Source organism: Somniosus microcephalus, chromosome 21, assembly GCF_052327205.1.
Source record: "Somniosus microcephalus isolate GS21.2 chromosome 21, FLI_Smic_1.0, whole genome shotgun sequence".
NCBI classification, from domain to species: Eukaryota; Metazoa; Chordata; class Chondrichthyes; order Squaliformes; family Somniosidae; genus Somniosus; species Somniosus microcephalus.
In genome coordinates this window covers 10,183,184-10,245,270 of record NC_141007.1, presented here as the reverse complement: position 1 = coordinate 10,245,270, position 62,087 = coordinate 10,183,184, and the positions used below count along the sequence as shown (strand labels likewise).

Below are 62,087 nucleotides of genomic sequence, written 5' to 3'. Positions count from 1 at the left end.
TCTTGTTCCTGACAAACATCTAACAGCACAGAGTCACCATAACGTTGCATTTTAAACAAAGGTTTTAGTCCACAAAAAGCATTTCTTGTCATAATTAAAAGCCCTTTGCGTAACTTTACACATTATCATTAAAGGACTGAAGTTAATCTCTTTAGAATTTGCCATCCAACGTTTACACTTGCCATAGCATACAAGGCTATGGACCAAATGCTGGAAAATGGGATTAGATTAGACAGGACTTGATGGCCGGCGCGGACGCGATGGGCCGAAGGGCCTCTTTCTGTGCTGTATAACTCTATGACTCTATGACTTGTGTTTTGTATTGCAGTTTGTATTGAGACAGTTCACGGAGTGTACACTGCACACGTTTTAAGTCTTTAACCCTCTGCCCTGCTATACAGACATTAATAACCAAGGAGACAAAGGCTGAGCACCCCGCACTTTCAGTGTGAAGGACTCCCCTCTCTCGCTGCCCTAAATTGGCACTGGAGGGGAGAGTTTATTGCCAAGGAAATCGTGGGGTGAGATTGTGCAACCTTTCGCTCTGTGCTCCCGAGACTCGCTGAGGGGTGGGGCGCGGGGGGTGGGGGGGGTCGGGTGGAAGGGTGATGGCTGTGGGTAGGGGGTGAGGGTGGAGGGGTGACGGGCGCAGGGAGGGGGTGAGGGTGGAGGGGTGACAGGTGCAGGGAGGGGGTGATGGTGGAGGGGTGACGGGCGCAGGGAGGGGGTGAGGGTGGAGGGGTGATGGGTGTGGGTAGGTGGGTGAGGGTGGAGGGGTGACAGGCGCAGGGAGGGGGTGAGGATGGAGGGGTGACAGGTGCAGGGAGGGGGTGATGGTGGAGGGATGACGGGTGTGGGTAGGTGGGTGATGGTGGCGGGATGTTGGGTGTGGGTAGGTAGGTGAGGGTGGAGTGATGATGGGTGCGGGTAGGGGGTGAGGGTGTGAAGGGTTAATTACAGTCCTAGCCCTTTTGGGCTACCCCAGATCAGACGTATTCCCCAGACGTTCACCCTCAACTTAAGTTAGAGATAGCCGAATTCCATAAGATGCTTAAATGGGTCTAAAGGTTCAGGCTTTCTCTCCCTAAAGGAAAGGAATGTCTAAAGATGTTACTGTCCTCCGGATAGTACTTTTAATAAGTTGAACTAGACTGTAATCTTCCGGATATTATGAGGGTCCGGAATACCCCCCAGAATTCTGCAACTCCTTACAAAAGAGTGCACAGAATTTGGGTTCGCGAGTTTATACAGAATTACTCTTTGAGACAATTCTAAAAATATATAGTTTTATTTAAGAGCTGATATTCAGTTAACAGCTGTTGAATCAGTCACAACATTAACAATTCAAAATACAGATTGCTTACATTTCTTATTTCAGAGAGATCCTTATTCTCAAATCTTTACTTCATTACATTTCTACATTTCTTACTTATTTCTAAATCTAGAACATCCACCAAAATCAATTCCTTTGGCTTCCCGAGACTCATCATTAAAGACTTACAGAGATGCCTCTGAAGAGTTGAGAAACGCTTTGCCCGTTCAGCGAGTTCTGACTTTCTGTTCAAAAGGTTTTATTTTTATACTCTTTTGGCAGTGGTTTCTTTGATGTTCTCTGCTGATGTCAGCTAATTGTCTTTATTGATACCTCTGTTTGAATGTTTTCTATCTTACTGTCAATTCAACTATTGCATGCATAATTATATCTCTACCTTTAGGTGTTCCAAAAACCATCATAAAAACAATGACAGCTATGGTTTCTGTTTGATGTCATTCTTACAAAATGCTTTCATTCAATTCTTAATATTGGCTTTACTGTTTTTTAGCAGACATTGTGACTCCATGCTGCTCCAAGTTCAATACAAACACAATGCAATTGCTTGGTGTCATCTATTGAAGTTATATCTTCAAAGCCTTGTTGGTATAGTTTTTACTATGTCTATAAATTAAAGACACTTTGACCAGAGTGTTTCATGCATTTCTAGCTATCTCAATTGGTTGCATATTTAATCGTGTTTCCGGTCTTCCAAGTTTAACATAAAACTATTTAACCAGCAGGTGTTTCTTTTACTTTGATGTCATCGTTTCAAAGGCACATGCCTCTTTTAATGTTTGTGTTTCTGTTTTACATGTTAGTTCTTAACACTTTAAACTGGGCATTCTCATTGTGTTTGTTGCAAACCATAGACCTTTCGGAAGCACCAATGGTTTGCTTCAATCTTTCATTGTTTTAGTATATTTAACTAATTCCCATTTCAAAGCTTGTTTACAACTTTGTTAAACAACTGATCTTTATCTCAGGAGCCTGTATTTCTGTTTACAGCCTGTGTCTCCAAGGCTTTCGATTTTTGAACCCAGTGTATCATGTATTAATAATATCAGTATTCTGTTCATATTATGGTGTATCTGTCTGAAATATGGCGTATTCCCTCACAGGTGGAGGGGTGACGGGGCAGGAAGGGGGTGAGGGTGGAGGGGTGACAGGTGCGGGTAGGGGGTGAGGGTGGAGGGGTGATGGGTGTGGGTAGGGGGTGAGGGTGGAGGGGTGATGGGTGTGGGTAGGGGGTGAGGGTGGAGGGATGACGGATGTGAGTAGGGGGTGAGGGTGGAGGGGTGACGGGTGTGGGTAGGGGGTGAGGGTGGAGGGGTGACGGGTGTGGGTAGGGGGTGAGGGTGGAGGGCTGACAGGTGCAGGAAGGGGGTGAGGGTGAAGGGGTGACGGGTGTGGGTAGGGGGTGATGGTGGAGGGGTGACGGGTGTGGGTAGGGAGTGAGGGTGGAGGGGTGACGGGTGTGGGTAGGGGGTGAGGGTGGAGGGGTGACAGGTGTTGGTAGGGGGTGAGGGTGAAGGGGTGACGGGTGTGGGTAGGGGGTGATGGTGGCGGGGTGATGGGTGCGGGAAGGGGGTGAGGGTGGAGTGATGATGGGTGTGGGTAGGGGGTGAGGGTGGAGGGGTGACGGGTGTGGGTAGGGGGTGAGGGTGGAGGGGTGACGGGTGTGGGTAGGGGGTGATGGTGGAGGGGTGGTGGGTGTGGGTAGGGGGTGAGGGTGGAGGGGTGATGGGTGTGGGTAGGGGGTGAGGGTGGAGGGGTGACGGGTGTGGGTAGGGGGTGAGGGTGGAGGGGTGATGGGTGTGGGTAGGGGGTGATGGTGGAGGGGTGACGGGTGTGGGTAGGGGGTGATGGTGGAGGGGTGATGGGTGTGGGTAGGGGGTGATGGTGGAGGGGTGACGGGTGTGGGTAGAGGGTGAGGGTGGAGGGGTGACGGGTGCAGGGAGGGGGTGAGGGTGGAGGGGTGACGGGTGTGGGTAGGGGGTGAGGGTGGAGGGGTGATGGGTGTGGGTAGGGGGTGATGGTGGAGGGGTGACGGGTGTGGGTAGGGGGTGATGGTGGAGGGGGGGAATCACAGTGGATCTGCTGTAACCAGGTAAACAGCGGACCTTCCCAACGCGAGGGACTGGAATCCTTTGTAATCACTCTCGCCAGTCTTCTCCCTCACTCTCCTGACTCCCTTTTCAGGTTGGGCCGCTGAGTTGCCGAGTGCCCTCAGCTCTCTGGTCCAGGGGACCATTCTGCACCTGTCACTCTGGACAGTGAGTATTGACGCGATATTAAACCATGGGGGGAATCAGTGCCAAGCCTCCTCCTGCCCTCACCCAACATTCACACATGCGCACTCGCCAGCAAGGGTTACCAGAGTGTGTTGAGGGGCAGGACCCCCGGCTGATGTCTTTCCCTCCCATACCCACATAAGCTGAGGTCAGTTACACTGCCTCTATCCTGGCCTTGCTTGAGACTGGCCAGCTCAGCAACTGACTGTAGCTTAAAACCCTTGCTCCACTTGGTGCAGTCCCAGTGGGGAGTTGGGAGAGTTGTCTTGGGGAGCTGGTTGATGGAGTTCTGCCTACGAGAAACATGCTACTGACAGGGTTTTGTCAATCTGTTGTGTTGGTGTGGTCAAAGTGTCTTATTTTCCGGTAGGTTTTACTGCGAGCTGAAGCTGATCTTTGCTGAGTCTCTTGTTTCAGTTTTAAGACGTGAGGTAAACTTCCAGGAGGCTGGCGGCTGAGTGCATCCTGTAGAATATTCCCATCGGAAGGCCAACGTTGACTACGGCCGCCCACATTTGAAAACCGTAAAACTGTTCCTCAAGACCGTTAGCAAAATGGGGCCGAGCGCCAAAGGCAGGCATGATCCAGAACTAAGGAAAGAAAAATCAACATTTCAAAACTTCTGTTAACTTCATGGGAAACCAATTCAGTTAAAGGATAACTTTCAAGCTGAGGTCACTGTTCCAACTGCGCTCCGATCCACTGTAACTTGTCCCCTTGTACCACCGCAGCCAGCATTCAAATGATCGATTTCTTGAGGTGGGGGGGGGGGGGGGGAGGTGGGTAGGGAGGGGGCGGGGAGGGGGGTAACTGCGCCCCCTTTAAGGTTTCTTTCCCCTGCTCACGGCCTCAACAACAACAACTTGCATTTATATAGCGCCCTCAATGCAGTAAAGCATCCCAAGGAGCGATTATCAAACACAAACTGACACAGAGCCAAAGAATGGGACATTAGGACAGGTCAAGGAGGTAGATTTTAAGGAGGGTCTTAAAGGAGAGTGAGGTGGAGAGATGGAGAGGTTTCGGGAGGGAACTCCAGAGCTTAGGGTCTTAACGGCTGACGGCACGGCCGCCAGTGGTGGGGTGAAGTGGGAAATGGACACAATGTCAGAATGCAGAGATCTCAGAGGGTTGTAGGACTGGAGGGGATTACAAAGATAGGGAGGAGCGAGGCCATGGATGATGAGAATTTTAAATTTGAGATGTTGGTGCCCTGGGAGCCAATATAGTTCAGCAAATACAGGGGTGATGGGGACTTAACTAGGGTTAAGATGCAGGCAGCAGTGCTTTGGATAAGCTGAAGTTTAAGTAGGGTGGATGATGGGAGACCAGCCAGGGGAGTGTCGGAATAGTCGAGTCTCGAGGTAACAAAGACATGGATCAGGGTTTCAGGAGCAGATGGGCTGAGGTAGGGGTGGAGATGGGCGATGTTACAGAGGTGGAAGTAGGCGATCTTGGTGATGGAGCGACTATGTGGTCAGAAGCTGAGCTCAGGGTCCAATAGGACACCAAGGTTGCGATAGTCTGGTTCAGCTTTAGACAGTGGCTGGGAGGGGGATGGAGTCGGTGCCTAGGGAACAGAGTTTATGGAGGAGAATATAGACAAAGGCTTCAGTCTTCCCAATGCTGCCTGACTTGCTGAGTGTTTCTGGGCTCTTTTGTATCGGAAATATCCTTATTGCTTCTCATGTGTGCATTGTTTGCAGCACATTTCTGGATAAATTTGGGTTAAGAATACTCTTCTGTGAAACTATTTAGGTAAAAACACACCTGCAGTCTCTTTGGATAGACACTTCAGTGTGAGATAATTGGCCCTCACACCACGGTTAATGCCACATAGAATAGTGTCACATCATTGGCAGTGATTCTCTTGCACACATCCTCCATGTGCAGTGGGATGTGGCGGCTGCATCGACGCTCCTTGAGCCCTCTGCTGAGTGGGTCAGATGCCCTTCCAGCGGCAGAGAACAGTTCTCCAATTTCTCAACCCATCTGAATAACCTGGAGGGTCTGGTCAGTTACGTGGATCACTCTGCCCCTCACTCCCCTTACCGGACCTCCAATGTGCCCGTTCCGCAGCTGGGTTGCTGCACTGAGCCGTGTTTATGGCGCGGACGTGTCCATTAAAGGGTTAATGGGTGATCCGGTACCAATGGTGCAAACCTTCTCCGATTGGTTGCTCGGTTGTCAGTTGCAGCACATTGCCGCTCCACACACTCCGGGTAAACATAACTCGGTTAAAAGGAAAAGTTGACCTTTGATTTAATGCACAGTCAGCGCATTAGCGGCAAATTGAAGTGTTTAAAATGATAAAGGGATTCGATAGGTGACATATATAGATAGGGAGTGGGGAGTCCAGAACAAGGGGCCAGAACCTGAATAATAGAGATATGCCGGTCAGGAGTGATGTCAGGAAGCACAAAGGGTAGGTTTCTGTGAAAAGAATCTGGAACTCTCTTCCCCAAAAAGCTGTGAATGCTGGGGGGTCAACTGAAAACTTCAAAACCAAGATCGATGATTTTTGTTGGGTCAGGGTATCGGGGGCTGTGGGGCAAAGGCAGGCAAATGGAGTTGAGGTGCCGATCAGCCATGATCTAATAAAATGGCGGAACAGGCTCGAGGGGCTGAATGACTTCCTCATGTTCCTACAAATTCATGGTGAGAAGGGGGAAGAGGAATCTGAAAAAGGCTAAAAAGGATTGTTCAGGCTAATGTGCTTTGCCATGACCTAAAATCCCACCAGAAACAGATTAACTGCTCTTTTATCTCAGGTGCTGTTTGTTGGACCTTCCTGTGCACAAACTGACGGCCACAGTCGCCTACATAACAGCGACCGCACTTCGAAAAGTAATTCATTGGCCGGACTGTGGATGTGAAAGACTCACGTTCTCAAACTTACAATGACGTTGCACAGGAGTAAAAACGAGGAGATCTCCTTCAGAATCCTTCGCTTCCAGCTGAGGAGAGAGAGTCGATCTCCACGGGGATGGTGTGCACTCTCCAGACTGCTTGGAATAGCCTCTTGACCATTGGCCGTGCTGGTTGGGTTGGAGCGAGTGTGGGAAGGGCTCCTCTGGAAGGGTCGTTCCATGGCCTCCTCCGGGAATCGGTGGGAGATGTTCATATTGGCGTACGCCTCGCTGGTGGAATCCCTGACACTCCAATGGGAATCCCTGACCTCCAGCTGGCTCTCAACTACAAACGGTTGCCTGAACAAACCTTCAGCGATGAAGATATTTTGCAGGATGTGCTGGGCCATCGTCAGCAGGGAGAAGAGAAGGTTCAGGACATTCAACAGCTCGTGGGGTTCGACAGCCACGGTAGCTACAACACTGAAGTACGATATGAGAAACTGACCCAAAGCTGCCCCCAACAGTAGGCCCAGGTCTAGACGCCTGGTAGGGTTTTTGTGATTGCTCTTGCTCCTTTTATCAAACTTGTAGACAATAGAGCCAACCAAGGAACTGATGGACATCAGGGTGAGAGCCGCAATGTTAAAGATGTAATAGGCAGTTAGAGCACGTGTCTTTGTTTCTTCGTCCGTCACTTCAACCTCATAGATAATGAAGATCCCCAGTCCTATTAGGAGCACAGCAACCCCAAGGATTGGGCCCAGGACGGCGCCATGGAAGCGGAATTTGAGCTTGCCACGTTGTCCGTAGTCATCTATCAATCTGCCTACATTCTTCCACATCACGTAACACATTGCAGAGGCAAACAGACTGTACTCGATGTTGAACGGGTACAAGTAGTAATAACCAGTCTGGAAGATGTGGCAGAAATTTGTGGAGCACAGACATCCATCATCCTCGCCAGCTAAAGCACAAAGCAAGACACTGGTTTTAGCAAAGAGTTATTGCTTCACGCTGTAGGCCATCGTCTGAGAACAAGTGCATTGCATTGGCATTGATCCTGCTCAACAACACCTCACTCAACTTCTATATTCGCTCAGGGCTTCGGCAGTGCCAATAACACTGGGGTACAGTACTGGTGGGGACAGGTCTGTCACTGTATAACACCGGGGTACAGTATTGGGGGGCACAAGTCTGTCACTGTATAACACTGGGGTACAGTACTGGTGGGTACATGACTGTCACTGTATAACACTGGGGTACAGTACTGGTGGGTACAGGTCTGTCACTGTATAACACTGGGGTACAGTACTGGTGGGTACAGGTCTGTCACTGTATAACACTGGGTTACTGTACTGGTGGGTACATGACTGTCACTGTATAACACTGGGGTACAGTACTGGTGGGTACAGGTCTGCCACTGTATAACACTGGGGTACAGTACTGGTGGGTACATGACTGTCACTGTATGACACTGGGGTACAGTACTGGTGGGTACAGGCCTGTCACTGTATAACACTGGGGTACAGTACTGGTGGGTACATGACTGTCACTGTATAACACTGGGGTACAGTACTGGTGGGTACAGGTCTGCCACTGTATAACACTGGGGTACAGTACTGGTGGGTACAGGTCTGCCACTGTATAACACTGGGGTATAGTACTGGTGGGTACAGGTCTGTCACTGTATAACACTGGGGTACAGTACTGGTGGGTACATGATTGTCACTGTATAACACTGGGGTACAGTACTGGTGGGTATAGGTCTGTCACTGTATAACACTGGGGTACAGTACTGGTGGGTACAGGTCTGTCACTGTATAACACTGGGGTACAGTACTGGTGGGTATAGGTCTGTCACTGTATAACACTGGGGTACAGTACTGGTGGGTACATGACTGTCACTGTGTAACACTGGGGTATAGTACTGGTGGGTATAGGTCTGTCACTATAACACTGGGTTACAGTACTGGTGGGTACAGGTCTGCCACTGTATAACACTGGGGTATAGTACTGGTGGGTACATGTCTGTCACTGTATAACACTGGGTTACAGTACTGGTGGATACAGGTCTGTCACTGTATAACATTGGGGTACAATACTGGTGGGTACAGGTCTGTCACTGTATAACGGGTACAGTACTGGTGGGTACAGGTCCATCACTGTATAACACTGGGGTACAGTACTGGTGGGCACAGGTTTGTCACTGTATAACACTGGTGTACAGTACTGGTGGGCACAGGTCTGTCACTGTATAACACTGGGCTGCAGTACTGGTGGGCACATGTCTGTCACTGTATAACACTGGGGTACAGTACTGGTGGGGACAGGTCTGTCACTGTATAACACTGGGGTACAGTACTGGTGGGTATAGGTCTGTCACTGTATAACACTGGGGTACAATAGGTCTGTCACTATAACACTGGGGTACAGTACTGGTGGGTACATGCCTGTCACTAACACTGGGGTACAATACTGGTGGATAAAGGTCTGTCACTGTATAACATTGGGGTACAGTACAGGTGGGTACAGGTCTGTCACTGTATAACACTGGGGTGCAGTACTGGTGGGTACAGGTCCGTCACTGTATAAAACTGGGGTACAATACTGGTGGGTCCAGGTCTGCCACTGTATATCAATGGGGTACATTACTGGTGGGTCCAGGTCTGTCACTGTATAACAATGGGGTACATTACTGGGGGGTACAGGTCTGTCACTGTATAACACTGGGGTACAGTACTGGTGGGGACAGGTCTGTCACTGTATAACACTGGGGTACCGTACTGGTGGGTACAGGTCTGTCACTGTATAACACTGGGGTACAGTACTGGTGGGTACAGGTCCGTCACTATATAACACTGGAGTACAGTACTGGTGGTTACAGGTCTGTCACTGTATAACACTGGGGTACAGTACTGATGGGTACAGGTCCGTCACTATATAACACTGGGGTACAGTACTGGTGGGTACAGGTCTGTCACTAATACTGGGGTAGAGTACTGGTGGGGACAGGTCTGTTACTGTATAACACTGGGGTACAGTACTGATGGGTACAGGTCTGTCACTGTATAACACTGGGATAAAGTACTGGTGGGTACATGACTGTCACTGTATAACACTGGCGTACAGTACTGGTGGGTACAGGTCTGTCACTGTATAACACTGGGGTACAGTACTGGTGGGCACAGGTTTGTCTACTCATTGGAGTTCAGAAGAATGAGAGGCGATCTTATTGAAACATATAAGATTGTGAAGGGGTTGGATCGGGTGGATGTGGGGAAGATGTTCCCGATGATGGGTGAAACTAGAACTAGGGGGCATAGTCTTAGAATAAGGGGCTGCTCTTTCAAAACTGAGATGAGGAGGAACTGCTTCACTCAGAGGGTGGTAGGTCCATGGAATATGCTGCCCCAAAAAGCTGTAGAAGCTACATCATTACATAAATTTAAAACAGAAATAGACAGTTTCCTAGAAGTAAAGGGAATTAAGGGTTAAGGGGAGCGGGCAGCAATTTGGACATGAGTCTAGGTTCGGATCGGTCACGGCCCTGTGGGTAGCGGAGCAGGCCCAGGGGCCGTGTAGCCTGATCCTGCTCCTATTTCGGGTGTCTAATTCTGTTAGATTCAGGAGATGCTTCTGTGATAGTGGATTGGCGGTTAGGATCAGATCAGCCATGATCTTATTGAATGGCGGAGCAGGCTCGAGGGGCTGATTGGTCTACTTCTGCTCCTATTTCTTATGTTCTTATGTTCTTATGTTGTCACTGTATAACACTGGGCTACAGTACTGGTGGGCACATGTCTGTCACTGTATAACACTAGGGAACAGTACTGGTGGGGACAGGTCTGTCACTGTATAACACTGGGGTACAGTACTGGTGGGTGCAGGTCTGTCACTGTATAAGACTGGGGTACAATACTGTTGGGTACAGGTCTGTCACTGTATAACAATGGGGTACATTACTGGTCGGTCCAGGTCTGTCACTGTATAACAATGGGGTACATTACTGGGGGGTACAGGTCTGTCAATATATAACACTGGGGTACAGCACTGGTGGGGAGAGGTCTGTCACTGTATAATACTGGGGTACCGTACTGGTGGGTACAGGTCTGTCACTATATAACACTGGGGTACAGTAGTGGTGGGTACATGTCTGTCACTGTATAACACTGGGGTACAGTACTGGTGGATACAGGTCTGTCACTAACACTGGGGTACAGTACTGGTGGGTACATGTCTGTCACTGTATAACACTGGGGTACAGTACTGGTGGATACAGGTCTGTCACTAACACTGGGGTACAGTACTGGTGGGTATAGGTCTGTCACTGTATAACACTGGGGTACAGTACAGGTGGGTACAGGTCTGTCACTGTATAACACTGGGGTACAGTACTCGTGGGTACAGGTCTGTCACTGTATAACACTGGGGTACAGTACTGGTGGGTACATGTCTGTCACTGTATAACACTGGGGTACAGTACTGGTGGATACAGGTCTGTCACTAACACTGGGGTACAGTACTGGTGGGTATAGGTCTGTCACTGTATAACACTGGGGTACAGTACAGGTGGGTACAGGTCTGTCACTGTATAACACTGGGGTACAGTACTCGTGGGTACAGGTCTGTCACTGTATAAAACTGGGTTACAACACTGGTAGGTCAAGGTCTGTCACTGTATAATACTGGGGTACAGTACTGGTGGGTACAGGTCTGTCACTGTATAAAACTGGGTACAATACTCGTGTGTCGAGGTCTGTCACTGTATAACACTGGGGTACAGTACTGGTGGGTACAGGTCTGTCACTGTATAACACTGGGGTGCAGTACTGGTGGGTATAACTCTGTCACTGTATAACACTGGGTTACAGTACTGGTGTACAATACTGGCAGTTACAAGTCTGTCACTATAACACTGGTGTACAGTACTGGTGTGTACATGTCTGTCACTAACACTGGGGTACAGTACAGGTGGGTACATGTCTGTCACTAACACTGGGGTACAGTACAGGTGGGTACAGGTCTGTCACTGTATAACACTCTTCCATTTGTCTAGAACGCCGCCCATCAAATGTCAAAGAGCCCATGATACCTCACCGTATCCCAGACAGGCCCTGGCAGGTCGTCAGCTGCAAGCAAGTGCATGCAAAACGTGTACAGAGACAGCAACACCAAAAGAGATACTATGACAGGTCAGCTAGACTACTGCCGCCGCTGCACAATGGAGAATCCGTCAGAATCCAGGAGCATGACTACTGGAAGCCAGCAGTCGTCATCCAGCCAGCTGACACTGAGCGATCGTATCACGTCCGCACCCCAGAAGGACAGGTGTACCGCCGCAATCACAGGCACCTCCTGAACACCAAGGAACAACACCGTCATTCCGACGAGAGGATCAGTTCAACAGAGTGTGATGAACAGAGCAATACACAAAACACATCATACTTACCTGAACCTAAACCTGAACCTGATTTGTTGACCGATTCAGGAGCATGCTCAGTTCCATACCACACAAGGTCGGTACGAGAGGTCAAGCCTAGAGTTATCCTTGACTTGTGAACTGTCAAAGGGTGTAGGCGGATCGCTGCCCTAAAATAACTGTACATCGTTATTGAAACGTTGAGATGTTTTCAATGCTAGTTAAATGTTGAGTTTACTTATATGTTGATGCTACTGAGAACATTATGTAGAAGAAAGGTTCAAAAGTAATGCACAACATTTTTCTTTTAAAAGAAAGGGGATGTAACATTTGCATATTGATTTATCATTGGCCCGCAGGCATCTGTAAGGAATACCTATTACATTCACATGTGATCACATGCTGAGTTGTCATTGGCTTGCAGGCATCTGTAAGGACTGCTATTGTTTAGAAGACCCAGGGGGCCCTAACTCCATCTTGCCCACACGGTGCTGTATGTATGTTTGAGTTCACAGACCTGATGCTTCATTAAAATAGTTTAAACTGTAATACTCTGTTGTCCTGCAATTTATTATTTTTGTACAAAGTGTGCAAAACAAGACAACAGTACTGGTGGGTACAGGTCCGTCACTATATAACACTGGGGTACAGTACTGGTGGGTACAGGCCCGTCACTATATAACACTGGGGTGCAGTACTGGTGGGTACAGGCCTGTCGCTGTATAACACTGGGGTACAGTACGGGTGGGTACAGGTCTGTCACTGTATAACACTGGGCACAGTACTGGTCTGTCAATGGTGGGTAGATGACTTTGAGGGGCTGATTTAATAGCTGCCTACACCAAATAATGTTTAATTGTGGTGTTGGTGCCGGGCGTTAATTGAGTTTACTGAGAATACTGAGCGGGCATCAGTTCAGATACAATACGGATCCACATGAATATTTACATTCAATGAATTCAGCTGAAGCCTCTGAGTCGTGCTGATAACACCAAATGACGTCAGCTCTCCCAATGTTCTCAATAAACGGATTGATACAGCACTCGTGCGACAGGTAGTTTGATTGTATTTAATTGTGACATGAGTGCGGCTCCTCTGCCCCATGTTGTCTCCTTTCCTTTCTAGTCAGCATTGACTTCCGTCCGGGTCAGCTGGTCCAGTCAGCCTCTGGTGCCTCCTGCTCCGTTCTCCATGTGTGACCATAATGAGTCAAGAGGGGGGTGGTGGGGGGCCGCTTCACTGCTGAGCCCCACCCGATTCCCCACCCAAAAATGGTGAGGAACCAAGGGTCTAATGAGGGTGAGGATTTTAACATAATTAATATAAGTGGAGAAAAAGTACTAGAGAAACTAATGGGACTAAAAGCTGACAAATCCCCAGGACCTGACAGCCTACATCCTAGGGTTCTAAAAGAGGTGGCTGAAGAGATAGTGGATGCATTGGTTTTGATCTTCCAAAATTCCCTAGATTCTAGAATGGTCCCAGCAGATTGGAAGGTTGCAAATCTAACACCGCTATTCAAGAAAGGAGGGAGAGAAAAAACAGAGAACTTCAGGCCAGTTAGCCTGACATCAGTCATCAGGAAAATGCTGGAATCCATTGTTAAGGAAATGGTCACTTAGAAAATCATAACATGATTAGGCCGAGTCAACATGGTTTTATGAAAGGGAAATCGTGTTTGACAAATTTATTAGCATTTTTTTGAGGATGTAACTAGCAGGGTAGATAAAGGGGAACCAGTGGATGTAGTATATTTGGATTTCCAAAAGGCATTCGATAAGGTGCCACATAAAAGATAATTACACAAGATTAGGGCTCATGGGGTTGGGGGTAATATAGTAGCATGGATAGAGGATTGGTTAACGGAGAGAAAACAGAGAGTAGGGATAAACGGATCTTTTTCAGGTTGGCAGGCTGTAACTAGTGGGGTGCCGCAAGGATCAGTGTTGGGGCCTCAACTATTTACAATCTATATTAATGACATGGATGAAGGGACCGAGTGTAATGTATCCAAGTTTGCTGATGATACAAAGCTAGGTGGGACAGTAAGCTGTGAGGAGAACACAGAGAGTCTGCAAAGGGATATAGATAGACTGAGTGAGTGGGCAGTAAGGTGACAGATGGAGTATAATGTAGGAAAATGTGAGGTTATTCACTTTGGCAGGAAGAATAGAAAAACAGAATCTTTTTTAAATGGTCGAGAAACTTTCAAATGTTGGTGTTCAGAGAGATTTGGGTGTCCTTGTGCAAGAAACACAGAAAGCTAGCATGCAGGTGCAGCAAGCTATAAGGAAGGCAAATTGCATGTTGGCCTTTATTGCAAGGGGGTTGGCGTATAAGAGTAAGGAAGTCTTGCTACAATTGTACAGGGCCTTGGTGAGACCACACCTGGAGTACTGTGCACAGTTTTGGTCTCCTTATCTAAGGAAGGATATACTTGCCTTGGAGGTGGTGCAACGAAGGTTCACTAGATTGATTCCTGGGATGAGAGGGCTGTCCTATGATGAGAGATTGTGTAGACTGGGCCGATACTCTCTGGAGTTTAGAAGAATGAGAGGTGATCTCATTGAAACATAGAAGATTCTGAGGGGTATTGACAGGGTAGATGCCGAGAGGTTGTTTCCCCTGGCCGGAGTGTCTAGAACTAGGGGGCATAGTCTCAGGGTAAGGGGTTTAAGACAGAGAGGAGGAGGAATTTCTTCACTCCGAGGGTTGTGAATCTTTGGAATTCTCTGCCTCAGAGAGCTGTGAATGCTGAGTCTTTGAGTATATTCAAGGCTGAGATAGTTAGATTTTTGGACTCTAGGGGAATCAAGGGTTATGGAGATCGGGCGGGAAAGTGAAGTTGAGGTCGATGATCAGCCATGATCTTATTGAATGGCGGAGCAGGCTTCAGGGGCCGTATGGCCTACTCCTGCTCTTATTTTTTATGTTCTTATGATTCGGTACCTGCCCTGGGAGTGTTTGATGGGACAGTGTAGAGGGAGGTTTACTCTGTATCTAACCCGTGCTGTACCTGCCCCAGGAGTGTTTAATGGGACAGTGTAGAGGGAGGTTTACTCTGTATCTAACCCGTGCTGTACCTGCCCCAGGAGTGTTTAATGGGACAGTGTAGAGGGAGCTTTACTCTGTATCTAACCTGTGCTGTACCTGCCCTGGGAGTGTTTGATGGTCAGTGTAGAGGGAGGTTTACTCTGTATCTAACCCGTGCTATACCTGCCCTGGGAGTGTTTGATGGGACAGTGTAGAGGGAGCTTTACTCGGTATCTATCCCGTGCTGTACATGCCCTGGGAGTGTTAGATGGTGTGTTTGGGTGCCTGAAATGGAACGTGCTTCATTCATAGAAACATAGAAACATAGAAGATAGGAGCAGGAGTAGGCCATTCGGCCCTTCGAGCCTGCTCCGCCATTCAATGAGATCATGGCTGATCATCCAAATTCAGTACACTGTCCCTGCCTTCTCCCCATATCCCTTGATCCCTTTAGCCTTAAGAAATATATCCAACTCTTTCTTGAATATATTTAATGAACTGGCCTCCACTGCCCTCTGTGGCAGAGAATTCCACAGGTTCACCACTCTCTGGGTGAAGAAATTCCTCCTCATTTCAGTCCTAAATGGCTTACCCCTTATCCTTAGACTATGACCCCTGGTTCTGGACTCCCCGGCCATCAGAAACATCCTTCCTGCATCTAGTCTGTCCAGGCCTGACAAAATTTTTATAGGTTTCGATGAGATCCCCTCTCAATCTTGTAAACTCCAGTGAGTATAAGCCCAATGGACACAATCTCTCCTCATATGTCATTCCTGCCATCCCAGGTATCAGCCTGGTGAATCTTCGCTGCACTCCTTCCATGGCAAGATCGTCCTTCCTCAGGTAAGGCGACCAAAACTGCACACAATACTCAAGGTGTGGTCTCACCAAAGCCCTGTACAACTGTAGCAAGACATCCTTGTTCCTGTACTCGAACCCTCTTGCTACGAAGGCCAACATACCATTTGCCTTCTTAGCCGCCTGCTGCACCTGCATGCTTACCTTCAGCGACTGGTGCACAAGAACACCCAGGTCTCTTTGCACTTCCCCTTCTCCCAATCTATTGCCATTCAAATAATAATCTGCCTTCCTGTTTTTGCCACCAAAGTGGATAACCTCACATTTATCCACATTATAGTGCATTTGCCATGTTTCTGCCCAATCACCCAACCTGTCCAAATCGTACTGGAGTTTCACGACATCCTCCTCACAGCATACCCTCCCACCCAGCTTTGTGTCATCTGCAAATTTGGAGATATTACATCCAATTCCCTCGTCCAGATCAATAATATATATTGTGAACAGCTGGGGTCCTTGGACCGATCCCTGCGGCACCCCACTAGTCACTGCCTGCCACTCGGAAAACGACCAGTTTATTCCAACTCTTTGCTTTCTGTCCGCCAACCAGTTCTCTATCCAAGTCAATACCTTGCCCCCAATCCCATGTGCCTTAATTTTGCACGCTAATCTCTTATGCGGGACCTTATCGAAAGCCTTCTGAAAGTCCAAATACACCACATCCACTGGTTCTCCCTTATCTATTTTACCAGTTACATCTTCAAAAAATTCCAGTAGATCAGTCAAGCATGATTTACTATTTGTAAATCCATGTTGACTTCATCCGATCCTGTCACTGCTTTCCAAGTGCTCTGCTATTACATCTTTTATAATGGACTCTAGCATTTTCCCCACTACCGATGTCAGGCTTACCGGTCTATAATTCCCCGCTTTTTCTCTACCACCTTTTTTGAATAGTGGGGTAACATTAGCTACCCTCCAATCCATGGGTACTGTTCCAGAGTCTATCGAGTTCTGGAAGATGACCAGCAATGCATCTACTATTTCTAGGGCCACTTCCTTAAGTACCCTGGTGTAGTGTATGTACCTTTAAGAGAGAACTACTTTTACAGCTCCTGTATACTGTAGTACCGGCAGTGACCACACCTGTATATAAGCCTTGAGCATGCCTCTGTACCCCCAGTCTTGAGACTACCCTACTCCAGTAAACACCTGTTGATTGTTAAGTTACAGCATCCGTGTAGTTATTGAAAAACATCATACTCTCAGAATCACGGATCTAACAGTGGCGACGAGTGTCGATTCGAATCTACCTGCAACTCTGCATTTCCCTTCGAGGATTCGCTCCGGGAGGGCGGTGGAAGAAAGTCGAGGCCAGAAGCACGGGCGTCGACCACGAGCAACCGCCCAGTCATCCGGCAGAGAGTGAACATCGCAGGGGAGGCTGTGGAGAGCCGGGCTTGGTTCCCCAGCCACGACGATCAGCAACAGACTGACGACAGGTACAGCGCAGACCCTTCCCAGACAGTGGCGGCTGGAGCCGACCGATGTCAGAGAAAAAGCCGAGCAGCGTCAATGGGGTAAGATAGAGGGTGAAGCGCACAGGGCACAGCCGGGGGTTGAAAACCGAGCGGCGTTGAGGAAAAACAAAACGGAGAGAGAGAGGGTAAAGCAACAGCCGGGTTCAGGACCGAGTGGCGGAAATGGGAAAGGCGCACAGAAAAAAAAAAACGCGCAGAGCACAGCCAGGGCTCAAGGGCTGAACAGTGTCCGCGGGGAGAAGAAGGAAGAGCGCAGGAGACGCCATTTTTAGAAGCCGCAGCGGAGAAGAAGGGCGAGCGCGGGAAGAAAGGAAAGCGCGGGAGACGCCATTTTGTGCCAGCGGAGAAGAAGGGAAAGCGCGGGAGACGCCATTTTTGACAGTTAAATCACACCCAGGGATGCCGAAGAGTGGCAGTATCTCTACGTTCGACAATGAAGTCGAAGATTGGGCGACATATGTGGAACGTATGGAGGTGTACTGCAGGGTGAATGAAGTGCCAGATGCTAGGAAAGCACTGGTTTTGTTAAATTCCATGGGTGCAAAAACTTATCGGTTACTGCGAAACCTAATAACCCCAGAGAAGCCTGTGAATAAGAATTTCGAAAGCATAGTAGAAATCCTGCAGGACCACTTAAATCCCACACCGCTGCTGATAGCAAAACGATTTAAGTTCCATACAAGGAACCAACACAAAGACGAAAGCAATGCTGAGTACTTAACGGAACTGCGCAAGCTGTCGAAACACTGCCAGTTTGGAGCGGGACTAGCAGATACGTTAAGGGACAAGTTTGTGTGTGGGCTTCAAAGTGAAGGAACCCAGAAACGGCTTCTATCAGAAAAGGATCTTACGCTGGACAAGGCTTTCAGTATGGCAGTATAACACGAAGCAGCCGCAAGGGGCGCTGCAGAGATACAACGGAGACCGCAAGAATATGGCACCAATGAAATGTCCTATGGAACAGTGAAGTGTTATCGCTGCGGCAGAACAACACACGACCAGAAGGATTGTTGGTTCAAGGACCAAGTGTGCAGACAGTGTGGAAAAGCAGGACACATAGCAAGAGTCTGCAGGTCTGGGAAGAAAACCAACAGCAAGAAATCTCCACAGGAGAAGTACAAAAAGGTACACAAGGTGATGGACAGTAGTTCAGACGAACAGAAAAGTGACACAGACTCCGGAAGCAAGGAGCTGGGTTGTCTGAAACTACATAAGGTAACCAAAATGGAGGATCACCAGACTACATGGGTTACACTTAAGATAGACGGAGTCCAAGTGAAAATGGAATTGGACACAGGATCAGCCCTAACAGTCATAAACCAAAGGGACTACAAGCGGCTATTTTCACATATACCCTTGAAAGCTACAGAGATTGTCTTGAAGACGTACACAGGGCAAAAAGTCTACCCCAAAGGAAAAATAAGGGTGAAAGTGATATACAAAGGCCAGGAAATACCTAAAATGGACTTATATGCATTGCCAGATGGAGGACCACCACTGCTAGGACGTGAATGGATCCGGAAGATACAATTTGATTGGCATTCGATACAGGCACTGAAGGTTGAGGCCAAAAAGGATGACGACGTCACACCTGGACGACTATCAAAAATGCTAACTGACGCAAAAGAAGTGTTCCAGGAGGGACTCGGAACACTAAAAGGCATAACAGCAACGATTAAAATAGAGGAAAATGCAAGTCCAAAGTTTCTTAAGGCCAGACCAGTGCCTTATGCGATCAGACCAGCCGTCGAAGCAGAGCTGGAAGGGTTGGAACGTTCAGGAGTACTGTCCAAAGTAGACTGGAGCGAGTGGGCTACACCCATCGTTCCTGTAATGAAGAGGTCGTTGAGTAATACGCCTGGGGAACCAAAGAAGGTCCGCATCTGTGGGGATTTTAAGGTGACAGTGAACCCAATCCTTCACACGGTACAATATCCGTTTCCACGAATTGAGGATATTTTCACCTCGCTATCTGGAGGTAAATGCTTCACCAAAATTGATCTAGCCCAGGCGTACTTGCAAATGGAGGTAGAAGAAGCCTCGAAACAATACCTCATGATCAACACTCATAAAGGTCTCTATCAATACAACCGGCTGGTGTTCGGGGTAGCATCGGCTCCGGCTATTTGGCAAAGGGCGATGGATCAAGTCCTGCAAGGGAATCCAGGGACCCAGTGTTATTTGGACGACATCCTGGTCATGGGCAAAAATGACAGTGATCACCTCGCCAACTTGGAGAAGGTGCTCACCAGATTAAAGGAATATGGGCTACGAGCTAATCGCCACAAGTGTGAGTTTTTCCAGAAGCAGATCTCGTATTGTGGCCACGTCATCGATGAAGAGGGGTTACATAAGTCCCCTGAAAAGATTGAGGCAGTAGTCAAGGCTCCAGCACCGGAAAATGTGTCACAACTGAGGTCGTTCCTCGGGCTGGTAAACTACTACCATAAGTTCTTACCAAATTTGTCCACGGTATTACACCCACTGAACACCCTACTGCAAATAGGGGTACCATGGAAGTGGAATGACGAACGTAGATGAGCTTTCCAGAAGTGCAAAGAATTGATCACATCAAAAGAGGTGTTGGCCCATTTCAACCCAGCACTACCAATTCGTTTGGCATGTGATGCATCACCCTATGGTATTGGAGCGGTGCTGTCGCACAAATTCCCAGACGGGTTGGAGAGGCCAGTAGCCTTTGCGCCTCGGTCACTAACCTCAGCCGAGCGCAACTACGCCCAGATTGACAGGGAAGCCCTCAGCCTAGTATGGGGAGTAAAAAAATTCAACCACTATCTGCATGGGCAGAAGTTCACCTTGCTGACTGACCACCAACCACTTGTCTCCATCTTTAATCCTAAGAAGGGCGTTCCAGTGATGACTGCACAACGGTTACAAAGATGGTCCCTGTTTCTAGGGGCGAATCAATATGAAATAGAATATAAAGGCACGAAACAGCATGGAAACGCTGATGGGCTATCACGCCTGCCACTGCCTACTGTGGAGGAAGCACCATCAGTGGACCCTATCGAGATATTTTATTCGTCAATAATTGAACGATTGCCAGTAACGAACGCGGATATAGAGAAGGAGACCCGCAATGATCCGACGCTGTCTCGGGTATATGATTTGACGGTGAGGGGATGGCCAACACATGGCGACTCACTGTTGCCAGCATTCTCGACAAGAAGAGAACAGCTGTCAGTATGCCAGGGGACAGTGATGTGTGGATCCAGAGTGGTGATTCCACCCAAGTTAAGGGAGAGAGTGCTAAATGAGCTTCATGAAGATCAACTGGGGGGAGTGAAAATGAAAAGCCTTGCTAGGGCTTATGTGTGGTGGCCGGGAATCGATCAACAAATCGAAGACCTAACCAAGAGCTGCTCAGGATGCCAGAAGGTCCAAAATGCACCACCACATGCCCCTCTACACCCATGGGAGTGGCCCTCCTCTCCATGGCAATGGGTGCGGCCCTCCTCTCCATGGCAATGGGTGCATATTGATTTCGCTGGTCCATTCATGGACTCAATGTTCTTAATAGCAGTGGATGCTCATTCGAAATGGCCTGAGGTGATAAAAATGTCCTCAACCACTACAGATTGCAGTCCTACGGACCATATTTGCCAGGAATGGCTTGCCAGAGCAGATTTGCTCTGATAATGGATCACAGTTTGTGTCCGAAGAGTTTCGAAAATTTATGAGAAGGAATGGGGTAAGGCATTACACATCCGCCCCGTATCATCCAGCCACAAATGGGTTGGCTGAGAGGTTTGTACAAACCTTTAAGAAGGCGATAAAGGCCATGTGCGACGATGAAATTCCACTACAGCATAAGGTGGACAATTTCTTATTAGCCTACCGCAACGCGACACATGCAGTTACCAACCAGACCCCGGCCATGATGTTCTTTAACCGAAGGTTGAGATCTCGTCTGGACTTGCTCAGACCAAATGTGTGAAGAAATGTTGAGGATAAACAATTCCAGCACATCAATGAGAAGCCGACAAGGAGCTTCAACGTAGGAGAACCAGTCTTGGCCCGTGACTACCAACAGAGAAATGGCAACCCAGAACGATATGCACAAGGCAGGGGCCATTAATGTACACAGTGGATGTCGGGGAGAACATTGTGAGACGCCACGTCGATCAGATCTTAGCGTCACAGGAACGAGTCAACCCCAAGACTCGCGTACCTGGGGATGAACCCGACATACCGGTAGCATCTACCTCTGAACCAGTAGCAGTGGAAACCGATGAACTAACTGACGAAAAGGGGCCAGAATCGCCTCCGCACCAAGAACAAGAACCTCAGGAAAGGTGCTATCCCGAAAGGATCAGGAAGCCGCCCCAAGACTGAATCTATAAATGGACTATTGTTGTTTAATGTACATGTTAAAGTGTTAATTGTTATTTGAATATTATGGGTACTGCTAATCTAAAAGGGGAGGAATTGCAGTGTATGTACCTTTAAGAGAGAACTACTTTTACAGCTCCTGTATACTGTAGTACCGGCAGTGACCACACCTGTATATAAGCCTTGAGCATGCCTCTGTACCCCCAGTCTTGAGACTACCCTACTCCAGTAAATACCTGTTGATTGTTAAGTTACAGCATCCGTGTAGTTATTGAAAAACATCATACTCTCAGAATCACGGATCTAACACCTGGGATGTAGATTATCAGGCCCTGGGGATTTATCGGCCTTCAGTCCCATCAATTTTCCAAACACCATTTCCCTACAAATACTGATTTCGTTCAGTTCCACCCTTTCATCAGACCCTATGTTCCCCGGCATCTCTGGGAGGTTATTTGTGTCCTCCTTTGTGAAGACAGAACCAAAATATGTATTTAGTTGGTCTGCCATTTCTTTGTTCCCCATTATAAATTCCCCTGATTCTGACTGCAAGGGACCTATGCTTGACTTCACCAATCTTTTTCTCTTCACATATCTATAAAAGCTTTTACAGTCAGTTTTTATGTTCACTGCAAGCTTACTCTCATATTCTATTTTCCCTTTCTTAATTAATTCCTTTGCCCTCCTTTGTTGAATCCTAAACTGCTCCCAATCCTCAGGATTATTGCTTTTTCTGGCCAATTTATATGTCCTCTCCTTGGATCTTATGCTATCCCTAATTTCCCTTGTTAGCCACGGTAGAGTCACAAACATCTTGATGATAAAAGTTACCAAGCAACATAAAAGAGATGAGACATGGTTGCGCAGAGTCACTGGATATTTACCTGCGGAGATGCGACTTTGGTTGTCTGGGTGTTTCTCAGCTTCTACACCAGTCTGATGGATGGACTCATCTGCCACAGCCGACATCCACAGCATCAAGTTAGTGACCAAGGAAATGGCCAACCCACACCTGCATACAACACAGCCCGAAGGAATCAGTCTGCGGATCAGAACAAACTAGGCCAAGAATAAACTACACTTTAGCCGAGATGCATGATAAATGGTCCGAATGTATTAATGGTAACAACTTGCATTTATATCGCGCCTTTAATGTAGAGGAACACCCCAAGTGGCTTCACAGAGGCATAAAGAAATAATGGACATTTAAGCAAAGAAGGAGATATTAGGGTTAGTGAACGAAACTTTGGTCAGAATTTTGAGTGTTAAAGAGGGTCTTAAAGGAGCAGAGAAGATGGAGAGGTGAGGGCTTTCAGGAGGGATTTCGGTACTGTGAGCTCTAGGCTTCTGAAGATATCGGCACCAATGGTGAGGTGAAGGGAGTGGGGCTGAACAAGAGGTCAGAGTCAGAGGAGCGAAGAGTTCAGGGGAAGGTTGTTGGGCTGTAGTGTGACCACTGGGGGCAAATCTTGCCAATCTCCTCCCCCCCCCCCCATCCAACTCACCCCCCCCAGCGCTGACCCTGTGGACGCTGGCAGTGGGGCAGCCATCACCATCCTTCTCCACATCTCCAACGAGAATGTTCGTTCACTTGCGAACAAGGCCTTTGCCATCCATGAGCTTATTGTGGATGATTGCATCGACATTATGGCCTTGACTGAAACCTGGTTGAGGGGTGATGACGCCTTACCCTTAACTGAAGCCTCCCCGCCTAGCTATACCTTCCACCACTTGCCCAGCTCAGACTGCCATGGTGGCGGTATGGCTCTCATCACCAAATCCCCCTACTCCTCTGGCACTTTCTCCTCCTTTGAGCATCTCACCTTACTCCACCCCTCTCACCTCTCATTTAAAATCTTCGTTCTCTACCATCCACTCAAGTACCATAAAAATGTTATTACCGAGATATCTTCACCGCTTTCCTCCCTCAGCCTCTGCACCGAACAACTTCTCATCCTCGGTGATTGCAACTTCTATCACAATTCATCATGCTCTCTCTCCTCTGAGTTCACTAGCCTGCTATCCTCCCTTAATCTCTCCCTCCAGGTAAACACCCCAACCCATATTCACGGCCACCCCCTTGACCTTGCCATCTCTCGTGGCCTCGCTACTCCCATCGTGTCAATCACAGATAAGGCCATCTCTGACCACTTCCTCGTATCGCTCTCCACCCACATCACATTCCACCCCCCACCCTACTTCCTTCTGAATCCACCCCTGGAAAAAACTCACTCTCACCCTCTTACAACTGCACTTATGAAATCCCAACTGTCCAGCCTTTGGCCCTCCACTCACCACGACATTTCTGCAGCTACTGATCTGCTCAACCACACCCTCACCACCACCTTGGATGCCTGAGTCCCTATTAAAACCATTACTCTCTCTCACCCTGGCTGTTCCCCCTGGTATGGCCCTCATCTTCACTCCCTAAGTCCAAGGGACGCAGACTTAAACGGATATGGTTTAGCCATTCACCGCCAGATCTGGCTGGACCACATAAAGCATTATCGGGCCCTGCTCTCGTCTGCCAAAATTGCTCACTATTCCAAAATCATTCTGGAATGCAAAGATAAACCCCGGCTCCTATTCTCTACTGCTAACCGTCTTCTTAAACCCCTCTCCCCTGTCTCCCCCACCCTCAGCTCCGACAACAAGTGTGAGGAGCTCATGGACTTTTTTGTCTCTAAGATTGAGACCATCAGTTCAGCTGCATCTGCCACTTCCCTTCCTTCCCCTAGCCCACTGGGCCAAACTTTCTCTAAGGTTCCCCCCTGCCCTAACTCTGAACTCACATCTTTCTCCAGTTTCTCTCCGATTTCCCCTCATGACCTCTCCGCGCTCATCTTGTCCATGAGACCCACTTCCTGCTCCCTCGACCCTATTCCCACTAAACTGCTGACCAACCTACTTCCTTGTCTGGCTCCCCTGTTAGCTGACATTGTTAACAGTTCTCTCTCCTCAGGTATTGTCCCCCTCTCCCTCAAATCTGCCATCATCACCCCTCTCCTCAAAAAACCAACCTTTGACCCTTGCGTCCTTGCTAATTACCGCCCCATCTCCAACCTCCCTTTCCTCTCCAAAGTCCTTGAATGTGTTGTCGCCTCCCAAATCCGTGCCCATCTTTCCCGCAACTCCATGTTTGAATCCCTCCAATTAGGTTTCCGTGTTTGCCACAGTACCGAAACGGCTCTCACCAAAATCACAAATGGCATCCTTTGTGACTGTGACAAAGGTAAACTATCCCTCCTCATCCTTCACAGAATCACAGAAACCCCACAGTGCAGATAGAGGCCATTTTGGCCCATCGAGCCTGCACCGACACATATCCCACCCGATCCCCGTAACCCCATGTATTTAATCCCCCTAACACTAAGGGTCAATTTATCATAGCCAATCAACCTAACCTGCACATCCTTCTTGACTTGTCTGCAGCCTTTGACACAGTTGACCATTCCATCCTTCTCCAACACCTCTCCACCGTCATCCAGCTGGGTGGGACTGCACTCGCCTGGTTCCATTCTTATCTATCTAATCGTAGCCAGAGAATCACCTGCAACGGCTTCTCTTCCCACTCCCGCATCGTTACCTCTGGTGTCCCCCAAGGATCTATCCTTGGGCCCCTCCTATTTCTCATCTACATGCTGCCCCTTGGTGACATCATCTGAAAACACAGTGTCAGTTTCCACATGTACGCTGATGACACCCAGCTCTACCTCACCACCACGTCTCTCGACCCCTCCACGGTCTTTAAATTGTCAGAATGCTTGTCCGACATCCAGTTCTGGAGGAGCAGAAATTTTCTCCAATTAAATATTGGGAAGACCTAAGCCATTGTTTTCGGTCCCCGCCACAAACTCCGTTCCCTAGCCACTGACTCCATCCCTCTCCCTAACATCTGTCTGAGGCTGAACCACACTGTTCACAACCTTAGTGTCATATTTGACCTTAAAATGAGCTTCCGACCACATATCCACAGCATAACTAAGACCGCCTATTTCCATCTCCGTAACATTGCCCGTCTCTGCCCCCGCCTCAGCTCTTCTGCTGCTGAAACCCTCATCCATGCCTTTGTTACCTCTAGACTTGACTATTCCAACGCACTCCTGGCTGGCCTCCCACATTCCACCCTACGTAGACTTGAGGTGATCCAAAACTCTGCTGCCCGTGTCCTAACTCGCACCAAGTCCCGTTCGCCCATCACCCCGGTGCTCACTGACCTATATTGGCTCCCGGTTAAGCAACGCCTTGATTTCAAAATCCTTGTTTTCAAATCCCTCCATGGCCTCGCCCCTCCCTATCTCTGTAATCTCCTTCAGCCCCACCACCGCCTGAGATATCTGCGCTCCTCTAATTCTGCCCTCCTGAGCACCCCTGAGTATAATCGCTCAACCATTGATGGCCGTGCCTTCTGTTGCCTCGGCCCTAAGCTCTGAAATTCCCTGCTTAAACCTCTCCACCTCTCCACCTCTCTTTCCTCCTTTAAGACGCTCCTTAAAACCTGCCTCTTTGACCAAGCTTTTGGTCACCTGCACTAATTTCTCCCTGTGTGGCTCGGTGTCAAATTTTTTGTCTTATAACACTCCTGTGAAGTGCCCTGGGATGTTTTACTGCTTTAAAGGCGCTATATAAATACAAGTTGTTGTTGTTGTTGGGATGGGTGAGTCACAGCCATGAAATGATTGAAACACAATGATGAGAATTTTAAATTTGAGATGTTGGAAGACCGGGATTGAATGTAGGTCAGCAAAAGCAGGAGTGATGGGTGGGTGAGGGGACTAAGTGTGGAATAGGATACGGCAGTGGAATTTTGGAGTAGCTGAAGTGTATGGAGGATGGAAGATGGGAGACCGTCCAGGAGAGCGTTGGAATAGTCATGTCTGGAGGTAACAAAGGCAATGGGATGAGGGTTTCAGCAACAGATGAGCTGAGGCAGGGGAGGAGACGGGCGATGTTACGGAGGTGGAAGTAGACGGTCTTTATGATGGAGAGGTTATGTGGTTGGAACCTCAGCTTGGGGTCAAAGAGGATGGCAAGGTTACGAACAGTCTGGTTGAGCCAGAGAGAGGAGGATGGTGGTGAGAGTGCAGATTATGTGGCGGGGCTTGAAGATGATGGCTTCAGTCTTCCCAATAGTTAGCTGGATGAAATTGCAGCTCATCCGAGACAATGTTGGAGAAGCAGTCTGACAACACAGAGACAATGGGAGAGTCGAGAGAGGTGGTGGAGAGGTCAAGTTGGATGCCATCATGGTACAGGTGGACGCTGACCCCATGTCTACGAATGATGTTGCCAAGGCGCAGCGTAGGGACGAGGAAGAGGAGGGACAGATCCTGGGGGACTCCAGAGGTGATGATGTGGGGGTGCGAAGGGAAATCATTGATAGAGATGCTCTGGCTACAACTGGATGGCTAAGCCTGGAACTAGGCGAGGACCGTTGAACTGAGCTGGACAATGCAGGAGAGGCTGAAACATTAACTCTGTTTCTCTCTCCACTGACGCTGCCTGACCTGCGGAGTGTTTCCAGCATTTTCTGTTTATATTTCAGATTTCCAGCATCCACAGTATTTTGCTTTTTGAATGCAGGAAAGGTGTTGGAGGAGCGTGGTGTGGTCAGCGATGTTGTAGGCTGCAGAGAGGTCAAGAAGGATGGCATTTAGAACATTTGAAAAGGGCTGAGTGAATTGCATGGTAGGGATAGGACTGAAGGCCAGATGGAGCGGTGCAGATAGAGATGACAAAATGAGAAGAATGATATAGATAAGGAGGGCCATTTAGTCCAGATTATACAAGGTCTGTGGAAGGAACCAGCTAGATAGGTTGAATGGCTGATTCTCACTTCATGCTTTCTGCAGTCCTTTAGAATACTACCTCAAATATACATAAAGATGTCCTTGACTCTCATTAGATATTGATGAGCACTGAGGAATCCTTTGGCCTCTTTCTCAACCCAAGGGCTGGTAAACTCTAAAGATCTGACCCCAAGTTCCCTGCTAGTCTTTGAGTCCGTCTGCACCAACAAGGAACATGACCACAACCCTCCATCATGGCCTCCCCCTCAGCAGACAATGGATTGGCTCGTACTCCGTCCTGCTTTCCACCTGATTTATGCTGGTAAATCGGACGGATCTGATTGGAGAATTCAGGATCTTCCATGGTCAGTGACTAATCTGCTATTAATCAACAAAATGAAAGACACTTAGCGTGTCTGCTGAGAGCAAAGTGCTGCCCCCCACTGGCCTAGTGAGTAGGCTTTACAGACCAGCATGTCCAGGTATTCCTGCTGGGAAGTGCGTGTCAGGGTGGCGGGCGAGGGCAGAACCAAATTCAACTGGGAATTGCCCTCGCAAGTACCTTGCTGACACTCACTTTCTAGGCTTCCACAAGAAGGATGGCTACTTGGGTGAGATAGTGGAAGGCTGTTGAGATCTGGGAATTGTACCCCTGCAAGTCTTAAACGTCTTCAGAAGAAGAAGAAGGGAAAGAAAGGGAGACATTTGCAGAAATAAAAGAATGCACTGTGAGGCATCAGACAGATGTGGACACAAAACTGTGTGCTAGATTTAACGGTTGATCTATAAAATGTGTTCAATGGTGCCATACAGAGGAAAGTCAAGCCTACCCAAATTCAACCTTGCTGCTGACTTCTAATCACCTCATACTCACTACTGAACAAACCTGCCCAACCTGGCCTTTTTACCAACCAAACCAACACACCTCTAACCTGCCCAACCAAACCAACACACCTCTAACCTGCCCAACCAAACCAACACACCTCTAACCTGCCCAACCAAACCAACACACCTCTAACCTGCCCAACCAAACCAACACACCTCTAACCTGCCCAACCAAACCAACACACCTCTAACCTGCCCAATCAAACCAACACTCCTCTAACCTGCCCTCCAGAACCAGCCCCAGTGTCCTCATTTTATTTGCTGGCCTAATCTCACTGTGATCCATTCTTGGTTATTGATCTGATGTCTCGATCGACCTCATTCAGCCTCAGTACCGACCCAACCTCATCTTTTGGCATGGCCATTCACTGGTGATCTTCCTGTTTTTATTACACACTACCCTTGAACACATGGATGGTATATTTGGTCATTGTCTTGAATATCTCCACAGTCTGACGCCGTGCTCTCCTGGGCAAACTGGTTGCCATCGCATATTCATCCATCAGTCTCTGTTCTTGCCCGTCTTGTGCTGCATTTGTTGGCTTATCCTCTGACTCTGACCCCAATCAGGGGTTCTCCAGGATACTCACCACTCACCCACTCTGATCCGTCTCTATACCAAGGACCTCCTCCACTAAACCTTGCCCACATAACATTTTGCCAGTTATCTCATTCAACTTCCCTAACAGTGTCAGCTGTGGTTCAGTGGGTATCACACTCGCCTCTGAGCCAGAAGGCTGTGGGTTCAAGTCTCACTCCAGGGACTTGAGCACAAAAATCTAGGCTGACACTCCAGTGCAGTGCTGAAGGAGTGCTGCACTGTCGGAGGTGCCGTCTTTCAGATGAGACGTTAAACCGTAAAAGGTCCCATGGCCACTATTTTGAAGAAGAGCAGGGGAGTTATCCCTGGTGTCCTGGCCAATATTTATCCCTCAATCAACATCACTAAAAAACAGATTAATCTGGTCATCATCACATTGCTGTTTGTGGGAGCTTGCTGTGCACAAATTGGCTGCTGCATTTCCCACATTACAACAGCGACTACACTTCAAAAGTACTTCATTGGCTGTAAAGTGTTTGAGACGTCCAGTGGTCGTGAAAGGCGCTATATAAATGCAAGTCTTTCTTTCTTCAGTGACTGATCTCAATATCACCTCTGAACTCCTGCATAGTCTTCATTGCCAATTCTCCCCCAAAGAAGCTTGGTTTCCTCTTTTGTGCCAAACCCTTCTTTTCTCCTCGAAAGCTCTTAACTCCCCATAAAGTCCAAGTCTATCCAAGTTTTGTGCCGCGTAATGAATACTTGATTTAAAACATCTTTTCTATTTTTTTCAATCTTGGTGATGGCCCATCATACTGCTGACCCGGGATAGACACCACAAAGACATAGTTATCCAGATGACCCAGTCCAATTATGGGACATGCCTTATTAATCCCAGAAGCCATTCATGGTACCGACTTAATATCATTCATATACAACTTTGCTTCTCTACTACCTCTGTTTTTGTGTTACATAGGAAGAGGAGGCCATTCAGCCCCTCAAGCTTGTTGCCACATTCAATTAGGTCATGGCTGATCTGTATCTCAACTGCATTTCCCTGCCTTTGTTCCATATCCTTGATAGCTTTGCCCAATAAAAATCTATCAATCTCAGTCTTGAAAGCTCCAATTGTCCCCCAGCATCCATAGCCTTTTGCGGGAGAAAATTCCAGATTTCTACTACCCTTTGTGTGAAAAGGTGCTTCCTGACTTCGCTCCTGAACAGCCTAGCTCTAATTTTAAGTTCATGTCCCCTGGTTCTGAATTCCCCCAACAGAGGAAATAGTTTGGTGAATCTCCATGCTCATGAAGGGAAGGGATTCTAAAAATTAGAGAACAAAACATTTGAGGGACCCAGGTCAACACCAAGGGGGAAAAATTCAGTTGGTTAGCACCTCCAGTTAGCACCTGGCGGGGGTGTTAATGGGGCGCTGATGCAGTAGCAACGGGGCGAGGCGAATCCAGGGACGTACGCCAAATCCGCCCCCCCACCCCCCGTAGCACCGCCGCTATGAGTTACCGCTGGGGGTCTCAGTGCCAGGCAGATCGTGACATCAGTGAGTGTGCAACGCTCACTGGGCACCCGATCTGCAAAGTTCATTGTCACCACCCTGCAACAGGAAGAGGAGGCATCAAGCAGGCGGATGCCGGCTTCAGGGGTGCTACTTGCAGGGATCATGAGTAATGAGTCATCGCTGTCATGTTAGTGCTGTTTCACTGCTTTCTTATCAGTTTGACATTGTGCAACAGTTTAATTCAGTCATTTAAAGGTTGTTTAGTATCAGGAGTGTTGTGGCTACTAACAATTAGTTACATTTATTCTCACCATATATCAAACTGCTACACATCATTACATTAATGGGGGCCGTGCTGGCCGTCAACCTTGCCTTCCAGAATCTACAACAGAAGGAGCGCAGGCAGCGAGAAAGATTGGAACATGTGGTCAGAGGGAGGAGGAGGGCCATCAGGGCTCTCAACAGGAGGCCTTACCCGCCAAGGGTATTCCGAGAGCACTTCTCCTACCTTCAACTAAGCAAGGAGCAGTGTATTAGAAGGCTCCGTTTCAACAAGGAGGTGGTCACAGAACTCTGCCACCTTCTGCAACCACACCTTGAGCCTCAGATCAGGGTGACCACCGCTCTCTCAGTGGCTGTCAAGGTCATCGTCGCCTTCAATTTCTTCGCCAGTAGATCCTTTCAGTCTGCAACAGGAGATATAGCGAACATCTCAAAGTTTGCCGTTCATTGCTGCATCCAGGAGGTCACAGAGGCTCTCCACAGTAGGAGAAGGGACTACATTTCCTTCCCCATCACCAAAGAGAAGCAGGACGAACGTGCATGTGGCTTTGCCAGGATAGCGGGCTTCCCCATGGTGCAGGGTGCCATTGACTGCGCCTGTGTGGGTTTGCGAGCACCGCATAACAATCCTGAGATCTTCTGTAACCGCAAAGGCTACCATTCACTTAATGTGCAGTTGGTATGTGACCACACACAGTGAATCCTCAATGTCAATGCCCGTTATCCTGCCAGCAGTCACGATGCCTTCATCCTGCACCAGACCGGTGTGCCAGCACTCTTCCAGCCACCATGTCAATCTCGCAGATGGCTGGTCGGAGACAAGGGCTACCCGCTCTCCACCTGGCTCATGACTCCTCTCCACAACCTCAACATGGCTGCTCAGTACTCATACAATGAGAGCCATGCTGCCACCAGGAACATCATCGAGCAGACCATCGGGGTGCTCAAACAATGGTTCCACTGCCTTGACTGCTCGGGAGGAGCCCTCCAGTACTCGGCTGAGCGGGTGTCCCATTTCATCATGGTGTGCTGCATGCTCCACAACCTGGGCATCATGAGGGCCCAGCCCTTGCCACCGGGGATTGCGGGACCACCTCAGGAGGAGGAAGAGGGAGAGGAGGAGAAGGATGAAGATGAGGAGGAAGAGGAAGATGAGGAGGAGGAGGAGGAACAGGGCACCCTTGCCATTGCACCTATCATCTCCGTGTGCATGCCCATCACCCTTCTTCTAAAGGCCTCCCTATCGAGATCCTCATCTAAGTCCTGTGCAGCAGAACTCGCGTGCCAACTCGCTCTCTGGGGAGCTGGCCCCCGAGCTACCCTTTCCCCCTGGCCTTGCTGCAGCCCACTCATCCCTGATGTATCACTCTGTGTGGATCCCGCTACTATACTAGCCTCTAAAGAACGCATAGTGCCAGAATCTGAGCTGGTGCCTGCGGGTGAGACATGCAGTGATGCGGTGTGTTCTTCCTCCTCCTCTTCTCCCGCCTCGCTCTCTACGGTGCCCTCAGGGACAGGCTGCTCAGGTACTTGCTCATTATCTGAAAGCATAAAGGCACAAGATTCGGGTTAAAGTGAGGGGAGGTGGCAGGAAGGGAGAAATGCATGCATACAGCATGATTAGCTGGAAAGTGCAAAAGGCTTGTGGGGTGAGGGGGAATTGGGATGTGAGAAGAAGGAGTCAGGATGAACATACCATTTTTGTCCCCAAGGAGGTCAACGTCGCCGGTGGCCACAGCACCCACCACCTGGCGCCCACTAATCTGCAGCACTCTATTCTCCAGCGCAGACAGTGGTTGGGTGTCGGCTTGTCCCCCCGCCTGTGCGCTCTCGCTCCCTCCTGTTGTGAGCCACCTTGGCCTGCAAGAGAAAGGAAAGTGTGTGAGTGAATGTGGAGAAATGTGTTTGGGTGATGTGCCTGCCATAGTTGAATAGCTGTCATTGTGTGCAAGGTGTGAGATGTGGGTGTGAGTGTTGGTAGGTGGAGATTGTTGGTGGGTGAGTGCTGGGGGCGTGGTGCTTTGGGCAGTGTGTGCAGACTGAGGTTTAGATGGTGGTATGTAGCATTTGTTGAAGCTTTCACTCACCCTGACCACCCAAGTGAGGTCGTTAAATTTCTTCCTGCACTGTGCGTGGGTCCTGGGGACCACAGTGCTGCCCTAGACATGCTGGGCTACCTCCCTCCACATGGTGCGGAAGACTTGCAGCGAGGGCCTCCTGCCACTTGCCGGGTAGAGCACAGCCCTCCGTCTTTCCACTGCGAACACCAACACCTCCAATGCATGGTCACAGAATCTGCGGGCTCGCTCCCTGGGGCGTGGATCATTACGGCTGCTTGAGTCCTCCGGCTCCTTCTCCTTGACCTGCTGCTGCTGGCTGAGACAGCTGCACAGCCAGCAATGATGAGACTGAGGTTCTGCCGCATCAATGAACCTCCCCTTTAAGAACCGGAAAGAACCTGTGGCAATGATGACTTGTGATTAGACTGCACCTGATATTGTTTAGCGCTTCGAGTTTAACGCCACTGAGCTAGGCCATCAGTGCTTGATTTAGCGTTCCAATCCTTTCTTTGTGCAATGAGACTGAATTTTGCGTGCAGTCTGAAGCATTAACGCCTGCCGCTAATTCTCAAACTTTTTAAAAGTTACCGCCCACACCTGGGCTATAATGAATTTCTCACCCCAAGAGCCTGGCAAAGCTGCCTCCATTCTACCCAAAGAACCAACCACTAGAAGTCCTTTACCTGACCAGCATCACCTTCCTCAGAAGCTGGGGTAGGAACCAAGATTAAAGAAAACAAACAAGCTCACCTTGTGATGTCCTGATGTACCTGAGCACAGTCTTTGGAATGGACCCATAGAAAGTACGACTGGATTAGGGAACAAAGCAGAGAGAATGGTTGATAATACTGTCCAGATAAACAGGGCAGACACAAAGGATAAATTCACCGATCCTGCTCTCCTGGGAAACCCCCCCTTGAAGGGCGTGCCGATCGGGGGTTGGGCTCCGACACCACATTGCCGAGGTTCCCAGCCCGCACAGCCTTCGAGCACGGATTCCTGCCGGAGCCACAGGTCGGTGAACTCACCACACAGTAAATCGGGAATCGTTCACATGTCCGCACCTCACTTACCTGCATGAAGATAAATACAATCTGAATGCTCGGGAAGAGGAATTGAATCGGATGCTGGCAGCCTGCGAATCCGGCAGCATGGAGAATCTTGAAGACGTCGAGCAGTAAACTGCACGCTCCAAAGAGCAGGAGCCCTCCTGCCAATCAGAACACAGACCAGGATCAATGGCTGAGCCTCAACTGGGTTTAGAGAGGAGACAGCGACCCCGCTTTTAATGCAGGGTGGTGGGGGGTACAGTGCCCGCGGGTCCCTGAGCGGGGCGTGAGCCCGGGGGGTACAGTGCCCGTGGGCCCCTGAGCGGGGAGCGAGCCCGGGGGGTACAGTGCCTGCGGGCCCCTGAGCGGGGAGCAAGCCCGGGGGGGTACAGTGCCCGCGGGCCCCTGAGCGGGGAGCGAGCCCGGGGGGTACACTGCCCGCGGGCCCCTGAGCGGGGAGTGAGCCCGGGTGGTACAGTGCCCGCGGGCCCCTGAGCGGGGAGTGAGCCCGGGGGGTACAGTGCCCGCGGGCCCCTGAGCGGGGAGTGAGCCCGGGGGGTACAGTGCCCGCGGGCCCCTGAGTGGGGAGTGAGCCCGGGGGGTACAGTGCCCGCGGGCCCCTGAGCGGGGAGTGAGCCCGGGGGGTACAGTGCCCACGGGCCCCTGAGCGGGGAGTGAGCCCGGGGGGCACAGTGCCCGCGGGCCCCTGAGCGGGGAGCGAGCCCGGGGGGTACAGTGCCCGCGGGCCCCTGAGCGGGGAGCGAGCCCGGGGGGGTACAGTGCCCGCGGGCCCCTGAGCGGGGAGCGAGCCCGGGGGGTACAGTGCCCGCGGGCCCCTGAGCGGGGAGTGAGCCCGGGGGGCACAGTGCCCGCGGGCCCCTGAGCGGGGAGCGAGCCCGGGGGTACAGTGCCCGCGGGCCCCTGAGCGGGGAGCGAGCCCGGGGGGTACAGTGCCCGCGGGCCCCTGAGCGGGGAGCGAGCCCGGGGGGGTACAGTGCCCGCGGGCCCCTGAGCGGGGAGCGAGCCCGGGGGGTACAGTGCACGCGGGCCTCTGAGCGGGGAGCGAGCCCGGGGGGTACAGTGCCCACGGGCCCCTGAGCGGGGAGCGAGCCCGGGGGGTACAGTGCCCACGGCCCCTGAGCGGGGAGCGAGCCCGGGGGGGTACAGTGCCCGCGGGCCCCTGAGCGGGGAGCGAGCCCGGGGGGTACAGTGCCCACGGGCCCCTGAGCGGGGAGCGAGCCCGGGGGGTACAGTGCCCACGGCCCCTGAGCGGGGAGCGAGCCCGGGGGGTACAGTGCCCGCGGGCCCCTGAGCGGGGAGCGAGCCCGGGGGGTACAGTGCCAACGGGCCCCTGAGCGGGGAGCGAGCCCGGGGGGTACAGTGCCCACGGCCCCTGAGCGGGGAGCGAGCCCGGGGGGTACAGTGCCCGCGGGCCCCTGAGCGGGGAGCGAGCCCGGGGGGTACAGTGCCCGCGGGCCTCTGAGCGGGGAGTGAGCCTGGGGGTACAGTGCCCGTGGGCCCCTGAACGGGGAGCGAGCCCGGGGGGGTACAGTGCCCGCGGGCCCCTGAGCAGGGAGCGAGCCTGGGGGTACAGTGCTCGCAGGCCCCTGAGCGGGGAGCGAGCCCGGGGGGTACAGTGCCCGCGGGCCCCTGAGCGGGGAGCGAGCCCGGGGGGTACAGTGCCCGCGGGCCCCTGAGCGGGGAGCGAGCCCGGGGGGTACAGTGCCCGCGGGCCCCTGAGCAGGGAGTGAGCCTGGGGGTACAGTGCCCGTGGGCCCCTGAACGGGGAGCGAGCCCGGGGGGTACAGTGCCCGCGGGCCCCTGAGCGGGGAGCGAGCCCGGGGGTACAGTGCCCGCGGGCCCCTGAGCGGGGAGCGAGCCCGGGGGGTACAGTGCCCGCGGGCCCCTGAGCGGGGAGCGAGCCTGGGGGGGTACAGTGCCCGCGGGCCCCTGAATGGAGAGCGAGCCCGGGGGAACAGTGCCCGCGGGCCTCTGAACGGGGAGTGAGCCCGGGGGGGTACAGTGCCTGCGGGCCCCTGAGCGGGGAGTGAGCCCGGGGGGTACAGTGCACACGGGCCCCTGAGTGAGGAGCGAGCCCGGGGGTACAGTGCCCGCGGGCCCCTGAGCGGGGAGTGAGCCTGGGGGTACAGTGCCCGCGGGCCTCTGAGCGGGGAGTGAGCCCAGGGGTACAGTGCCCGTGGGCCCCTGAACGGGGAGCGAACCCGGGGGGTACAGTGCCCGCGGGCCCCTGAGCAGGGAGTGAGCCTGGGGGTACAGTGCCCGCAGGCCCCTGAGCGGGGAGCGAGCCCGGGGGGGTACAGTGCCCGCAGGCCCCTGAGCGGGGAGCGAGCCCGGGGGGTCCACGGGGATTCTCTATCTGAACGGCCAGCCTCATTAACATAAATGCCCCTCGAATACCTTCCGACACCCAGCTAGATCCACTGCCTGGCCGGTGGGCGGGCGGGAGCGGGAATTTGGCAGCAGGAGGCCGCAGCTGGGGACCCGTGGTAAAGTTCCTAGGCCGTCAGTGAATGGTGGGGGTGTGGGAGTCTCTGGCCACGATCAGGGGAGGGGGGAGGCCGGGGCAAGGGAGGCCCAAGGCTTCCTCGCGAGGTCTGGAGGTGCTCTCTGGGCGTCACAAGGAGGCATATTTAAAGAAGAACAGGTTGGTATCGGGACACAGCAGGGATCAGAGGAAGTGATTGACCTCATTTTAATTCCCCCCCCCCCCAACCAGGCAAAGGGAGTTAAAATGGAAGCCAAACTCTCTCCCTCCCCCCCACTGTGGAGCTGTTGGTGTGGAGCAGACTCCCACATAAAACAACTGGGGCCGGAGACTATGAACTGCTTCAAAAAGGAGCTGGTTGAACATCTGGGAAGGCATGGGTGTGGGGCTGACAGGGGTAACTGCGAATGGAGGTCATAGAATCACTGAATTTACAGCCCAGGAGGAGGCTATTCGGCCCATCATACCTGTGCCAGCTCTCGAACTGAAGCACTCTACTCTAATCCCATTTCTCCGCCCCCACCCCCCAAGTCCTATTTTATTCCTCGGGGGTGGCAGGAGGGGGGGGGTGTCAATGGCAAGTAAAATGTGTCCGTGAGTAAAATGGGCGGTTAATCTGATCGCGACAGTCGCTCACCGGACGGTTATGGTAACATTACCACCCTTCCATTTCAAAGCCTCGTTCAATGATATTCAAGTCTCTCCCTCAACAGCCCCTTGTGGTAAAGCATAGATGCATTTAAGGGGGAGGGAGAAAGGAATAGAAGGATATGCTGATAGGGTGGGAGGAGGCACGTGTGGAGCCTAAACACCGGCACGGACCAGTTGGGCCGAATGGCCTGTTTCTGTGCTGTAAATACCATGTAATTCTATGCTGTGTAATCCCTCAGTGGAAACATCTCTTCTAACGCCCCCCTTTGTTCTTCTATTGATAATCCTCAGTCTGTTCCCATCCCCCCCATTACCGATTTCCCAAACAGCGGGAAACAAACTTTCACTGTTTTATACTCTCAAATCCTTTCAGAAATGTGAAACCCTCCATCAGACTGCACCTCCGCACACCCCCGCAACCTTCTCTGTTCCAGTGAAAAAATTCCAATTTACTGAATTCTCTTCATCACTATTAGCCCCATTCCTCTTTTAATTTGAGGCAAGCTGACACTCCATGGGGTAATGCGATTCCTGTTTCTCATTGAAACTTATAAAATTCTAACAGGACTAGACAGACTAGATGCAGGAAGGATGTTCCTGATGGCGGGGGAGTCCAGAACCAGGGGTCACAGTCTAAGGATAAGGGGTAAGCCATTTAGGACAGAGATGAAGAGGAATTTCTTCACCCAGAGAGTGGTGAACCTGTGGAATTCTCTACCACACAAGATAGTGGAGGCCAATTCATTAAATATATTCAAGAAGGAGTTGGATATATTTCTTAAGGCTAAGGGAATCAAGGGATATAGGGAGAAAGCAGGGACCGGGTACTGAATTTGGATGATCAGTCATGATCGCATTGAATGGCGGAGCAGGTTCGAAGGGCCAAATGGCCTACTCCTGCTCCTATCTTCTATGTTTCTATGTTTCTATGTTTCTGTTCGACTGGAACAGTGGGATTCCTCCCTGTGGAGACAGACACACCGAGTTGAATCGTGATGTGGAGACGGAGAGATATTCGGAATTGTCTTTGGGGATCGGGAAAGGTTTCACGTAACTTTAAATCAGCGGAGCATGAGTGCAAAAGACAAAGCTGAAGTGTTTGCAATCATCTTCAGCCAGAAGTGCCGAGTGGATGATCCATCTCGGCCTCCTCCTGAGGTCCCCACCATCACAGATGCCAGTCTTCAGCCAATTCGATTCACTCAGTGATATCAAGAAATGGTTGAGTGCACTGGACACAGCAGAGGCTACAGGCCCCAACAACATGCAGCTGTGGTGCTGAAGGCCCGTGCTCCAAGGTCAAAGTAACCACACACATCCCAGAGATCTCAAACCCAATCCATTCTCTGAAACTTCTTCTGATGTATATTTGACAGTTAATTCAACCGCGTAAATCCCCGGAGAATAATACACCCCTTTAGCTATTGCTTTCAAGAATGATTCCATCTTCATTTGTAACATAAGCACCACCCTGGTATTCCACCTGCTCAACACCATCCAGGACAGAACAGTCCACTGGATCAGGAGCCCCCGGCCACTTCGCTCAAGATCCACTCTCTTCACCGCCAGCGCACCGTGGCTGCAGTGACAGGGTAACACAAAGAATTCGACCCAACACAATCGTCGCTAAGCAAAAGGAAAAATATCTGACATATTGGGCAGAAACAACAAAAACCCAAAGCAAACTCAATTGCTACTTGGCCCTAAACAGACAATACAACATAGCTGATTACCTGACCATGGTAAAGGATAACAAACTGAGAAGAACCTTGACAAGGTACAGACTTAGCGAACATAGCCTAGCGATCGAAAAAGGCAGACACAGGCAGACCAGGCTGCCAAGAGAAGACAGGATATGCTCTCACTGCAGTCAGGGAGTAGTGGAGACAGAGATGCACTTCCTCACAGCCTGTGGAAAATATCAGGACATCAGGGAGAATTTCTACCAAAAATTCTCACAAATATGCCCTGAATTCAGAAATTTGAATGACAACCAAAAACTCCCATTCCTACTGGGAGAGGAGAGAAGCTGTGTAACACTGGCGGCACACTATGTTACAGCTTGCCATGAACAGAGGGACAACCAGTAAACTAAGAAATGAATATATATAAACAATGCGAATGTATATTTATACACTCAGGGATATACCTGTTTATACACTGTATGAATAGAACTGCATTTATGTGCTCAACCATAAATGTATTTTGATGCTTTGGCAACATAAGATGTAACTTATCATGCCAATAAAGCGATTTGAATTGTGAATTGTGTACTATCTACAAGGTGCACTGCCACAACTCGCCAAGGTTACTTCAAAAGCACCTCCCAGGCTCCAGTGTTTCGCTATATTACATGAGTGACTACATTTCAAAAAGTACTTCATCGGCTGTAAAGCGCTTTGGGATGTCCTGAGGTCGTGAAAGGCGCTATAGAAATGCAAGTCTTTCTGCTTTACTACAACAGATAACCTGCTACAAATGGCAAGGTTATATATCTGATGCTCGTACTGTGGAGGGAAGACCCAAATACTGGACAACATCTCTGCCCCCAGGGCCATCCGCTGATGGAGCCGGGCGATAACAAGCTAGAAATTGGAAACGCCCAACTTAAAGTGTCAATAAGACAGGCTGAGAGGGCCTTAACTGAAAGTGGGCGAGAGAAAAATAAAGTGTGGCACGGAGTTAGTGCAGAGCGAGCCCAGGGTTGTTACAGGGAGCTGAGAGAACCACAGCTGAAGAGGCTGAGACTGACTCTTGTGTCTGCAGTAGGCGAGGCACCAAATCGAAAACTTAAAGGGCTGGATTGTCCTCCAGGCCGGGTTTGCCGCTGATGGAAGGGCAGACTGTGACCTGGGTGGACCCCAGGCATGATCTCCAGCACCAGACGGGGAGTCCGCCGTTGCTAATGAGAAGGAAAGGCTGCTGAAAGGTCAGAAGAGCCCTGAGGTTTGACAAGGCTCCCCGTGAGCTAAGCAGCCTCAAGAAAGAGGTGACGTCGGGCTTTAAGAGAGGGAACGGAGCCCTCCACTGGACCCTGTTCAGCCAGCGCTGTCCTGAGCGCGATGGCCACCACTGCCCCGGAAGCCTGCCTCCAGCCCACTCCTGCCGGTCCCTGGGGTTGGCGAGGGTAAGTAGGGAGAGAAATCGGGTAGCTACCCCTGCGACACTAATGTCATTTACATGTGGCGGGAACATCTGGGCTGGGGCGGTCTACTCCCCTGGGGCAGGGGTGAATGTGATGGTTGGCATCCAACCCGAACTTTCCTTCATGTTTGAATTTTCCGATTTTGGGCGGGGTGAAACAATACCCTTAACAATCCTTCCTTCTTCTGCATCAGTTCCTCTACTCAGGGCTGAATGCTGGGGGGAAGGGGGAGGGGGCGGGGAGCAGTGAGACACTTACGAGCGACATTACATTGCCACAGTCCATGTACATGGGCCGAGGGAAGAGATTAAATGAGTGGGTAGAGTCCGTGATAGGAGAGAGTGTACATGGGCTGTGGGAGGAGATTAAATGGGTGGGTAGGGTCTGTGATAGGGTGGAGTGTGTACATGGGCTGTGGGAGGAGATTTAATGGGTGGGTAGGGTCTGTGATAGGGGAGAGTGTACATGGGCTGTGGGAGGAGATTAAATGGGTGGGTAGTGTCTTTGATAGGGTGGAGTGTACATGGGCTGTGGGAGGAGATTTAATGGGTGGGTAGGGTCTGTGATAGGGTGGAGTGTCCACGGGCTGTGGGAGGAGATTAAATGGGTGGGTAGGGTCTGTGATAGGGTGGAGTGTGTACATGGGCTGTGTGAGGAGATTAAATGGGCGGGTAGGGTCTGTGATAGGGGAGAGTGTCCACGGGCTGTGGGAGGAGATTCAATGGGTGGGTAGTGTCTGTGATAGGGTGGAGTGTACATGGGCTGTGGGAGGAGATTCAATGGGTGGGTAGTGTCTGTGATAGGGTGGAGTGTACACAGGCTGTGGGAGGAGATTAAATGGGTGGGTAGGGTCTGTGATAGGGTGGAGTGTACATGGGCTGTGGGAGGAGATTCAATGGGTGGGTAGTGTCTGTGATAGGGTGGAGTGTACACAGGCTGTGGGAGGAGATTAAATGGGTGGGTAAGGTCTGTGATAGGGTGGAGTGTCCATGGGCTGTGGGAGGAGATTAAATGGGTGGGTAGGGTCTGTGATAGGGTGGAGTGTACATGGGCTGTGGGAGGAGATTCAATGGGTGGGTAGTGTCTGTGATAGGGTGGAGTGTCCACGGGCTGTGTGAGGAGATTAAATGGGTGGGTAGGGTCTGTGATAGGGTGGAGTGTACATGGGCTGTGGGAGGAGATTAAATGGGTGGGTAGGGTCTGTGATAGGGGAGAGTGTACATGGGCTGTGGGAGGAGATTAAATGGGTGGGTAGTGTCTGTGATAGGGTGGAGTGTCCACGGGCTGTGGGAGGAGATTAAATGGGTGGGTAGGGTCTGTGATAGGTTGGAGTGTCCATGGGCTGTGGGAGGAGATTAAATGGGTGGGTAGTGTCTGTGATAGGGTGGAGTGTACATGGGCTGTGGGAGATTGAATGGGTGGGTAGGGTCTGTGATAGGGTGGAGTGTACATGGGCTGTGGGAGGAGATTCAATGGGTGGGTAGGGTCTGTGATAGGGTGGAGTGTCCATGGGCTGTGGGAGGAGATTAAATGGGTGGGTAGAGTCTGTGATAGGGGAGAGTGTACATGGGCTGTGGGAGGAGATTAAATGGGTGGGTAGGGTCTGTGATAGGGTGGAGTGTCCACGGGCTGTGTGAGGAGATTAAATGGGTGGGTAGTGTCTGTGATAGGGGAGAGTGTACATGGGCTGTGGGAGGAGATTAAATGGGTGGGTAGAGTCTGTGATAGGATGGAGTGTACATGGGTTGTGTGAGGAGATTCAATGGGTGGGTAGGGTCTGTGATAGGGTGGAGTGTCCATGGGCTGTGGGAGGAGATTAAATGGGTGGGTAGGGTCTGTGATAGGGTGGAGTGTACACGGGCTGTGGGAGGAGATTCAATGGGTGGGTAGTGTCTGTGATAGGGTGGAGTGTCCATGGGCTGTGGGAGGAGATTCAATGGGTGGGTAGTGTCTGTGATAGGGTGGAGTGTACATGGGCTGTGGGAGGAGATTAAATGGGTGGGTAGTGTCTGTGATAGGGTGGAGTGTCCACGGGCTGTGTGAGGAGATTAAATGGGTGGGTAGGGTCTGTGATAGGGGAGTGTGTACATGGGCTGTGGGAGAAGATTAAATGGGTGGGTAGTGTCTGTGATAGGGTGGAGTGTCCACGGGCTGTGTGAGGAGATTAAATGGGTGGGTAGGGTCTGTGATAGGGGAGTGTGTACATGGGCTGTGGGAGGAGATTAAATGGGTGGGTAGTGTCTGTGATAGGGTGGAGTGTGTACATGGGCTGTGGGAGGAGATTAAATGGGCGGGTAGGGTCTGTGATAGGGTGGAGTGTACATGGGCTGTGGGAGGAGATTCAATGGGTGGGTAGAGTCTGTGATAGGGTGGAGTGTGTACATGGGCTGTGGGAGGAGATTCAATGGGTGGGTAGAGTCTGTGATAGGGTGGAGTGTGTACATGGGCTGTGGGAGGAGATTCAATGGGTGGGTAGGGTCTGTGATAGTGTGGAGTGTACATGGGCTGTGGGAGGAGATTCAATGGGTGGGTAGTGTCTGTGATAGGGTGGAGTGTACATGGGCTGTGGGAGGAGATTCAATGGGTGGGTAGGGTCTGTGATAGGGTGGAGTGTGTACATGGGCTGTGGGAGGAATGGGACTGATGATCCTTTCTTGCTGTTTTATGTAACTATCAATGGGATGAAATATGTTCGATTATTTCCAGTAAATTGTAGACTATGACGGATTTATTACAGGTGCAGATGTTGGAGTTCCCTACCTCTCAGCCACACGGCTCCTGCATGGGAATCCTTGTAAAGAACAGCATGTTTCTGTCGGGCTGTGCAGAAAATATAGAACAGCATCCAGCCGAGAGTTAAGGCCATCACGACAGTGAGCGATATCAGGACCTGCTCCTGACCCACTGCCACGTCACTGAAAGCACCTCCACAGATCAGAGCACCAACCAGGAAGAAAATGTTGATGGCTAGCAGGCCAGAAAGCAGCCTGCCTCCTTGAGTTTCGGGCTTGTTGGGCTGGGTTTGCGGCGAAGCTGGGAAGGTATGGTCATTGCAAAACCGCCATTCATTCCCCAACTCTTCTTGTTGTGATGGTGCTGCCTCATTTGTGATGTCGCTCCTGTTGATCATTTCTTCGGCCATTCTGTGGTGCTTCGGAACTTGTTGATGAACATAAAGAACTTTCAGCAACAAGAAAAGGCCCAACAAACCCAAATATTTTCAACAGATCAGCACCATCTTCTCAACAAATACTGAACCCATTCTTTATAAACCATATCCCGAATCCCTTCTCACCGTATCCCCAGTCCCTTCTCACCGTATCCCCAATCCCTTCTCACCGTATCCCCAATCCCTTCTCACCGTATCCCCCAATCCCTTCTCACCGTATCCCCAATCCCTTCTCACCGTATCCCCAGTCCCTTCTCACCGTATCCCCAATCCCCACTCACCGTATCCCCAATCCCTTCTCACCGTATCCCCAGTCCCCTCTCACCGTATCCCCAATCCCTTCTCACCGTATCCCCAATCCCTTCGCACCGTATCCCCAATCCCTTCTCACCGTATCCCCAATCCCTTCTCACCGTATCCCCAATCCCTTCTCACCGTATCTCCAGTCCCTTCTCACCGTATCCCCAATCCCTTCTCACCGTATCTCCAGTCCCTTCTCACCGTATCCCCAATCCCTTCTCACCGTATCCCCAATCCCTTCTCACCGTATCCCCAATCCCTTCTCACCGTATCCCCAATCCCTTCTCACCGTATCCCCAGTCCCTTCTCACCGTATCCCCAATCCCTTCGCACCGTATCCCCAATCCCTTCTCACCGTATCCCCAATCCCTTCTCACCGTATCCCCAATCCCTTCTCACCGTATCCCCAGTCCCTTCTCACCGTATCCCCAATCCCTTCTCACCGTATCCCCAATCCCTTCTCACCGTATCCCCAATCCCTTCTCACCGTATCCCCAATCCCTTCTCACCGTATCCCCAATCCCTTCTCACCGTATCCCCCAATCCCTTCTCACCGTATCCCCAATCCCTTCTCACCGTATCCCCAATCCCTTCTCACCGTATCCCCAATCCCTTCGCACCGTATCCCCAATCCCTTCTCACCGTATCCCCAATCCCTTCACACCGTATCCCCAATCCCTTCTCACCGTATCCCCAGTCCCTTCTCACCGTATCTCCAGTCCCTTCTCACCGTATCTCCAGTCCCTTCTCACCGTATCCCCAGTCCCTTCTCACCGTATCTCCAGTCCCTTCTCACCGTATCCCCAATCCCTTCTCACCGTATCCCCAGTCCCTTCTCACCGTATCCCCAATCCCTTCTCACCGTATCCCCAATCCCTTCTCACCGTATCCCCAGTCCCTTCTCACCGTATCCCCAGTCCCTTCTCACCGTATCCCCAATCCCTTCTCACCGTATCCCCAGTCCCTTCTCACCGTATCTCCAATCCCTTCTCACCGTATCCCCAATCCCTTCTCACCGTATCCCCAGTCCCTTCTCACCGTATCCCCAATCCCTTCTCACCGTATCGCCAATCCCTTCGCACCGTATCCCCAATCCCTTCTCACCGTATCCCCAATCCCTTCACACCGTATCCCCAATCCCTTCTCACCGTATCCCCAGTCCCTTCTCACCGTATCCCCAATCCCTTCACACCGTATCCCCAATCCCTTCTCACCGTATCCCCAGTCCCTTCTCACCGTATCCCCAGTCCCTTCTCACCGTATCCCCAATCCCTTCTCACCGTATCCCCAATCCCTTCGCACCGTATCCCCAATCCCTTCTCACCGTATCCCCAATCCCTTCACACCGTATCCCCAATCCCTTCTCACCGTATCCCCAGTCCCTTCTCACCGTATCTCCAGTCCCTTCTCACCGTATCCCCAATCCCTTCTCACCGTATCCCCAGTCCCTTCTCACCGTATCCCCAATCCCTTCTCACCGTATCCCCAGTCCCTTCTCACCGTATCTCCAATCCCTTCTCACCGTATCCCCAATCCCTTCTCACCGTATCCCCAGTCCCTTCTCACCGTATCTCCAATCCCTTCTCACCGTATCCCCAATCCCTTCTCACCGTATCCCCAATCCCTTCTCACCGTATCTCCAATCCCTTCTCACCGTATCCCCAATCCCTTCTCACCGTATCTCCAATCCCTTCTCACCGTATCCCCAATCCCTTCCCACCGTATCCCCAGTCCCTTCTCACCGTATCCCCAATCCCTTCTCACCGTATCCCCAATCCCTTCTCACCGTATCCCCAATCCCTTCTCACCGTATCCCCAATCCCTTCTCACCGTATCCCCAATCCCTTCTCACCGTATCCCCAATCCCTTCTCACCGTATCCCCAGTCCCTTCTCACCGTATCCCCAATCCCTTCTCACCGTATCTCCAATCCCTTCTCACCGAACCCCCAATCCCTTCTCACCGTATCCCCAGTCCCTTCTCACCGTATCCCCAATCCCTTCGCACCGTATCTCCAATCCCTTCTCACCGTATCCCCAATCCCTTCTCACCGTATCCCCAATCCCCTCTCACCATATCCCCAATCCCTTCTCACCGTATCCCCAGTCCCTTCTCACCGTATCCCCAGTCCCTTCTCACCGTATCCCCAGTCCCTTCTCACCGTATCCCCAGTCCCTTCTCACCGTATCCCCAATCCCTTCGCACCGTATCTCCAATCCCTTCTCACCGTATCCCCAATCCCTTCTCACCGTATCCCCAGTCCCTTCTCACCGTACCCCCAGTCCCTTCTCACCGTATCCCCAGTCCCTTCTCACCGTATCCCCAGTCCCTTCTCACCGTATCCCCAATCCATTCTCACCGTATCCCCAATCCCTTCTCACCGTATCCCCAATCCCTTCTCACCGTATCCCCAGTCCCTTCTCACCGTATCCCCAATCCCTTCTCACCGTATCCCCAGTCCCTTCTCACCGTATCCCCAATCCCTTCTCACCGTATCCCCAATCCCTTCTCACCGTATCCCCAGTCCCTTCTCACCGTATCCCCAGTCCCTTCTCACCGTATTCCCAATCCCTTCTCACCGTATCCCCAATCCCTTCTCACCGTATCCCCAATCCCTTCTCACCGTATCCCCAATCCCTTCTCACCGTATCCCCAATCCCTTCTCACCGTATCCCCAGTCCCTTCTCACCGTATCTCCAATCCCTTCTCACCGTATCCCCAATCCCTTCTCACCGTATCCCCAATCCCTTCTCACCGTATCCCCAATCCCTTCTCACCGTATCCCCAATCCCTTCTCACCGTATCCCCAATCCCTTCTCACCGTATCCCCAATCCCTTCTCACCGTATCCCCAGTCCCTTCTCACCGTATCCCCAATCCCTTCTCACCGTATCCCCAATCCCTTCTCACCGTATCCCCAATCCCTTCTCACCGTATCCCCAATCCCTTCTCACCGTATCCCCAATCCCTTCTCACCGTATCCCCAGTCCCTTCTCACCATATCCCCAACCCCTTCTCACCGTATCCCCAGTATCTTCTCACCGTATCCCCAATCCCTTCTCACCATATCCCCAATCCCTTCTCACCGTATCCCCAATCCCTTCTCACCATATCCCCAATCCCTTCTCACCGTATCCCCAGTCCCTTCTCACCATATCCCCAATCCCTTCTCACCGTATCCCCAGTCCCTTCTCACCATATCCCCAATCCCTTCTCACCATATCCCCAATCCCTTCTCACCGTATCCCCAATCCCTTCTCACCATATCCCCAATCCCTTCTCACCGTATCCCCAGTCCCTTCTCACCATATCCCCAACCCCTTCTCACCGTATCCCCAGTATCTTCTCACCGTATCCCCAGTCCCCTCTCACCGTATCCCCAATCCCTTCTCACCGTATCCCCAATCCCTTCTCACCGTATCCCCAGTCCCTTCTCACCGTATCCCCAATCCCTTCTCACCGTATCCCCAATCCCTTCTCACCATATCCCCAATCCCTTCTCACCGTATCCCCAGTCCCTTCTCACCATATCCCCAATCCCTTCTCACCGTATCCCCAGTCCCCTCTCACCGTATCTCCAATCCCTTCTCACCGTATCCCCAGTCCCCTCTCACCGTATCCCCAGTCCCCTCTCACCGTATCCCCAGTCCCCTCTCACCGTATCCCCAGTCCCCTCTCACCGTATCCCCAGCCCCTTCTCACCGTATCCCCAGTCCCCTCTCACCGTATCCCCAATCCCTTCTCACCGTATCCCCAATCCCTTCTCACCGTATCCCCAGTCCCTTCTCACCGTATCCCCAGTCCCTTCTCACCGTATCCCCAGTCCCTTCTCACCGTATCCCCAGTCCCCTCTCACCGTATCCCCAGCCCCTTCTCACCGTATCCCCAGTCCCCTCTCACCGTATCTCCAATCCCTTCTCACCGTATCCCCAGTCCCCTCTCACCGTATCCCCAATCCCTTCTCACCGTATCCCCAATCCCTTCTCACCGTATCCCCAGTCCCTTCTCACCGTATCCCCAGTCCCTTCTCACCGTATCCCCAATCCCTTCTCACCGTATCCCCAGTCCCTTCTCACCGTATCTCCAATCCCTTCTCACCGTATCCCCAATCCCTTCTCACCGTATCCCCAGTCCCTTCTCACCGTATCCCCAATCCCTTCTCACCGTATCGCCAATCCCTTCGCACCGTATCCCCAATCCCTTCTCACCGTATCCCCAATCCCTTCACACCGTATCCCCAATCCCTTCTCACCGTATCCCCAGTCCCTTCTCACCGTATCCCCAATCCCTTCACACCGTATCCCCAATCCCTTCTCACCGTATCCCCAGTCCCTTCTCACCGTATCCCCAGTCCCTTCTCACCGTATCCCCAATCCCTTCTCACCGTATCCCCAATCCCTTCGCACCGTATCCCCAATCCCTTCTCACCGTATCCCCAATCCCTTCACACCGTATCCCCAATCCCTTCTCACCGTATCCCCAGTCCCTTCTCACCGTATCTCCAGTCCCTTCTCACCGTATCCCCAATCCCTTCTCACCGTATCCCCAGTCCCTTCTCACCGTATCCCCAATCCCTTCTCACCGTATCCCCAGTCCCTTCTCACCGTATCTCCAATCCCTTCTCACCGTATCCCCAATCCCTTCTCACCGTATCCCCAGTCCCTTCTCACCGTATCTCCAATCCCTTCTCACCGTATCCCCAATCCCTTCTCACCGTATCCCCAATCCCTTCTCACCGTATCTCCAATCCCTTCTCACCGTATCCCCAATCCCTTCTCACCGTATCTCCAATCCCTTCTCACCGTATCCCCAATCCCTTCCCACCGTATCCCCAGTCCCTTCTCACCGTATCCCCAATCCCTTCTCACCGTATCCCCAATCCCTTCTCACCGTATCCCCAATCCCTTCTCACCGTATCCCCAATCCCTTCTCACCGTATCCCCAATCCCTTCTCACCGTATCCCCAGTCCCTTCTCACCGTATCCCCAATCCCTTCTCACCGTATCTCCAATCCCTTCTCACCGAACCCCCAATCCCTTCTCACCGTATCCCCAGTCCCTTCTCACCGTATCCCCAATCCCTTCGCACCGTATCTCCAATCCCTTCTCACCGTATCCCCAATCCCTTCTCACCGTATCCCCAATCCCCTCTCACCATATCCCCAATCCCTTCTCACCATATCCCCAGTCCCTTCTCACCGTATCCCCAGTCCCTTCTCACCGTATCCCCAGTCCCTTCTCACCGTATCCCCAGTCCCTTCTCACCGTATCCCCAATCCCTTCGCACCGTATCTCCAATCCCTTCTCACCGTATCCCCAATCCCTTCTCACCGTATCCCCAGTCCCTTCTCACCGTACCCCCAGTCCCTTCTCACCGTATCCCCAGTCCCTTCTCACCGTATCCCCAGTCCCTTCTCACCATATCCCCAATCCATTCTCACCGTATCCCCAATCCCTTCTCACCGTATCCCCAATCCCTTCTCACCGTATCCCCAGTCCCTTCTCACCGTATCCCCAATCCCTTCTCACCGTATCCCCAGTCCCTTCTCACCGTATCCCCAATCCCTTCTCACCGTATCCCCAATCCCTTCTCACCGTATCCCCAGTCCCTTCTCACCGTATCCCCAGTCCCTTCTCACCGTATTCCCAATCCCTTCTCACCGTATCCCCAATCCCTTCTCACCGTATCCCCAATCCCTTCTCACCGTATCCCCAATCCCTTCTCACCGTATCCCCAATCCCTTCTCACCGTATCCCCAGTCCCTTCTCACCGTATCTCCAATCCCTTCTCACCGTATCCCCAATCCCTTCTCACCGTATCCCCAATCCCTTCTCACCGTATCCCCAATCCCTTCTCACCGTATCCCCAATCCCTTCTCACCGTATCCCCAATCCCTTCTCACCGTATCCCCAATCCCTTCTCACCGTATCCCCAGTCCCTTCTCACCGTATCCCCAATCCCTTCTCAACGTATCCCCAATCCCTTCTCACCGTATCCCCAATCCCTTCTCACCGTATCCCCAATCCCTTCTCACCGTATCCCCAATCCCTTCTCACCGTATCCCCAATCCCTTCTCACCGTATCCCCAGTCCCTTCTCACCGTATCCCCAATCCCTTCTCACCGTATCCCCAATCCCTTCTCACCGTATCCCCAGTCCCTTCTCACCGTATCCCCAATCCCTTCTCACCGTATCCCCAATCCCTTCTCACCGTATCCCCAGTCCCTTCTCACCGTATCCCCAATCCCTTCTCACCGTATCCCCAATCCCTTCTCACCGTATCCCCAATCCCTTCTCACCGTATCCCCAGTCCCTTCTCACCGTATCCCCAGTCCCTTCTCACCGTATCCCCAATCCCTTCTCACCGTATCCCCAATCCCTTTTCACCGTACCTCCAGTCCCTTCTCACCGTATCCCCAATCCCTTCTCACCGTATCCCCAGTCCCTTCTCACCGTATCCCCAGTCCCTTCTCACCGTATCCCCAATCCCTTCTCACCGTATCCCCAGTCCCTTCTCACCGTATCCCCAATCCCTTCTCACCGTATCCCCAGTATCTTCTCACCGTATCCCCAGTCCCTTCTCACCGTATCCCCAGTCCCCTCTCACCGTATCCCCAGTCCCCTCTCACCGTATCCCCAATCCCTTCTCACCGTATCCCCAATCCCTTCTCACCATATCCCCAATCCCTTCTCACCGTATCCCCAGTCCCTTCTCACCATATCCCCAACCCCTTCTCACCGTATCCCCAGTATCTTCTCACCGTATCCCCAATCCCTTCTCACCATATCCCCAATCCCTTCTCACCGTATCCCCAATCCCTTCTCACCATATCCCCAATCCCTTCTCACCGTATCCCCAGTCCCTTCTCACCATATCCCCAATCCCTTCTCACCGTATCCCCAGTCCCTTCTCACCATATCCCCAATCCCTTCTCACCATATCCCCAATCCCTTCTCACCGTATCCCCAATCCCTTCTCACCATATCCCCAATCCCTTCTCACCGTATCCCCAGTCCCTTCTCACCATATCCCCAACCCCTTCTCACCGTATCCCCAGTATCTTCTCACCGTATCCCCAGTCCCCTCTCACCGTATCCCCAATCCCTTCTCACCGTATCCCCAATCCCTTCTCACCGTATCCCCAGTCCCTTCTCACCGTATCCCCAATCCCTTCTCACCGTATCCCCAATCCCTTCTCACCATATCCCCAATCCCTTCTCACCGTATCCCCAGTCCCTTCTCACCATATCCCCAATCCCTTCTCACCGTATCCCCAGTCCCCTCTCACCGTATCTCCAATCCCTTCTCACCGTATCCCCAGTCCCCTCTCACCGTATCCCCAGTCCCCTCTCACCGTATCCCCAGTCCCCTCTCACCGTATCCCCAGTCCCCTCTCACCGTATCCCCAGCCCCTTCTCACCGTATCCCCAGTCCCCTCTCACCGTATCCCCAATCCCTTCTCACCGTATCCCCAATCCCTTCTCACCGTATCCCCAGTCCCTTCTCACCGTATCCCCAGTCCCTTCTCACCGTATCCCCAGTCCCTTCTCACCGTATCCCCAGTCCCCTCTCACCGTATCCCCAGCCCCTTCTCACCGTATCCCCAGTCCCCTCTCACCGTATCTCCAATCCCTTCTCACCGTATCCCCAGTCCCCTCTCACCGTATCCCCAGTCCCCTCTCACCGTATCCCCAGCCCCTTCTCACCGTATCCCCAGTCCCCTCTCACCGTATCCCCAATCCCTTCTCACCGTATCCCCAATCCCTTCTCACCGTATCCCCAGTCCCTTCTCACCGTATCTCCAATCCCCTCTCACCGTATCCCCAATCCCCTCTCACCGTATCCCCAGTCCCCTCTCACCGTATCCCCAATCCCTTCTCACCGTATCCCCAGTCCCCTCTCACCGTATCCCCAATCCCTTCTCACCATATCCCCAGTTCCTTCTCACCGTATCCCCAGTCCCTTCTCACCGTATCTCCAGTCCCTTCTCACCGTATCCCCAGTCCCTTCTCACCGTATCCCCAGTCCCTTCTCACCGTATCCCCAGTCCCTTCTCACCGTATCCCCAGTCCCCTCTCACCGTATCCCCAATCCCTTCTCATTCCGCCCTGCAGCAAAGAATCTAATTTGAAATCATAACTTTTACGATTCTAACTGATCAGTTGAAGGACTTACCCGGGAGTGCCCAGGAGACCAGTGCCCCATTGGTTTGTGTCACAGTCCGTGATGGGTCTGAATCAGTGCAGCATTTATACCGGGCCGGGTATGAGAGTGTGGAGTTTGGCACAGGTTTACCTGCAAAGCTTCTATAAATCAGAGCGACAGCCCAATAAACTTCACACAAACATCAAACATTTGACAGGACCTAAAGTACTGGGGCCGTGTGAATTTTGGAAATGTGGCAACACTGAGGAGGATAATATATTATAGTACAATTTGTAATCAGAGATTTTGATGAATTTGTGCTCCTCAAGATAAGGAATATCAATGCAGTTGAACAGAAAGCTAGTTGTTTTTCAGGAGTTCAGGTGTAACTGTGTCTTGGAGCAATTTTTAGCGAAAGGACAAAAGTGAATCGCCTTTCTCTGTTTAGTGGTTGTAATACTCTCCGTACTGATGGAGTTATTATAGTGTAAAATTAACACATTAACAATGTTATTACAAATCACCAACAGGTTAATTAAAGTCCCCTCATGTCAGAATCAAACACTCCCAGGGCAGGTACAGCACGGGTTAGATACAGAGTAAAGCTCCCTCTACACTGTCCCATCAAACACTCCCAGGGCAGGTACAGCACGGGTTAGATACAGAGTAAAGCTCCCTCTACACTGTCCCATCAAACACTCCCAGGGCAGGTACAGCACGGGATAGATACAGAGTAAAGCTCCCTCTACACTGTCCCATCAAACACTCCCAGGGCAGGTACAGCACGGGTTAGATACAGAGTAACGTTCCATCTACAGTGTCGCTTCAAACACTCCCAGGGCAGGTACAGCACTGGTTAGCTACAGAGCAAAGCTCCCTCTACAGTGTCCCACCAACATTCCCAGGGCAGGTACACTGCGGGTTAGGTATAGAGTAAAGCTCCCTCTGCACTGTCCCATCAAAGACTCCCAGGACAGCTACAGCACGCATTACATATGGAGTAAAGCTCACTCTACACTGTCCCATCAAACACTCCCAGGGCAGGTACAACACTGGTTAGATACAGAGTAAATCTCCCTCTAAACTGCCCCATCAAACATTATCAGGGCAGGTATAGCATGTGTTAGATACAGAGTAAAGCTTCCTCTACACTGTCCCATCAAACATTCTCAGGGCGGGTACAGCACGGGTTAGATACGGAGTAAAGCTCACTCTACACTCTCCCATCAAACGCTCCCAGGGCAGGTACAGCAGGGGTTAGATACAGAGTAAAGCTCACTCTACACTGTCCCATCAAACAATCTCAGGGCAGATACAGCATGGTTTGGATACAGAGTAAATCTCTCTCTACTCTTTCCCGTCAAGCACTCCCAGGGCAGGTACAGCATGGGTTAGATTCAGAGTAAAGTTCAATCTACACTGCCCCATTAAACATTCCCAGTGCAGACACAGCACGGGTTGGATACAGAGTAAAGCTCCCTCTGCACTGTCCCATCAAACACTCCTAGGGCAGATACAGCACCGGTTGGATGCAGAGTAAAGCTCCCCCTACACTGTCGCATCAAACACTCCCAGGGCAGGTACAGCACTGGTTAGATACAGAGTAAAGCTCCCTCTACACTCTCCCATCAAACAGTCTCAGGGCATGTACAGCACGGGTTAGATACAGAGTAAAGCTCCCTCTACACTCGCCCATCAAACACACCCAGGGCATATACAGCACGGAATAGATGCAGAGTAAAGCGCCATCTGCACTGTCCCATCAAACACTACCAGGGCAGGTACATCACGGAATAGATGCAGAGTAAAGCTACCTCTACACTGTCCTATCAAACACTCCCAGGACAGGTACAGCACTGGTTAGAGACAGAATAAATCTCCCTCTACACTGTCCCACCAAACACTCCCAGGGCAGGCCCAACACTGGTTAGATACAGAGTAAAGTTCACTCTACAGTGTTCCATTAAACACTCCCAGGGCAGGCACAGCACGAGTTAGATACAGAGTAAATCTCCCTCTGCACTGTCCCATCAAACACGCCTAGGGCAGGTACAGCACGGATTAGATATGGAGTAAAGCTCACTCTACACATTCCTTTCATACAATCCCAGGGCAGGTATAGCCTGTGTTACATACAGAGTAAAGCTCCCTCTACACTGTCCCATCAAACCCTCCTAGGGCAGGTACAGCACGGGTTAGATACAGAGTAAAACTCCCTCTGCACTGTCCCATCAAACACTCCCAGGGCAGGTACAGCACTGGTTGGATACAGAGTAAAGCTCCCTCTACACTGTCCCATGAAACAATTCCAGGGCAGCTACAGCACGGGTTAGATACTGTGGTGAAATAAGTCTTATAAGTATATACCTTATTCTACCTGTGTATAGTTTCCTATTGTAATCTATTGTAACCCTGCTGTTTTCTTGGTTGGCCAGGAATGCTGATGTACTGTATACCATTCTGCTGTGCCATTGATTGTCCTGATCTGTTACTTCGCCCCTGGCTCCGCCTCCTAGTTCACTTCTGAGAAGCTGGTCAGGAGGCTAACATGTGTGTTCTGTTCTGTCCAGTTCTAAGCTATTAAAAGCCAACTGTTTGAGTTATAACTACCAGTCTCTGTAGCTATTTAAGGTATATCAGATACAAAGTAAAGCTCCCTCTACACTGTCCCATCAAACACTCCCAGGGCAGGGCCAGCACGGGTTAGGTACAGAGCAAAGCTCCCTCTACAATGTCTCACTAAACACTCCTAGGGCAGGTACAGCACGTGTTAGATACATAGTAAAGCTCCCTCTAATCAGTCCCACCAAATGCTCCCAGGGCAGCTACAGCACTGGTTAGATACAGAGTAAAGCTCCCTCTACAGTCTCCCATCAAACACTCCCAGGGCAGGTACAGCAAGGGTTAGATACAGAGTAAAGCTCCGTTTACACTGTCCCATCAAACACTCCCAGGGCAGGTACAGCGCGGGTTAGATACAGAGTAAAGCTCCCTCTACACCGTCCCATCAAACACCCCCAGGGCAGGTACAACACTGGTTAGATACAGAGTAAAGTTCCCTCTACACTGTTCCATTAAACACTCCCAGGGCAGGCACAGTACAGGTTAGATACAGAGTAAAGTTCCCTCTACACTGTCCCATCAAACACTCCCAGGGCAGGTACAACACTGGTTAGATACAGAGTAAAGTTCCCTCTACACTGTCCCATCAAACACTCCCAGGGCAGGTACAGCACGGGTTAGATACAGAGTAAACCTCCCTCTACACTGTCCCATCAAACACTCCCAGGGCAGGTACAGCACGGGTTAGATACAGAGTAAACCTCCCTCTACACAATTGCAATAACTTGCCTTTATCCAGATACAAAAGATTAACCCATGCTGTACCAGTGTGATATTTCTTTTTGTACCCCAGACAACTTTGTTAAAAATTCATTCTCAGGAAGGAATTGAGAGTCCGCTGTGCAGTGTGGGACTCGAGTTACCTGTGGGATAGGCCGGGTGGTGCTGATTGGTTCCCTTCACTGTGAGACAATTAGTGATTCACGTTGGTTTTTCCGACTTAAATGTTAAACTGAGTCCTGGTCTGCTCAGGTAGATGTTAAACCGAGGCCCTGCCTGACTTATTAGTTAGATGTTAAACCGAGGCTCTGACTGCCTTCTCAGGTAGATGTACAAGGCCCCATGACACTATTTGAAGAAGAACAGCGAATTTGTATCAAAGGTAATGCAATAATCATGGAGGACTCAATTCCAAAATTCTCAATGAATATACATTCCATTGTTGTGTGGCTACAGACGCAGCAACGGCACACCCAGCCCATTTGACTCTGCAAAGTCCTCCTCACCAATATCTGGAGACTTGTGCCAAAATTGGGAGAGCTGTCCCACAGACTAGTCAAGCAATAGCCTGACATAGTCATACTCACAGAATCATACCTTTCAGCCAATGTCCCAAACTCCTCCATCACCATCCCTGGGTATGTCCTGTCCCACCGGCAGGGCAGACTCACCAGGGGTGGCAGCACAGTGGTATACAGTCAGGAAGGAGTGACCCTGGGAGTCCTCAACATTGACTCCGGACTCCATGAAGTCTCATGGCTTCAGGTCAAGCATGGGCAAGGAAACCTCCTGCTGATTACCACCTACCGCCCTCCCTCAGCTGATGAATCAGTACTGCTCCATGTTGAACACCGCTTGGAAGAGTAGCAAGGACACAGAATACACCTTTGATTGCTGTGATTATCTCTCTGCCGAGGTGTGATAAATGGCAGTTAGAAAGATTACCTGTAAACAACTGACATTATTCTCTGACTATATAAGCTGTGTTTTTATGCATCTCTCCACTTCACCTGACGAAGGAGCAGCGCTCCGAAAGCTTGTGATTTCAAATAAAGCTGTTGGACTATAACCTGGTGTTGTGTGACTTCTTACATTTGTCCACCCCAGTCCAACTCCGGCATCTCCACACCATACTCTGAGTGGGGGACTTCAATGCCCATCACCAAGAGTGGCTCGGTAGCACCACTACTGACCGAGCTGGCAGAGTCCTGAAGGAAATAACTGCCAGTCTGGGCCTGCGACAGGTGGTGAGAGAACCAACGTGAGGGAAACACCTAATTGAATTCATCCTCACCAATCTACCTGTCGCAGATGCATCTGTCCTTGACAGCATTGGTAGCAGTGACCACCGCACAGTCATTGTGGAGACGAAGTCCCATCTTCACACCGAAGACACTCTCCATTGTGTTGTGTGGCACTACCACCGTGCTAAATGGGATTGATTTAGAACAGATCTAGCAGCTCAAAACTGGGCATCCATGAGGTGCTGTGGGCCATCAGCAGCAGCAGAATTGTATTCCACCACAATCTGTAACCTCATGGCCCGGCATATCCCTCACTCTAACATTACCATCAAGCCAGGGGACCAATCCTGGTTTAATAAGGAGTGTAGTAGAGCACGCCAGGAGCAGTACCAGGCATATGTAAAAATGAGGTGCCAACCTGGGGAAACTGCAACACAGGACTACATACATGCTAAAAAGTGGAAGCAGCATGCTATAGACAGAGCTAAGCCATCCCACAATTAACAGGTCAGATCAAAGCTCTGCAGTCCTGCCACATCCAGTAGTGAAAGATGGTGGACCATTAAACAACTAACGGGAGGGGGAGGCTCCATGAATATCTCCATCCTCAATGATGGTGGAGCTCAGCACGTGAGTGCAAAAGACAGAGGCCTAGAAATTCAGTCGCGTTTGCGCCCACTTATTGGCTATAGAGTGGTTTGCGCCGGAAGTTTTTTAGCGCCCGAAATTCAGTTGGTCCCTAACATCGGCGTTAGCCGGTAGCGCTGCGCCGGCACCGATGACGTCATCGGTGTGCGCAGCGCCCCGGTTCCAATGCTATTCCGTGCCGATGGCCAAATTCAGTTGCGGCCGCCTCGCCCGTAGCGGCCGCAAACAGCGTTTGAAAAACGGTGCCTTGCAGCTCCGAGAGGCCGGTGCATAAAGGTGGAGGGGCGGCCGGCTGCTTTCCCGGCGGCCGCCTGGCCGCACCTCCCTCCCCGGACTCCTGCACCACCCCTCCGCGGCATTGGTGTCTGACTCCCGCGAGCCCGGCACTTCTCCGTGGTGCCGGGCTCATTTGCCGGGGGAATCCAGCGGTGATCTCACGGCTGCAGGCAGCTCCTCCTTAAGAGAAGGAGGAGGCCTGCAGTACCCCAGCCTGCCGCACCGCATCGGGTGCCGCAGCGGCAGCTGGACGCCTGAAACTGACTTTCATCGCCCCAAACGAGGCGGCCAAACCCTGCAATAGCGCCCGCCTCCGTCTTGGGGCGGCGCAACTGAATTTCAGGCGGGCGCTACGGGAATCCGGGCGAACGCAAAATTTCGGGCACTAAAGACCTGGCGCGGCGATACCGAATTTTTAGCCCAGAGTGTTTGCAACCATCTTCAGCCAGAAGTGCCGAGTGGATGATCCATATCGACCTCCTCCTGAGGTCCCCACCATCACAGAAGCCAGTCTTTAGCTAATTCGATTCACTCCACGTGATATCAGGAAAGGGCTGAGTGCACTGGTTACAGCAAAGGCTGTGGGCCCCGACAACATCCCAGCTGTCGTGCTGAAGACTTGTGCTCCAGAACTAGCCGCACCTCTAGCCAAGCTGTTCCAGTACAGCTACAACACTGGCATCTACCCGACAATGTGGAAAACTGCCCAGGTATGTCCTGTCCACAAAAAGCAGGACAAATCCAATCCGGCCAATTACCGCCCCATCAGTCTACTCTCAATTATCAGCAAAGTGATGGAAGGTGTCATCAACAGTGCTATCAAGTAGTACTTACTCACCAATAACCTGCTCACCGATGCCCAGTTTGGGTTCCGCCAAGACCACTCAGCTCCCAACCTCATTACAGCCTTGGTCCAAACATGGACAAAAGAGCTGAATTCCAAAGGTGAGGTGAGAGTGACTGCCCTTGACATCAAGGCAACATTTGACCGAATGTGGCATCAAGGTGCCTTCGTAAAACTGAAATCAATGGGAATCGGGGGAAAACTCTCCACTGGCTGGAGTCATACCGAGCACAAAGGAAGATGTTGTGGTGGTTGGAGGTCAATCATCACAGCCCCAGGACATCGCTGCAGGAGTTCCTCAGGGCAGTGTCCTAGGCCCAACCATCTTCAGCTGCTTCATCAATGACCTTCCCTCCAGCATAAGGTCAGAAGTGGGGATGTTCGCTGATGACTGCACAGTGTTCAGTGCCATTCACAACTCCTGAGATAATGAAGCAGTCCATGCCCACATGCAACAAGACTTGGACGACATTGAGACTTGGGCTGTGTAAGGGGTGGTGTTTGGGTCAGCTTCGCCTCTGACTTATGAGCGGTTCGAATCGCTCCCACTCCCTTGGTTCTAGACCATGGACTTATTTGGGGGTTGTAATGAACTTGCAACAGACAACTGAGTTTGTGAAAGAACTTAGATTTTATTTGAGACAAGAATATATACACAACACAATAATCTTATCACTCTAAAAGGGGGAACACTTCGGAATATACGAGGGAGAATAACAATAGACAGAATACTTCACCCCTCCCAATCCCAGTACACTAACTAAGTTGGACTCCAGAGGGACCAGGGATAATGCTCACCAAACGACTTCCTTGATAGTTGTAGAGGTTCGCGATTTTGGGGTTCTCTAGGTGTGGCGGTTGGGGCCTGCCATACCCCGGACACGGTAGAAGACTTCACCTGCGTTGCTTTTTCAGTCTCCGCGTGTCCGCTGATGCGGTCGGGTGCGTATTGGATCTATCGGGTAAGTAACCAATTTCTTTTGGTCAGAGCTAGGGTTTAGAGTCTTTTCATCAAATCTTACCCAGGGGTAAGTCAGGATAGTTTGTAGAGTGGAAACAAACTTGCGAATCTTCGGTTTCTCCCAGGTTGGTTTCTTGTTGGTCGCGGTGGCCTTTGGTTGCCGCGAGACGTTTGATGGTGTCTTCTCCTGGCTCAGATACTCTTGTGACTTGTCGAGGATTTTGAAGTTCCCTTCTTTTTCTTCTCCGAACCGAACTCCTTGGCTGAACGAAACCGACTCCTCTCTCTTCCTTTCTCCGTCCCTCTGCGTGTGCGATGAGAATGAACATATCTCCTGAAAAAGCAGGCCCCAATGATACCATTTGAGACCTTGCTTATCTGCTCACCAAATCTTCTCTGGCCCATTGTCATTTTTGGCGGGCTCGTTAACATTAATAGTTTTGAATTCTTTAATGGGTTTCGAGCTGGTCCCACCTATCTTAATTGACTTTAAGTTGGTGTAAACTAGGTTCGGGATGGTCCATCGAAACCTAAATTGGTTTTAAAATGACTGTTTAAATTTTTGGTCCGATAATAAGTTTTGTCTTCTCCTGCTGGGGTCAGGGACCCTTTTGTTGATCAGTGGCATTTACTGCATTATGTATACTCTTGATGGCTCTGTCATTTTGGCGGGAACTGCTCTTCCGTAGGCCTATTGTCATTTATGTGGAATGCCGGAGACAGCCCAGAACATTCCCAGACAGTTTGGCCTATGCCAATACCCAAACTGCTTGTTTTACAGAGGCCCATCCCAACCCCTTTGTCGCAGCCTTCCACAGGCCTGGAATAACCAAAATCTGGGGTTTTGACTTTAAGCTCCTTTTTGTCCCAATATTCTTTAAACAGTCCAAAAATCTCTCCGTTGAGGTAATCTTCTTGGTTTGGGGGATCTGCAGAATTTTGCGAACCTTACAGCTGGGGGTAAGGTACTGACTTCGATAGAGAACTGGTTGGCAGACAGGAAGCAAAGAGTTGGAATAAACGGGTCTTTTTCTGAGTGGCAGTCAGTGACTAGTGGGGTACCGCAGGCAGAAAGGGCAGGAGGCAGCACAGGAGTAAACCTAAATATCAATAGCAAGTAGTTCAACAAATTGTTGATCGGTTGATGTATGCTGTTTAATAAATGTTTCCAAGTTGTCTGATGTTATACTGTGCTGTCTTCCAATTACTCCTGGATATCAATGTTCTGAAGCGATCTGTCTTTTGATCCATCTGCTAATATACATCTTTGTCTGCTCCACAGTAAAATTAATAAAATGCAAGCGTGAGTGCTTGGTTAGAGCTCTCTCTTGTGGTGGGGTTTATATCTGTAAGAATTAATTTCACCACCTGCCTACCTCATCATCATCATCGTCCCAAAATAATGGGACTCAAGGCGGATAAATCACCTGGACCTGATGGCTTACATCCTAGGGTCTTGAGGGAAGTAGCGGTAGGGATTGTGGATGCATTGGTAATAATTTTCCAAAACACCCTGGACTCGGCAAAGGTCCAGGCAGACTGGAAAACTGCTAATGTAACACCCTTATTTAAAAAGGGCAGTAGACAGAAGGCTGGAAACTATAGACCGGTTAGCCTAACATCTGTGGTAGGTAAAATTTTGGAGTCCATTATTAAGGAGACAGTAACAGGACATTTGGATAATCATAATTTAATAGGACAAAGTCTGTAGGGGGTTTCTCTTGCTCTTTCTGGTCTCCTACCAGGCTTTGTGCAATAATTACCCTTGAGTGGTTCGACCCACTCTCCCCTATGGTTCTAGACCTCGGACTTAGGTGCAGGGAACTGTAGTGCAGAGAAAGACTCAATAGACCAGGTTGAATAGCACGAAATGGATGCTTTTATTATTAAACAGTTTGCAGCATTATAAAATACATGTCATAAGCACAAATCAAAGCGACTACGAGCATGCACATATCTATAAACTTGATTCCATGGAAATGGGAAACACACGGCACATCGAAAAAGGGGAAACACATTACGATTACCCTTACCCTCTCCCTCCCCTAGACCTAAACTAAGTTTCGACTTGAGGAACTCGGGATCATGCTCACCACTTTCAGATTCGCAAAAAGAGGGGGTTCGCAGCCTTTTTGGCACAGCTTTCCGTCGTCACGTGAATCTGGAAACTTCTGGCGCAGCTTGTTTTTCTCTTTCTCTCAGGCGATGAGGCAGTGGACACAGCCTTGATGAGCGCTCGTCATGGCTGAATCCGTTAAAGTTATTGAAGAACTGGATGCATGGGAGACTCTGCCGCAGATGTGATGCTGAATAACTGGATGCACATGGGAGAGTTCGTTTATTTCTCTTTCCCGCCTGGCTTAGGCTATTCCAGAGAGTGTCTTCTCCTTCGGCCTGGGTCATCGATGATCTCCCGACAAACGTACCCGGGCCACCCTCCTTCGTCTTCCCGTTGTGGTTGAGCTTTGCCTGGCCGAGCTGGCTTCCCAGCCAAAAGTCTTCTCGTCGTCACCAAAGTTACGAATTGTACCGAAGAAGTGAATCGTCCTACGAATGAATCGTAGCCGTCGAGGTGAAGCACCTTACGAAACCGCCATCGAAATTCTTCTTTCCATGGACCTTTTTCAATTCATAATTATACCCTTTTGGGTCAGTCTTATCTCCCGCCAGATCATAGTCCAGTCTTTGTAATATTTTTGGCGGGCAGAAATCTCTGCAGGGGCGCTTTGTCTTGTAACGGGAGCTGGTGATAGCTTAACTGGCCTTCCTGGCCGAGAATGTCTTTTACTTTGTCACCGTAACTCGGTTCGCATATTGATCGGTCTGGAGATTTCCCTTGATGGCTGTTAAACGGTTTTTCCTTTGTTCATTAAATCGGTTTAAGTGTTCATTCATTGTCCGCCCATATCTTGATGGGCCCCATCCTGTTGCCTGAAACTGTCTTGTACTTAGAATCCAATTGAATATGTATGCCCATTTCCCTGAGTTTCGGTTTCCCGATACTGGCTTTCGCGGGCTTACTGTTCTCAATCCACAAGCCTGTCTGGCTTGCAGTAACAGAAATCAAATGGTCCAAGAAACTGATCACGAGGTCCGGTGGCCATTTTGTATGCCCTTTTATCAAAGGTTTTATCTGT

General features: G+C 50.9%; 1 protein-coding gene across 1 annotated transcript; it reads right to left on the bottom strand.

The window, feature by feature from the left end:
- Positions 1-3,908: 3,908 nt before the first annotated feature.
- Positions 3,909-43,165, bottom strand: otop2 (otopetrin 2). Its single transcript, XM_085964083.1, has 6 exons — positions 42,784-43,165; positions 33,746-33,882; positions 33,423-33,481; positions 22,487-22,614; positions 6,506-7,422; positions 3,909-4,196 (listed from the first exon to the last, which is right to left on the bottom strand). Exons 1-6 carry the CDS (start codon positions 43,163-43,165, stop codon positions 4,026-4,028), a joined length of 1,794 nt encoding a protein of 597 aa, XP_085820209.1. The 3' UTR covers positions 3,909-4,025.
- Positions 43,166-62,087: the final 18,922 nt, after the last annotated feature.

Bases quoted from the DNA above. Each gene is read 5' to 3' on its own strand.
- otop2 (XM_085964083.1), bottom strand. From the start codon at position 43,165: ATGGCCGAAGAAATGATCAACAGGAGCGACATCACAAATGAGGCAGCA. The intron at 33,883-42,783 runs GTAGGGAACTCC...TCTGATTGGCAG, and splicing joins AGGAGCCGTGTGGCTGAGAG to GAGGGCTCCTGCTCTTTGGA. The intron at 4,197-6,505 runs GTAAGTTTGAGA...TTCTTTCCTTAG, and splicing joins TACTCCTGTGCAACGTCATT to TTCTGGATCATGCCTGCCTT.